At 52.6% G+C, this 70,684-nt stretch overlaps 3 protein-coding genes and 1 long non-coding RNA gene across 7 annotated transcripts in view; 2 read left to right on the top strand and 2 right to left on the bottom strand.

Moving 5' to 3' along the window:
* LOC119106479 (transmembrane protein 234) overlaps window positions 1-6,029 on the bottom strand; it is a 7,632-nt gene extending 1,603 nt beyond the window's left edge. Inside the window, exons 1-4 of the mRNA XM_037230130.1 lie at window positions 5,985-6,029; window positions 5,236-5,353; window positions 2,559-2,710; window positions 195-261 (exon numbers count right to left, since the gene is read on the bottom strand). Coding sequence (XP_037086025.1) covers window positions 195-261; window positions 2,559-2,710; window positions 5,236-5,281 — 265 coding nt within the window. The 5' untranslated portion in view covers window positions 5,282-5,353; window positions 5,985-6,029. The remainder of the gene's footprint in view (window positions 1-194; window positions 262-2,558; window positions 2,711-5,235; window positions 5,354-5,984) is intronic.
* Window positions 6,030-11,374: 5,345 nt separating this feature from the next.
* On the top strand, window positions 11,375-13,714 carry LOC119106302 (uncharacterized). The gene is made up of 3 exons (XR_005095117.1): window positions 11,375-11,434; window positions 13,078-13,182; window positions 13,581-13,714. It is a non-coding gene; the product is annotated as an uncharacterized LOC119106302 (long non-coding RNA).
* A 31-nt stretch (window positions 13,715-13,745) lies between these two features.
* LOC119106301 (DNA-directed RNA polymerase, mitochondrial) lies at window positions 13,746-38,918 on the top strand. The gene is made up of 21 exons (XM_037229917.1): window positions 13,746-13,860; window positions 14,727-14,856; window positions 14,996-15,130; window positions 15,978-16,142; window positions 17,573-17,746; window positions 20,032-20,181; window positions 20,941-21,206; window positions 22,394-22,553; window positions 23,294-23,415; window positions 24,537-24,758; window positions 25,102-25,222; window positions 25,833-25,962; window positions 27,117-27,208; window positions 27,623-27,784; window positions 29,659-29,772; window positions 30,563-30,808; window positions 31,820-31,979; window positions 33,584-33,690; window positions 34,481-34,662; window positions 35,697-35,868; window positions 37,871-38,918. The coding sequence occupies exons 2-21, from the start codon at window positions 14,794-14,796 to the stop codon at window positions 38,078-38,080; spliced, it is 3,153 nt and encodes a 1,050-aa protein (XP_037085812.1). The 5' UTR covers window positions 13,746-13,860; window positions 14,727-14,793; the 3' UTR covers window positions 38,081-38,918.
* Window positions 38,919-42,289: 3,371 nt separating this feature from the next.
* Window positions 42,290-59,284, bottom strand: LOC119105833 (uncharacterized). 4 transcript variants are annotated; one of them, XM_037229378.1, is made up of 4 exons: window positions 59,251-59,284; window positions 49,506-49,633; window positions 45,254-45,724; window positions 42,290-44,043 (listed from the first exon to the last, which is right to left on the bottom strand). In XM_037229378.1, the coding sequence occupies exons 2-3, from the start codon at window positions 49,612-49,614 to the stop codon at window positions 45,258-45,260; spliced, it is 576 nt and encodes a 191-aa protein (XP_037085273.1). In that variant the 5' UTR covers window positions 49,615-49,633; window positions 59,251-59,284; the 3' UTR covers window positions 42,290-44,043; window positions 45,254-45,257. The 4 variants fall into 4 exon arrangements, with proteins under 4 accessions (XP_037085273.1, XP_037085276.1, XP_037085274.1 ...); XM_037229381.1 differs by having other exon boundaries at window positions 42,290-44,040; XM_037229379.1 differs by lacking the exon at window positions 59,251-59,284 and adding an exon at window positions 59,214-59,245.
* Between the last annotated feature and the right edge of the window lie 11,400 nt (window positions 59,285-70,684).

Here is a 70,684-nt window from a genome sequence, read left to right as displayed (position 1 = left end):
CGTGGGCGCGGAGATGAGGAACTTCCTCCGGAGATAGAGGCACACTAACTACATGGCTGATGTTCTCCGTGGCGCCACATGCCACATATGAAGAGAAGAGTGCTAGCGCAAAAGAAGCCAGCCGCTTTCAACAGACACTAGCATCCGACACAACAGGCAAACTTGGTAGCAGATGCTCCGCGTGAGATACATACCAGCAGCGCCGAGGGCAACGAAGTATAGGACAGATCCCAGCTGGTTGGTAACAAACGCAGCAACGTACTGAAACATACAAGCACAAAATCGTGACCGACTGGACGCGTGGACACATTAACCCTCCCCAGCAAAGGGTTAATACAATCCCTCTCGAGGGCATTTCCCCGCCAGCAGACTCGAGCAAATCTCTCGGGGCGCCTCCTAGACAGTTGGACGCATCGCAAAGCGATTTGAACCCGGTAAGCCGTTTCGGACTTACCGCAACTTTCGTTGTTTTACCGTATCCCATCACCGACCCACCATCTCGCTCCAAAAGCACGAGGGAAGAAAGCGCATGTTGGCTGACAATATCAACTACTCACTTGGCCTGCCCTTTTTATCACCCCAATAAGCGCTCCCACTCCGCCTATGACAATCTTCGCTTATACCTGGTCCCCTGATAGCAAACAGAACACAGACCCATCTCCATCTGCTGTATTGTCACCCCGTTCTGCAGCTCACGGAAACCCACATGCATTTTTAAGGTGAAAATGTCGCCGAAATATACAAATCTCAGTCATTGCCCCTCAACCTGCGTTGTTTGCGTCGAAATCGGCTGATAAGCATGACAACTGTGTCCGATCGAAAATATCCCAATTGAAGGCTCTTGTCCATGTTTCCCCTTATTACAAATTCTTTAAATTATCTTTGGAAATCCAGGTATAGTCGAGGAATCCAACACTACACAAATACAGATACATAACCAATCCAGCAGTTCCAGAGATGTCAGTCAGGTGGAGTCCTTTCCCCTCCCCCTCCCCCTGTTCGGGATAGGGCCAACATGGTGACCACCCGAATGACTGATGTAGCATGTGACATGGGAGAGTGACGGGCAAGGTAACATGGGAGACTGGCGGGCAAGGTGACATGAGAGACCGACGGGCAAGGTGGCATGGCAGACTGACGGGAAATGTGACATGGAAGGCTGACGGAAAATGTGACATGGGAGACAGACGGAAAAGGTGACATGGGAGACTGGCAGGACAGGTGACATGGAAGACTGCCGAGAAAGGTGACGTGGGAGACTGACGGGAACTGTGACATGGCAGTCTGACAGGCAAGGTGGCATGAGAGAATGATGGGCAAGGTGACATGGGGGACTGACGGTAAAGGTGGCATGGGAGACTGGCAGGAAATGTGACATGGGAGACTGACGGGAACACATGAGGGCGGTACAGGGCGCCACTGTGCTGCAGCAGCCTGGCCCTCTGCTGCCAGAACCCCGAAACATAATTGGAGGGAGAGAAGAAGTGCCTAGGGCCTCCGTGGCAGCGGCTCGCATGGGAGGTAACACTCCGGGATGGTCAAGGCTACAGATGGTCGCATGAGTCGCCCATTGCCAGGACTGCAGCGGTAGACATGGTCCCGGGCTCGGATACACCGAGACTGTGGTAATCCCCTCTTCAGTTAGCCCCGCTAACGCCACTCATCATCCAACACTCACGCACTTCATTCACACTGCCGCCAGAGGTGATAACCGCATTTGTTACCGCAGCTGTCACCGCAATGTTACCGTTACCGTCGTTATGAAGATACAGTCATGATTTATGAAATGGATGAGCGCCAGGTGGCATGTTCGATACTTCGCGCACCAAGGTGTCGCGGCCAGGAGGGCGAATGCACATTGTGTGTGATGCCTTAACTCTGTCAGCCATAATATGAGGATGCATGTGATATGTCCCAATGTCTTGAAGGCATCCGAAGAGGGAGGGCAAAGGACATGCCACCGAAGTAGGACTGTTTTAGAGATAGTTCAGCACCTGGGACGGGTGCAGGATCCCGACTTTCAAGATGTGGCCGTTGAATGTCATCGAGTTACACCAGTGCACTGACACCGCACGAGCCACCCCGACAGTCGGAACAATGCTGCTAATCTGAGGCTCCTTCTCCCCCCTCCCTTCCCCAACCTATTCGGATCTAACCCGTTTTTGCCTCTATCTGTCCATATAAAGGAAGCCAGTGCCCACAGAACAGATAGGAACGGGCGAAGCGGGCACGTTGCTCAAGTCCAGAGTAACACCAGCATTTACACGACTCCCAGAAATTGCCCATGCTTAATGCAGCGGTGACGCCGGCTGTTGCTTCCGGCCAGAACAGCCGGGAGCGCCAGCGTTCAGCGCGGCAGATGACACTTCAAACGAGCACCGCTCGACGCCCGCCTGGCCGAAGAGCCGGGAGCGGCGGCGCACAGCATGGCAGACGACACTTCAAACGAACACCACTCGACGCCCGTCCGGCCGCCACTCAGCCGCCAGCCCCGCCCCCACTGCACTGACCCAGCCCGTTGCGGTTCAACAGGATGGCGGCGGTCGCCTCGGACATACTCGGCAGTTGGTGGCCAGGAACTTAATCTCGGCGGCGAGCTGTCGCAGGCGGCCCGACTCCCGGATGTCCTCGAGTCCCTCACTGTTGCGCTTGAGCAGCGGGTTGGTGAACCCCCAGAGTGCCGACACCACCACCAGCACCAGCGGGTGGCCTGCCGACGTCACCGAGCGTGCTGGATCGATGACGTCACGACGACAACATCCGGGCCCACTCCACGTGACCAGTTCTCTAGCTGGTGCTGACTGGAAGCTGCTGCTAGACGTGCAACACAACACAACGTAAACTGGAGCACAAATTTTTCAAAGCATTCAGACATCGCGCGATTTTCTGTTTAGTGTCAGCAGCATAACGCACACATCGTTGGCGGCAGCTTACCACAGCACGTCATTTCCAGCGCGTCTAAACATGCATATATTACGCAACGCTTGTGATCTAGTCACTTGCCAAGAAGATGCTCATCAATACCCCGCTGAACCCATCAACGCCTGGCTCGCACACAAACGAGCCGTACATGATTGGTGAAGGCATTGGACAATTACTCGGCGTACTTTTGCATTGAATGAAGTCGATTTATGAGGACTGGGCATTTGATGCGGGCGCCTAACAGCCCTGGCTTTTCAGTTTGGCTCCACAGCAAATAGTCCCAGCGATCGTAAATATTCAGCATCCCTAAGAGTGTTCCATATTTGTATGGGCATTTGAGCTGAAATCGTCATATTGAAGATCATTCGGTGCAGTTCACAGCCCTGCCCCTCGCAAGACCTAAACTTCTCCAGTTTCTGAGCTAAACGCCCACGAATACGTGCGGACCGTTTCGGGGAGACCCAGGATGACGTCATGGATGCCACCCAGGCACCCATGACGTCATGAGAACGGCCGTACTTGACTCTCAATCAATGTTGTACAAGGTGAGATGACGTAATGAAACAATGACGTACTGAGGAGTTCGGTGAGCTGAGAAAAAAAACGATAGATATATTTTATGCAAACAGTTAAAGCCGCTGGGACATTTTCAAACCGGGATCTAGTTTTATATATATATATATATATATATATATATATATATAAACAAAGCAAAATGTCAAATCTTCACACGTCTTATTTGTTTTGCATGGACAGATGAAGCAAGAAACGGGTTATTCCGACTCATGCGCTCAACTCATCCACGACCTAAGAACCAAGAGATCAAAATTACGTCAAGTATTAAGTGTATTTGCGAGGAACATTGTGCCGTTATCGGAACGAACAGCACAAGCACACAAAAAACGTGGTTTACGAACTTAAATGTAAATTGTGTGATACACATCGGAGGCACATACTTAATGTCGGTGAGTCCATGAACCCCTTTCTTTGGAGATATCATGAAAAACTGCGGGACGCTAAAAAACAAAATAGGCAACACCGCTTTCGGTGACCATTTTTTGCAAACAACATGCTCAGGCTGAAATGCAAGATGTATACTGCATATATGCAGTGCACGCAACCAACCAGACGGGAAAATAAGTGAATCTATTCTTACAAAAAGTCGGTGACCAACCCCTATTGTACGGGCCTCATCATTGCCAATTACGCGAGCATATGTGCCTCGATGTGTGATGTGTACCAGCTTAAAATTGTTTACACATATGTGGTGCCTGAAGCATGATGCACGATGCCTGTTCAATTTAATCATTTGCACGTATAATTGACGCGTGGCGTGTGATGACTGTTTTCTTGAACCTGCATGCTTGAATGAAGCATAATGTGTAATACCTGGTTACTTTAGTTTGTTTGCATGTATGCTATTCTTCACATATTCTAATTCATAGTTAGATATGTGCTGTACCATAGTAATGGCTGGCAATTGGTCTTTGTTTAGCCCACTGAATGATGGTGCTCTGTGAAAACCATGGCTCGTTGTTTCAAAAACCTGAAACACCCAGAAGCATCATCTGCAAATGATGTTGAATTCACTTCTGCTATTCATTTCCATGAGGGTATGCTGCCAAAATATCAACACATTTGTATTTCCATTATCCTGTTTTTTCTGATAAATGAGGCTACTATTATTGTCTTTCTAAGATATCAAGTGGAACCAACTTGTTTCCGGCTTGTATGCTGACAAGACACAATCCCTAAAAACATAACATCCTATTTTGGCTTCATAAAGGTGCACAAAACATGTTTTATTGGTTTTGTTGCAGCAAAGGAGCCTGGCAAGTTATACAACTACTGGAAAACAAAACACAAGGTCAGATGTCAGTCAAGCTGCCTGCTCACCACATGACACAGAGCATGTTCCCTGCTCCTGTCTGGCACAACAACTGCAGGAAAAATTACCCCATAAGCTGCATTGGTCTACTTCGGTTGGTGGGCTATGAAAGCACAGCACAATCTCCAAATAGCAAGCACTCCGAACACCAAACCAGCGGGGTGCAACATTCCAGATATAAAAATTGTACTACATTGCAATATCATGTCACAGGGACAGACTGATGTTTCCATAAGTCAGAATAGAGACAGAGGCTGAGTCTGACCATTCATATAGTAAGAACCAGAAATAATCCTGCACAACCAGAACCAGGCAAAGGACTGAACTAAGGTGAGTGATGGCTGAATAAAATGAATTCTGCAAGTCCTACTAGCATTCCATTGTTGTACTAAATAAAACACCCAAGTCAAACAAATAGTACATACCCAACAGTCCATCCACAGATGAGGTCCTGTCAGCTGTGTCCTCCATTGTGAACAAACTTATTGCTGATCAGGAATTGCTGAATATGTGTGTGATATCAAAAGTTGGAGGAGATGGTACCTGGAACAGACCAAACATGATGGTGCACATAAACTCTTAGAATAGTTAAAAGTCAAATTAACTATGTTTTCAGAGCTTGCATAGTAGAATTCACTACTTGATCTCACTAGTATCATCTTACTATCTCAACTGGTATCACATTTACCAGTGACTTGATTCCCATAAGGAAACCTAGATAGCAAAGTCTGCCAGAAATCCATTCTCTGTGCAGGATGCTTATGCAGTATGTGTTCAATCTCATGCTCTTGTGCACTGAATTCAGATCAGACCAAATTGAGCTAACTTTGAATATTTCTATTGTGTGAAATTGTTTTTTGAGCATTTTAGCATTCAGCCTGAAATTATTTTTACAAGTTTACAACTCCTTTCCCAATTAATATGTGCTGAAACCTAAAACTTCATCATTCCTATGTGCAGAAATTAGTGGCTAAAGTAGGTCAAACTCTGTGCATCAAAATTCCTAGCAGGCATGCACTTTAATTTCCACTCTGCAGCAATGACATTACTACATCAGGCATGGTAGCTATAACATGCATTTTCCAGTCTGGTCACCCTGAAGCAAAACAATTATTATCTGGCCCATGCTTAAGAAGCAAGTGAAGCATAGATATGATAAAATGCAGTCTGTCACCTTGATAGCAAAATGTGACGATCTGCTCAGGCAAGGAGTAACAGTCCACTTGAAACGTTCAGTATGGTCCACAACTCTAGTTGCCTTGTGATATGCAACCACATTACAAGGCATCACCAATAATCGAATATAAAAATACTCAGGAAAGAAGAAGGCATATGTGAACACCGAAATTTGTCATATATCGTGTGCCTCATCATGCCTCAGGTTACACCTAAGGCGCGATGAGGCAGATCGCAATCGCATGCCACCTCAACTCCAACACAAGGCTACACTCCGAGATTGTGACCCAGACTCGGCTAAAAACAAACACAAATTCATAGTGTAGCCGATGCGCCGAAATGCAAGCATATCAAATTACTGCCATATCAGTAAAAATGACTTGCACTTGGCTAGGCAAGGGAAGGTATCTGGAACGATTAGACGGGTATCCTTACTCTTTTCTTAAAAGTCATGTACTTGTACTGCTGTACAAAAAACTTGATTGCAGATGAAGCTGCTTTTCCCACTCCTACATACCCACATACATTCATGGTAATCAGTACATCACATGAGGTTTCCATCAGGCATCCTTGCGGTCATGGTACGTCCATAGCACGCCGCAAGCCCTCGCGTACGTTTTCACCTATAATCATCAGCTCTGTCGCTTGGCAAAGCAAGCTCGCAAGAATAGTTGCGTTACATTTTGCATTCATGAAATATACCATACGGTACGGTATTGCGCTCGTGCTGTGGCACGAGACATGGGGCGGTGGTGATTGGGCCGTCGCATGAGATTCCCCTGGGGCCAGCGGCGCAGGCGGGGAGGGGGGAGGGGGAGGTGCAGGAGGCACGTGCCCCCCGCTTAGGTTCCGATTTGAGGGCCCGAAGAGCCCGAAAAACCGGCCGGAGGTCTCACTCAGGGGCCCCGGCCCGCAGGGCCGGGCACTCCAATGCCAGCCAGAGGGCCTCGCGCGCTGATCAGGGGCCCACTGAGTCGATAACGGCCTATGTTTTGGTCAGGCACCGCCAGTAACGCACAGTCGGCTCCGTGGCGGTATGGGCCTGAGGGCCCATTTTCCCAAACAGGGACAAAGCCGGAGCCAGCGATTTACCTTGCTTGGGGCACCACAGCGCCTAACAGGGGCCCAGATTAGCCAAGAGAAGTGTTCGAGGAACCCCGAAGAGCCTAGAGGAACCCACGGATCCGACAATCAAGGGTCCGATTGGAGGGTCTGAGGGTATAAAGGGCTGGTCGTAGTCTTATTCAGGGGCCTTGATCCGCGAAGACCGGCCTTCAAATAACGGCCAGAGGCTCCTTTGCGCCGATCGGGGACCTCCTGAGTCGATATGGGTCTATATGTCGGTCAGGTACCACTCTACCACATAGTCGGCTCCGTTTCTGTATGGGCCTGAGGACTCACTTCCCAATCAACCATAAAGTCTCGACCAGTGATTTACACTGGTCGGGAGTCTTCAATCTGTCAGGAGCCCACAGTGCCTAACAGAGGGCCCTGTGCTCGCAAGGGCCCCGGGCTGACCAAGGGAAGTGTTCGATGAGGCCCGAAGAGGGACCCGGGCGGCCCACCAGAACCGACGATCAAAGACCCGGTTGGAGGACACAAGGAACCGAAGGACTGACTGTAGGTCACATGAAGAATCGCGGCCCGTAGGGTCGTGGCCTAATATATGAGTCAGAGGTCCTCTTGTACCGTTTGAGAAGCCTCTGAAACAATGTGGATGTCTAAGTCGGTCAGAGATCACGAACACCAGTCGACTCCATGTACGTCTGAGCCCTTTAAACCCATTACCCACGCGGAAACGAGCCCGGAGTCCGCGATTTGCAATGTTCAAGGTCCTTGACACAATGAGGGGTTCCTGTGTCGATAAGGGGCCGCAGCAGCGAACAGACGTCCTGTGGCGGCAAGTGGCTCCGAGTGGGAACGATGTTTAAGGGATCCCGAAGAAGGGCCAAAGCGCCTCTCGAGACCAAAGATCAAGGACCGATGGGATGGCTGAAGGGTCCGAAGAGCTGGCTGTAGGCCACGTGAAGGACCCCCGCCCACAGGGTCGTGATCCCAAATGTCAGCAAGATGATCCTTCGCACCGATAGGGACCCCTGAGACAACATTCCTCTATTTCGACCAGAGATCTCGAACAACGAACAGTCGGCTCTGTGTTGATCTGAGCTTGTGGGGTTCATTTCAGACGGCCGTCATTCCAGGGACAAGGCCGGGCCCACAATTTACATTGGTCGGGCTCCTGTATTGTTCAGGGGTCTGCAGTGCCCCGGGGCATTCTGTGCCAACAGGGGGGCCTCGAATCGGTCAGGGGAAGATTTTCCCGACATGGACGAGGACGGGAGCCCGAATGGCAGAGGGTCTCTTGCGTTGGTCGGGACCCTCTGACAACGTAAGAGCTTATGATGAGTGCTAACCTTGAGGTAAAAGAAAGGTCCTGTGCCAGCCAAGGCCCCCAGTACGAAACGGTGAGCCCTCCAGCCCTATTCCAGTATGGGCTCGTTAAGCCCAACTGGAGTCTATGTGCCAATTATTTGACCGCCCGCAGCGAACAGGGGTGTTGTCGCGCCAATGGTGGTTCATACATCGAGCTGGGGTCAACTGCACGGGTCAGGAGGCCCCCTGCGTTAGGGAGCAGACTAATGTGATATGATGGCCATGACCTTCTGGACGGACGCAGATTTCTTATGACAAAAAAAAACAACAAAACAACAACAACATTGGACGATTTTGGGCCTACAGACGACCAAGAACCATTGCTAGCAAAAGTAAAGAGTTCATAAGTAAACAAAGCTCATTCTTCGTTGATTGAGAAAGTGTTGCTTTGGGGAAATTTTGGGGCTCATTACGCGGTCTAGAGGCAGTACGCTGTTGGGCGGCTGGCTCTATATGTCCACATGCCGGATCAACCTGATCGCTAATGAGCTTTCCACGTTGTCCTTGATCTCTTTGCATTTTCTCGAAGGGCTCAATGGGCTGTTGGGACGCTATTTGCCTCCATGCCTGAGCACGGTTGATTGATCAGGTTTTCCTCCACGGATTTTTCCCATTCGCCAGAAAGGTTTTATACTCCTTTCTGAGGTCCCATATGCCAGGGTACACTCAGTTGCCCTTCATATAAGTCTCGGGCTCTTCCCACTTGCCTGGAGGGCCTTGTGCTGTTGCTTGGACTCAAGGTAAGGACAAGGTAAGGTAAGGACTCAAGGACAAGGTAAGGTAAGGCACGGAGACACTCAATGCTTAGGGGTCCTCTACTGTGATTGAGAGCTCTCTCCCTTTGGTTTCATTTGCGGAGAACTCTTTACTTCCATCGAGGCTCGTGTTGCTAACCTGCCCGTGCACTCTTGGTCACACAGGAGTATTAATTCATGGTCTTGGATAATTCCGCTTTGCTCGGGGGGTCTTGGGCTATGGTCGGGGCCTTGTCTATCAGCGTGCCGGGGCACTACCGATCGTTCAGGGGCCCACCACGTTGGTCTCGCGTTCTTTTTCCTTGCTCTGGGGGCCCTTTACTTGTTGATGAGAGCCACTTATGTGTACTGGTGGAGTAACAAGGAGAAGACTCGGATAGCCGCAGGCACGAGGACGGACGCGCCGGCGGGACGGACTGTGTGGAGTGTGTGACGAGTGTCAAACACAGAAGTGATTTTGGACGTACTGAGTGTTCTGGTGAGCCGGAGGCGAGACGCCGGGAAGGCAGAACTTACATATGCATGCGTAGCAGCACGCCCACCTGCTTATATATATATATATATATATATATATATATATATATATTCCATACGACTTGTCTTATAATGTTATGACCGAAATTGATATTTTTGGGAGGGAGACCCGAACTCCAAGGGGCGCCACAATGTCCCGTGCCCCCTCCCCCCCCTCGACGAAATCCTAGATCCGCCGCTGGGGAGCCCTTTGCCAGCCCCGGGCCCCACCCCCTGTCAAGGCTCCGGTTGTGCTCCTGCCTAAGGGTATTTTTACGCAATTGCAAAGTGCGTTGGGGCCGAACCGTGAAACAGTTCCATCAAATTTCGCCAATAAACGGATTTCTCCCCGGATTTAGCCCACTTTTCCCTCACAGCTGCGCACAGGGCTGGATTCCAAATTGGAGGATGGGTGGGACGCCGGGGACCTCTAACTAAATAATAAACTACACCCCAGGTATGCCCATTTTTGTAAAATATTGGGGCTGAAACAAAGGACCGACAACTGACTCCCCGTTTTATTCTCACCGGATTTAGCCCACTACATTCCGATTTGATGCAATGTATGTTTTTCATCTTCGTATAATTTATAAGTCCTTAATTTTGGGCAGTGTAAAAGTCATGCAGGGCTGGATCCAGGGGGCAGGCACTGGAAGCATGCGTCTCTTCTGATCGGCACGTGAAGGTGCCCCTTTAGGCACCACCTTAGGGCGCCGATGGCACTCTTCTCTGGCGGTCATGGGAGGCGGTACGCATTTAGTTGTAGGGGACGGGGCTAGCCATGAAGGACTTAGGCCATCCCCATATTCCAGAGCTTTTCACTTTAAGCTCACAAACCATTGCGTGTCTCATGGCGCTAGGTATGGGAAGTTAATGGCATCGTTTATCCGCTCAGCTGTTACGATTTGCGTCTTATGGTGAGAGCAGCCATGACTTTCTGTCATGAGAGTGGTGCGAGATGCCACTATGCAGAAAGACCCAAAAAAAGATAGCCTTTGTGTGACGATCATCTATAACCTACTTTTTTTTGTTGTTTTCCGGCCAAAAACACTGGGGGCCAAGCCAACAAGCCGACATTGGGGACCCTACTAAACATGGGGGGGGGGGGGGTTAGGGCCCTCAGAAAAGAGCACAAATCGACGCCCGTGCTACACCCTTGTAGCCGCCCACGCATGCTCGCAGCAGAGTACCAGTACCAGTGGCGTCATGTAGCTTGCCCAGAGTGTGAGCAAATTACTTGGTATCTTTATCCCACATACAGACGGCATAAGTGGCCATACGTCAGAAAACCGAGATGCGAAAGAAACAGCGCGCCATAGCCTTGAGCATGCCCTATACGCGTATATATCTCGCATATAGGGCGCACATGAGGCCTAATGTTTTCAAACAGAATAGGAGGCGACACAATTTGTGCTAATACATACTAAGCTTAACGTAATACCAGCTTGATGTCGATGCAATTCAAATTTGAGGTGTTTCCTTTGATCAATAATTGTCAAATTTTAAACTTACAAAGATAATTTCTCAAATTTAGAATGGTTTATTAATATAGTCAGAGGAAACAAAAATTATAGAATAGCATCCTCATTAGTCTAGAAAGAGGACTAAATTTGGTAATTGGTACAGTTCTGGTGCTCCGGAGACATAAAACAACATGTCGAAAAGCCCGTGGTACCAAGTACTGACGATTGTGGTCGGGCCGTTGAGGACATGTATTGCCGTTACGTAAATTGCACTGTGGGAAGAAGTAAGTTATCATTACTTTTTATTATGCTTTATAGCAGGTACATGCATACCTAGAAGAAGGAGGAGACTGTTCATTATAACCAAATTATTGCATAACTGGCAGTTAGGCTACGGGCACCGGAAATTCCCAACTGGGGTGTCTAGCCCTTTTTTTAGTTATTTCAAGTCCAAGTAAGAAAGGCTCATTCTGCAGAAATTATGTTGCACCAGATATGTGTGGTTTGGCAGCAATATTGGGGCAACGATTTCAGTGTGTGTACGTGGTGACCCATGCATTCAGTTCAGTTACATGGACATCACCAATTTGAGAGCAAATGGGCTCACATTGTTAAGGAGTGATGATGTTGTCAAGGTATTTTTATGTTACAGTATTGTTAAGATATTTTTTGCATAAAAATTTTCTGAAATTTGGTGTAATTTGGCCTGCGCTCAGTCTGTAGCACATGAATGTGTGCAGATTTGGGAACCAATGTCATGTAGCTCTACATAGGGGATGGATTTTTGCAGACAAGTAAAAAGTCAGTTCTCATTATAACAAAGTCAGGAGATGTTCAGCCCACTGTCTACATATGTTGTCATGTTAAACCCTTCCCAGGCTGTAAAGTGCTAGGATTTTAGATTGCATTTACAGTAGGCACATGTTGAATAGTCCTAAATTATGATAAGCTTCCCTTAGTGGTTCTATTTACAGCCCTGTCTGGTGTGAACTGTCTAAAGGGTGTGGTTTTAAAGTGTAGATTGCTGTACTTATGGATGAGTGTGGTAAATGGGAATAGCTTTCAAATAGCTTTGCACACCATGTTTACCCCACATGTGCAGAAAGTATATTCTTGTAGAATGCAAAGGCATTCCTTTCCACATGCCCAGTAACAGACAATCAGACTTATTTCAAGTTTTGTGACAGGCTGTCATAGATGTTGAATCAGACAATCAGACAATAATATTTTTGTCCAAACCCTTGGATGTGTGGATTTGTGCAAACAGAGCCCACACTAAACAGTGCTTGATGTGTGAACCCTGGCCCCTTTCATCTGATTGTGCAATGCTAAAAGCTGGAATTGGTGATAAAACTTTAATGTGCTGCAATGCTGGACACATTTGTCCTGCCCTGTGATGGCAGATGACCTTTAGTGGGGGTGCTGCCACCCCTTTTGGGACATATCTGTCAAGGGCAAATAGGAGCCCTTAAAGCAACTCCCTCATGGTTGGGTGGATTGGAAGCCAGGCCCTCTAATCAATGAGCCATCAGGATGGACAGGAATGGCACTAGGAGATGTTCATTGGGAAACTAGCAAATTGCAGTGGAAAGATAACAAAGTATATGTTGAGCACCACAACTTATAAAAGACCATGATATATGGCTTCTTCTACTTTATTTCTATTTTGAGCATGGTGCCCTTTAAAGCAGGCTTTCAAGTGTGTGTTCATGTCTGTGTCTGCGTGTTATGTGCACTTGTATTCCAAGGAAACATGTACTTATGCACACATGTAAAGCATACAATGTGGGTTTCATTTTTCTAAAAACAAATTGTTCATTGCTTATCTAAATAACATTTCAGGCAATATTGATGTGCAAGCTGTGTCCTCACCTCAGCTGTGTCCTCACCTCAGCTGTGTCCTCACCTTGACTCGGAAATCCCCCAGGATCGATATGGAGATATTTGTCTTCGGATACAACGAAGAACCCTCCAACAAAAGCTGCAAAGAAAAAGCGGAAACCAAAGAAACACTATGCTGAGGTTTTACAAGGTATGACCTCATGCAGCCATCATGGTGGCTCTAGCACTGGCACACGACTTAAAACAGTGGCATGATGCAGCTTAACATCGTGAGTTCATCACTACATGAGCAGAGAAGTGAACACATCGTGAGTTCATCACTACATGAGCAGAGAAGTGAACACATCGTGAGTTCATCACTACATGAGCAGAGAAGTGAACACATCGTGAGTTCATCACTACATGAGCAGAGAAGTGAACATTGGACACATTTAACATTTGGCAGGTACTTGCGTTTTGTCAACTTAAGCAGGCGTTTTACCGTCCGTTACATACAGATGCTGTTGACTAGTCCCTTTGACCAGTCCTGATTGGTAATTATAATAACGGCACAATCGACGACTATACGGGCTCTGTTTCCGCTCGCAGTGGGCGCCAATTCGGCCAGCCTCGTGCAGAGGCGCGTGGCCAAGCTGGACCCGGCGCTGTGGCCGGGCGTGCGCGCCGGCCCGGCCAGCGCCGAGCCGGCCCAGCCGCCGGTGCCGCCCGACGCTAGGCTGACCGAGGCCGACGAGGCGGCCGGCGAGGCGCTCTCGGACGCCCTGTGCGTCTCGCCGCTGGGCTGCTTCGAGCCGGCTGTGGGCGAGGAGGCCGAGGAGGCGGACGAGGACGCGGCGGCTCTGGAGCTCAGCCGCAAACTGCAGCGCAAGTGCGTATGCTCATCGGCCCGGCCCGGCCGCTGTGGGAACGGTTTTGGCCCCGTGTAGAACCCCGATTATAATGTGATATTTGGTGCTCCTCGATACATGGAATTCGGATGACGCGTTTTAGCATCATAAGAAGATAGATTTAACCCGTGTATGGCACAAGCCAGTCCGTAAATTACGTTTCATTAGTTAAGTTTGAGCTGGTTTAAACTTATGGGCCTATGTATCCATCTCTGCTCGGCGCAGTTGTAACGAAATTGGTGATAGGCCTCTTCAGGTTTTCAGTGTGATCCGTGCTATAATTTTTAGAAGTCGAGTCGCCGGCCACAATTTTCCTCCGCGTGCTTCATGTGGTATGAAAACATGTGCCGTAGGTCACCGCCAAATGAGAATGTGGTTTCGGAAACGTATTTTTACCAGTAGTGTGGGCGATCTCCGTGTATTTTGCGTGCAGCAATGTATCGGTAGCTTCGATAGCGTCCATGACAAGGACGACGTTGTCACGGATTTACTTCAGAAGCTTGATAAGTCAAAATAGATTGTCGCAAGCCGTGTGTTCTTAGCAAGGAGCAAGATACCGTGAGGGTAACTCTAGAGTTCATTAGAAAATCTCGAGAAATCTAGAAAATCTAGAAAAAAAATTGGCAAAAAGAAAGATGAGCTGTTATGCATCCGAGAAAAATGGCATTTTTTGTTACCATTGAACAACACGTACGCTCGTTCATTTATAAATATCAACCTTGAAGTTGGCACTTTCCTTTATCTCACCGCTTCCGCTGTATCCCGATCCTGTTTTCCAACTTATCACGCTGGATTTGTCTTGTTTCCATTGTATCGGCCTCCCAGTGGAACACTGTCCGTCCCGCAGGAAGGAACGCGCCGGTCAGCCGCGCCCGGGGGCTCGACAGAAGGTGGCTGCCGCCAAGCTGTTGGAGATGCAGAAGGCCGGCAAGCAGGCCAGCTTCCTCTCCAGCCTGCACTGCTACCTGGAAGTTTGTGTAAGGAAATGGCCGGCGTAGAACAGTAAAGCTGGATAACAGTGATGGAAATAACTAGTGTGGAAAAAACATTAATTTTGGAAAGCCCTATATCAACATGTGCCTTCTGCCTGTGACGCCTGTGTGGCCGGTTGGGCAGGTGAACAGCGGCCTGGTGAACAGGGCCTACAACACGCTGCTGTACTACCGCAACCTCAGCCGCAACTTCCACCGCACCACGGACGTGCGGGACGTGCGGCTCCACAACACGCTGCTGGCTGGCTTCGCCAAGAAGGTGGGCCACGCTCGGGGCGCGGTCTCCTGGGAAGTTTGTGCTGTGAAAAGGGGGCCGAAATCTGCTGTGGGCGGTATTTTCTGCAGGGGTGATGCTTTTTATTACCCCCCACACGTAGAATGGTCCGTGTCCCACTGGCATGGCCCGTTTTTTGTGAAATTTTTAGGCATGGAAGCTAATTTTCCGTACGTACGAGTCGCAGCCGCGACGTGTCGTGTATGATTTAGTACTTAACCAGTTTGCGTGATGCACCCCAGACGAACATACGTCGGCAGAGCTTCCGGTCAAAGGCTGGAACCGTCCTGCGTCGAACAGTGTTGAGATTACCTGGGGGCATATGGGTGGTGTATTCAAGCACGGATGTCGATCGTGTCACACTTTTGATCTGCTCTGGTTGTCGATATATCGTAGTAACCATGACCGTGTCACAAATTGGCGTGCCTGTGTGTCAGGTCAGGTCAGGGTGTTCTGAGCCTTTCTCTGTAACGACACGTCATGCTAGAGCACGCGAAAGTGCACCCAATCGTCCACGCTTCTGCTTTTCCATTCGCACCCCAATGGGCCCTGTACACAACGGAAGCAGTGTGGTGAGAGGTTGTCGAAGCATCGGCTAGCGGTGCTCTCGCGGCGACACACTGACCTCCGCGTGGCGCACGACGTCCTGCGCCAGGTCAGGGGAACATCGCGACACCGGTGTGACTCCGTGGCGTGATCGCTGGGTGATGGCCTCCCCGTTTGGGGCGCGCTGTGCTGGTGATGGCGGCCGCTGGTGCTGAACGCGGTGTCTGCGGCGGCGGCGGAGACGTTGCTGACTGGTACGGACTCCTTGCCATCCGCCGCCCTGCAGGGCCAGCTGGACCGCGTCTCGGACGTGCTGAAGGTGATGCGGGACGACCTGGTGGCGCCAGACGCCGAGAGCTACGCGCTGGTGTTCCAGTGCCTGGGCCGGCAGCCGAAGACGACGGAGAACGTCCGGTTTGCCCGCGGTCTGCTTCAGGAGATGGACGAGGCGGTACGCACTGTAGTCAGGCCTTGCCGTCGCGCTCTCGCCGAATGACGGCTCGTGGCACAGGAGTCGACCGTGATGAAATCGCAGCTGTATGTCACTGCATGCATTAGAGATGGAGCGGTAATAGGATGTTGGTGTTGTGGTAATGGAATATGTATATTGAAATAATTTGTCTTGAGCGTTCGGATTTCCCCGAAGTGGTTATTTTTTGTTTTAGTGAATTTGTATTTGTCAGCGTATATTACTAGGCCACACTTTCTGTGTGAGTTCTCAAAGACACGTGGTTCCATTAACTGGGGCGGTGGTATTATCCGCACAATACGGACTGCCGCCTCCGTTATTATGTCGGTCGGCCCACGCCACGCCAGGCCTGTGATCGGCCTGTGTGTGAGCTCAGAAGGTGCTGTAACGTTTCGCGATATTCAAGGGGGAGAAATGGGTCCGATATCTGAATGGTCAGCGTCCACATGCATATTTATTATCAGGACCTCGTAATCTGCTGAGTTGAAATAATTGAGGTCTGTGTGTAATTGGTGATTGTCGTGTTGTGGTTTGATGCCGTCTCACGGAAGCGTGAGTTTGAGTGTGCGTGTGGGTGGGTGTGGGTGCACACGTGCGCGCAGGCAACGGGACACGACCGGACAGGGACGGCGCTCCTGCTCGTCTGCGCCGCTGACCGCTGTTGAGTCTGCTTTTGAGTCTGCTGGTTGAGTCGATGTGTTGGTGCACCTCTGGTCGACCCCCCCCCCCCCCCCCCCCCAATCTGACGGCATGTGGGACCAGCGCACCCTCTGCCGGCTGACGCGCGCCCGTGTGTGGTACAGAGTGTCTGTCCGATGGACCCCCCGATCTGACGGCATGTGGGGCCAGCGCACCCTCCGCCAGCTGACGCGCGCCCGCGCGCGGCACAGAGTGTCTGTCCGATGGACCCCCCGATCTGACGGCATGTGGGGCCAGCGCTCCCTCTGCCAGCTGACGCGCGCCCGTGTGTGGTACAGAGTGTCTGTCCGATGGACCCCCCGATCTGACGGCATGTGGGGCCAGCGCACCCTCCGCCAGCTGACGCGCGCCCGTGCGCGGCACAGAGTGTCTGTCCGATGGACCCCCCGATCTGACGGCATGTGGGACCAGCGCACCCTCTGCCAGCTGACGCGCGCCCGTGTGTGGTACAGAGTGTCTGTCCGATGGACCCCCCGATCTGACGGCATGTGGGGCCAGCGCACCCTCCGCCAGCTGACGCGCGCCCGTGCGCGGCACAGAGTGTCTGTCCGATGGACCCCCCAATCTGACGGCATGTGGGACCAGCGCACCCTCTGCCGGCTGACGCGCGCCCGTGTGTGGTACAGAGTGTCTGTCCGATGGACCCCCCGATCTGACGGCATGTGGGGCCAGCGTACCCTCCGCCAGCTGACGCGCGCCCGTGCGCGGCACAGGGTGTCCGCCTGAGGGACGCCAACGGTCTGTCGCTGGGTGGAACCAACCGCGCGCTCGCCCTCAAAGCGCTGAGCTGGGCCGACCAGGGCCGGGCCCGCGCCTGGCCCACCACCCCCGTCCACTACGACTGCTCGCTGCTGACCCACCTCAACGCTGACCTGGACACGCATCAGGTATGGACGCGGGACACGTGCTGCGCGCCGAGCGCGGCTCTGGCCAGCGGTGGTGGAATGCTTTTGCGAGGTCGCGTCGGTCGGGTTTTGGACGCGGGACACGTGCTGCGCGCCGAGCGCGGCTCTGGCCAGCGGTGGTGGAATGCTTTTGCGAGGTCGCGTCGGTCGGGTTTTGGACGCGGGACACGTGCTGCGCGCCGAGCGTGGCTCTGGCCAGCGGTGGCGGAATGTTTTTGCGAGGTCGCGTCGGTCGGGTTTTGGACGCGGGACACGTGCTGCGCGCCGAGCGTGGATCTGGCCAGCGGTGGCGGAATGTTTTTGCGAGGTCGCGTCGGTCGGGTTTTGGACGCGGGACACGTGCTGCGCGCCGAGCCAGGCTCTGGCCATTGGTGGCGGAATGTTTTTGCGTGGTCGCGTCGGTCGGGTTTTGGACGCGGGACACGTGCTGCGCGCCGAGCGTGGCTCTGGCCAGCGGTGGTGGAATGTTTTTGCGTGGTCGCGTCGGTCGGGTTTCGGACGCGGGACACGTGCTGCGCGCCGAGCGCGGCTCTGGCCATTGGTGGCGGAATGTTTTTGCGAGGTCGCGTCGGTCGGGTTTTCCCTCCCCCATACGTTTTTCGTAGAGCATATATCCTAAACCCCGTAGGAGATATGCATTTCGGAGAAGAATATAGTGCTGTACGCTGCCTGGGACTGCACAGAATTGCGAAGGCAATTTACCGCACTAACAATTGTTTTTGCACGTGGTGGCCACGGCCCCGGTTGCCCAATGCCCAGTCACATGCCTGAATGACCACAGCTAGTAAAAACACGCAACGTGTGTGCCAGCACATGGTCCGCGGTGGGCCGGCGAGGGGGTTCAGCATACCGCACCGCTGACAGCGGCGAAGCCATAATGACTGACGCTTTAGGTATGGGGGCGAACGCATTTCGAAATGCTCGAAACTGATCCGACCGTGTTATCCTCTTTCTTGCTTCATCCTTCATCCTCGCGACGCCCACGCGGGCTGCATGCGCCAGCCACGAGGGGACCGAGAGGGCCCCTGGAGGGGAGGCCGACCGGGCGCTCGGTGCATACCCCGCAGAGGGTCCCTGCGCGTGCTAAGGCTCGGTGTTTGGCCCCCCTCAGGTGCATGTCCTGTCCTGCCTCACCGTTATACATTCTCGTTTATCCCATACCCCTGAAATGATCATTGTTGGTGGAAAGGGCTTGAATCCAACTAGCAAAATACACAGAACTATTGGGTGGATGTTGCCCTCCGTGAATCAGTCTTCACGCTAGTGTTCACGCATCCGTCTCACCTGAATTGGGTGTTTCCGTGTGGAATTCAAGATCGATTTCGAACGCGCGACGTTGGTCGCTTTCCCATCGATCGCTGTTGTCGCTGTGATTGCGAGAGCGTTGCGATAGCTCGTGATGTGTTGGCGTTGTTATGGGTCCGCGAGCGGGGAGATTGCGTAACGATTTGTAGACGGTACTTGGGCGAACGCTGCACCGGTGATTACATGCTGTTATTTGGCCGGGTGCCTAGGCCTGATATGAATCCTGCAAAACGCCCCAAACTCGCCGAATCACCAGCTGTTGCACGAGTGCTCGCCCGTAGCTGCACGCATTGGCTCGCACCCTTGCCAGTACGATTATCCCTCCTTTTCCCAGTCAAAGTACGCCGCTTTGGTTTCGCTGTAAACCCCCTGCCCGGATAGGGGCCCGCTTTCCTGCAGCCATTCGACGAGTGTTGCCCAGTTACGAATTTTGCGTTCCTGTGATGAACCAGTGGGCACGTTTACACGTACCACGTATTGCTCGTCACACTGCTCGGAGGGGCACAAAAACTTAACAATCGTTGGTTGTACCATTTTGAAACATCATTACCATGCCGTACCTTACTACAGTACGCCGCAATCGCTTTACCGCCCCGCACCATACCACACCTTACCATATCTTGCGTAACACGCGTGGCATCATCGGACCCTCGCCGCAGCTGCTGCAGGGCGGCACACCGAGAGCGACGTGGTCATTCAGCACTGATGTGTACAAAGCAGAGATGTGATAGCCCGAAAATGTCATGCCATCCCTTTTTTTAAAAGCCATTTGTGGACCGAAGCGGCTACCGTATATTTCTGTCGTTATTTCTGTCATGGACTGATCTGAGGAGAATTGACATGATCAGACTTGCCAGTGAGTGCGACTGGTGCTGTGTGGGGAACCAGACCTGCCCTGCCCTGCCCTGCCCTGCCCTGCTCTGACCTGACCTGACCTGACCTGACCTGACCTGACCGGGCAGGTGGAGTCGCCGGCTCTGGGTGTGAAGCTGGAGCGGCCGTACAGCGAGCTGGCTCGAGAGCAGATCAGCAACGAGCTGGCCGGCACGGTCACCGTGGCGAGCGTGTACCGCCCGAGCGATGAGCCGCTGCCCCGCTCCAGGGAGCACAGTGTGAGTCAGCGCCGTCACCGGTCGTCCGCAGTAACCCCTCTCAAGGGATCACAGTGTGAGTCAGCGCCACCACCGGTCGCTGGCATCAACCCCTCTAGGGAACACAGTGTGAGTCAGCGCCACCACCGGTCGCTCGCAGTAACCCCTCTCTAGGGAACACAGTGTGAGTCAAAACCGCCACCGGTCGCCCGCAGTAACCCCTCTTTAGGGAACACAGTGTGAGTCAGCGCCGCCGCCGGTCGCCCGCAGTAACCCCTCTCTAGGGAACACAGTGTGAGTCAGCGCCGCCACCGGTCGCCCGCAGTAACCCCTCTCCAGGGAGCACAGTGTGAATCAGCGCCGCTACCGGTCGCCCGCAGCAACGAAACATGCAAGCTCCTCAGCAGAGAAGAAGCGGCTCAAGAAGAGGAATGTATACTTGCATGAAGAGCTTTAAATGTGAAAGCGTTGATCTCTTTAACATGTTAAAATAGACGGTGAAGTCCATTGCGTCCTTCATGTACGTGAACGGTTGGGTACTGGTATATTTATGTGTTGGATGACTTGCATGAGGTGGCAGCATGACAAAGTTCTGTCGTCTGTTACCAAATGTTTGATGTCGTCCCCAAAGAACGTCCGCAGGTCCGGACATTGGTGTGTCACTGTCACTCGCTTGCTGACATCAGTCGCTGCCGTCTCTTCAGAGCGTTGGCGTGTCTTTGGAGGGGCCAGCCGGTGCACACCGTCGCCCGCAGGCTGACAGTCGGTGTGTTCCCTCAGAACGCGTACATGTCCCGTCTGGAGGCCGACTGGGAGAAGAGCCTGACGGCCGGCTTCCACCGCAACCTGGGACCCGTACGCCAGCAGTACCACAGCAACCAGATGAGCCGCTGCATCAGCCTCTACCCCTACCTCACCGGCATGGAGGTGCGCGAGTACGTGCGCCTGATGATGACGGAGATCCAGGGTCACCTGTCCAACTCGGCCCAGCAGCTGCTGGGCAGGAGCTCGCTGCATCGTCGGCTCGGCGAACTCGCCATGAAGCGGTCAGTACGCGGCCGGCTGCAGGGCGGCCGCGCCAGCTCTCGTGACAGGACCTGTGTGTGGTGGCGGAGCTCTCGTGACAGGACCTGTGTGCGGTGGTAGAGCTCTCGTGACAGGACCTGTGTGTGGTGGTGGAGCTCTCGTGACAGGACCTGTGTGTGGTGGTGGAGCTCTCGTGACAGGACCTGTGTGCGGTGGTAGAGCTCTCGTGACAGGACCTGTGTGTGGTGGCGGAGCTCTCGTGACAGGACCTGTGTGCGTTGGTGAAGCTCTCGTGACAGGACCTGTGTGCGGTGGTGGAGCTCTCGTGACAGGACCTGTGTGTGGTGCTAGACAGATCCACCAGGGAGGGGGGGGGGGGCTTGACCTCCTTCCGGGGAAGCACGGAAGGTGACCTCCGGTAGTTAAGTTTCTATGGTGAGATGAACGTCTGTGGGTGAGGAAGCGTCCAGGTGATGACCGCTAGCCTCGGCGTGCCCTGAGCATTCACGTGACGGGGCGGGTCACCCGCCGCGAGGTGCGCATGCGCATTACGCGCGCGGTGCGAACCGCATTACAGGTATTCAGTGCAAGATAGATTCGTGTTGGATGTTTTGCCCCGGCAAAAAGCCCGAGAAAATACTCCAACGAATTTGATGGCCCCACTTGGGCGAGAATGCGTTGTAAACGCCTTCGGTGGCATGAGCTCCGCTCTGCGTGAGGCGGGGCACTGGTTCTCCAACGTTTGCGAAATTTGTCGCTGCACCTATGGTGCTGTTTGCAAAGAAGCACTATACAAAGACAAACAAGCATGCAATTCGGAGAAAAGGGGTTTGTAACATTCTGTCGTATGTTAAATAGGTCGCGGCGCAAACATTAAGCAGCGCCAAAAAAGTATCTACCCTCTTCAGACATGCTGTTGAACTCCAGGCATGAGGATGCTTAGTTTCCATGCATTATTATGCGTTTGCTCGATCTGCGAAGTATTTGTTTGACTTTGCAGCTTGATCCACTCTGGGTGCTGTTGATTGTGTGTGTTTGCGGGGTGCTCGGAGACGGCGGTGTGCTCCATTGTGTGAGTTGCCGTATGACATTGCAGTATTTTGAATTGTTTGTTGCAACTGTATAATGCATTCTAATCAGTCGCTCGAAATGGTTATTAATATGTGCGCCGGGACATACGACGCCATTGGATGGGATCGGCTGGCAGGTACCAGAGCCACGTGAAGCAGAGCTCGGGTCTGGTGGACCGTCTGATGGAGGTGTACGGTGTGTACCTGGACTGGTACGGTCGGGCCGATGCCCCGGGCTACACGCCTCGACAGCGCTGGAGCCGCGTGGTGGCCGAGCACCGCTCAACCACAGACCTGGTGAGAGGACAGAGGCAGGAACCTGGTGAGAGGGCAGTGGCAGGGACTTGGCGAGAGGGCAGTGGCAGGGACCTGGCGAGAGGGGAGGAACAGGGACCTGGTGGGAGGGCAGGGGCAGGGACCTGGTGAGAGGGCAGTGGCAGGGACTTGGCGAGAGGGCAGTGGCAGGGACCTGGCGAGAGGGGAGGAACAGGGACCTGGTGGGAGGGCAGGGGCAGGGACCTGGCGAGAGGGCAGTGGCAGGGACCTGGCGATAGGCCAGAGACCTGGCGAAAGAGCAGGGGTAGAGGGGGCTGGTGAGAGGGCAGGGACAAGAACCTGGCGAGAGGGCAGTGGCAGGGACCTGGTGAGAGGGCAGGGACAGGGACCTGGTGAGAGGGCAGGGACAGGGACCTGGCGAGAGGGCAGAGACCTGGCGAAAGAGCAGGGGTAGAGGGGGGCTGGTGAGAGGGCAGGGACAAGAACCTGGCGAGAGGGCAGTGGCAGGGACCTGGTGAGAGGGCAGTGGCAGGGACCTGGTGAGAGGGCAGGGACAGGGACCTGGTGAGAGGGCAGGGACAGGGACCTGGCGGGAGGACAGGAACGAAGACCTGATGAGGGGGCAGGGGTAGAGGGGCTGGCGAGAGGGCAGGGACAGGGACCTGGCGAGAGGACAGGGGTAGAGGGGGCTGTTGATAGGTCTGTGCTGGCGTGTGTTTGTCGGCCGGCTGATGCGATCTTTGGCTCTCGCGTTTCGTCAGGAGTACCGCGACAGAGGCTGGTCGCCCGTTATCATCAGCAGCATCGGACAGTTCCTCTACAAGCTGATCCTGCACGACGTGAAGATTGACCCCAGCATCACCAAGCTTGCCCGTCTTACCGAGTACGTGGGAACATAACTGACATAATCAGACATGGCCTGGCCTGACCTGACCTGGCCAGGTTCGGTACAATGTGCGTGCGTGCGTGCGTGCGTGTGTTGTGTGTGTGTGTGTTGTGTGTGTGTGTGTTGTGTGTGTGTGTGTGCGTGCGTGCGTGCGTGCGTGCGTGCGTGCGTGCGTGCGTGCGTGCGTGCGTGCGTGCGTGCGTGCGTGCGTGCGTGTGTGTGTGTGCGCGTCGAAAATGGGGCGCGTTCTTCGTCCAACCAAAGTGTAATTGCATTGGCATCCTGAGATTGGCTTTGCTCCTCATAAAACCTCAACATTTTTATATTTAATGTGGCGATCGGTGCTTACATACTTCACGTAAGTTCCCAACGGTACCATTTTCCAATCAAGCAGCCCATAAAACCTTCATTGATGTGAACTCATGTTATTCAGAGTTTCTATTCTGCCACGTCATTGCTTATTTGTGTTATTAGACCCAATGTCGCCATTTTGATGAGGATGCCGGACCCTGGACTCGTCAGCTGTCTGGTGATCTATAGTGCTGAGCGTCAGCCACACTATTGATGCCGGACTTAACCGTGATGCCGCCATTGCCTCGTGTCATGCCTAGCCAGTGCGAAGAGCCAGTGTGCCGCGCTGTGTGGCTCGTCCAGCCAGTGTGCCGCGCTGTGTCGCCCGTTCGGCAGTGTGCCGCGCTGTGTCATCTGTTGGGCAGTGTGCCGGGCTATGTTGCCTGTTCGGCCGGTGTGCCGCGTTGTGTCACCTGTGTCGCCGCGATTACACTTCTGGGACTACGTCACTCGTCTCCTGTGAGATTGGTGGTGCATGAATATTGATCCGTTATGTTCGCTGATTTCGGTCCCTCTGTGGCATTGACTGCTGTTTCTTGTCATCGCCGCTTCTTCCACGCATCATCACAGATAACGTTGTGCTAACCCTTCCTGCCAGCTGCGAATATGGCGATTGGGCTCTTTCTCTGGCCAGGTGGCCTCTAACGGTATGGCTCCACCAGACCGCTTACCAGACAGCCCTCGAGAGCATGTCCCGCCCGGTAGACAGCGTCGGACAGCGTTTCGCCGCGGGGAAAACTCTCTGACATGGCGCCTCCGCCCGGCAGGCACCCGATCCCGGCGTTCTACACGGTGTTCCGCCAGGACGGCGCCCGTCACCGGGAGGTGGTGAAGCCGCACCCGGCGCTGGCGCGCTTGTACCGGGCCACGCGCCGCCACCAGATCACGTTCGACACGAACCTGGTGCCGATGGTGTCGCCGCCGCTGCCCTGGGTGTCGGCGCGCTCCGGCGGCTACCTCATGTCCTCGTCGCCGCTGATGCGCATCAGGTGAGGCGGTGAGCCCGCCGCACGGGGAGCTGCTCTGCTGCGGAGAGCGGTGCTGGGCTCGTGCGGTGTGCGCTCGGGCCGCTCCTGTCCCGCCAGCAGCCGTCACCATCGTGTTGGCGGACGTGGTGGCAACACAATGCATACCATTTTTGGAGGCAGTAAACATTTTTTAGAACATTTACGCTGATTGAGCTAGGCAAAGCCACAGAGAGTGTGGGTTAGATTTGACCATTGTTTGTGTCGTGGCCCAGGCGGCACTGTGACGTTGACGCGGGGCTGGACGGCACTGCGGCCAGCTCGCGCTGCCGATACCGCACTGACAGCCGTCTGCTGCGGCCGCCAGGGCGTCTGGCCAGGCGAGCTCGCAGCTGAAGCGGCTGGAGGAGACGCCCACCCAGCAGCTGTATCCGGTGCTGGACTCGCTGAACCAGCTGGGAGCCGTCCCCTGGATCATCAACCAGCAGGCGAGGCTGCTGACCTGGAGAGGCTACCCAGCTGTGTCTCAGAGCTGGCTTTGAGAGGCTACCCCATTGTGTCTCAGAGCTGTACTTGGAGAGGTTATCCCACCGTGTCTCAGAGCTGGCTTTGGAAAGGCTACCGCATTGTGTCTCAGAGCTGGACTTGGAGAGGTTATCCCATTGCGTCTCAGGGCTAGACATGGAGAGGCCACTCCGCTGTGTCTCAGAGCTGGTCCGTGCGCCGCCGGTGTCCCTCTGACCTAGAGCGGACCCAGAATGCCGCGTTGGGGGTCGTCTCCGGGTTGGGAGGGAGAAAAACCGAAAAATCGTCCTTAGTGCCAAAGGTGGCAAAAAACCAAGATTTGGCTTTTTGCGCCCTTTGACCTCCAGGAGCGTTCGAAATGAACTTCCCGTCGCAAAATTTGTTAAGATTTTCAGCAAGGTGAGCCCAGCAATGTGTCATTTTTACCCAAGTTAGGCCATCTTGCAGGGGGGGGGGGGGGGGATGGCCCAGTTGGCCCCGTTGTATCCGCTCATGCCTGCATCTGTGCGCTCGCCGCCCGGCGTATGCTGCCGAGCGGGCGCTTAGTGTTTGCCGGGTGCTGACTGCCGCCAGGTACTGGACGTCGTGCTGCACTTATTCAACAACAACGGCTGTGCCGAGCTGGACATCCCGGCGCCGGTGACGCAGCTGCCGCCGCTGCCTACGCTGGACAGCACCATGACGCCCGCCGAGAAGCACCAGGGTAGGAGTGTGTGCGGCCCGGGGCCGGCGCCGGGCCGTCGAGCCCCGGCCGACGCTGGCGGGCCGTCACGCGGCTGGCGGCGAACCCTGCGCGCCTCCGGACGCTGCTGGCCACTCGGGCCGCGCGGCCAGCACAGTCGGGTGTACGCGCTTCTCGTCTGAACACTTCTGGCGTGGGGGATCAGTGGTCTAGGCATTGCCATTATTACACACAGCTTTCGGTCGTATGACACCAACGCAGTCGGCGCGCTCCGAAACCCAAATTATCGCCGTCATCGTCATCATCATCATCATCAGGATTGTTTCCATCACGGACATTCTCTGTCATTGAATGCCACGCTGGCGCCTTGCACCACGTGGCGCGCCCAGCTGATGTACCGGCCGAGCTGCGGATTAGCCCGTACCTCACTGTGGGGCTTCCTGTCGATGGCCCGACAACGGGCTGTTCATTTCATTTCACGTCTCGCCAAATCTGATTTTTCCAATTTATGCGGCCGCCAGCTCCGAGGAACACCAAGAACACCAAGAAGAAAACTAACACGAAACGAACAGCATGCACCGTCGTGGATCTTCCTGGAAATCCAATGAACGGATTCTTCAGGGCTGATGAATGCCACTATACGTGCCGTCAGTCACGCACCGAAATGTTGGATCCTCATTTGGTCAATTGATTTAGCTTTCGGACGTGACCCCGGAGTTGGCGTCATGGAGTTGACGTCAGCAAAGTCAGAAATCATCGGATCACCGGACATGTTCCCTCCATTTCCCACCTCTCGCATGGTTTCACGACGCCTTCCTGCCATGCGTTGTTGTACCGCTGGAATGCGGTTACGAAGAGGGCTAGCCGCTCTTAGGGCGTGTGCTAAAGCGAAAACAGTGCAGAATTGTAGCCCCGCAAAATGGCAATGGCTAGCGAAAAGGAAGTTTGACAAACCAACAGGATCTGATCCTATAATCTTCCACGTCTGTTAATAAATGGGTACTTGTCCGTGCCCTAACGCGCTTGAAGCTTTCTTGACCACGTCAAGTCATCTAGTTTGTCTTGAAAGTGGCCAACAGGTGTGTGCATGCGTGGCTGGAAGAAGCGTCTGTTCCCTATGACGTACGCCGAGCTTTTGACCTGTGACCTCCATTTGACCTGCTGCGCCCCGACAGTGAAGCAGCAGCGGGCTCAGATGAGTCGCCGAAAAGCAGAGCAGTTCAGCCTCTGGTGCGACGCGCTCTACAAACTCAGTCTGGCCAATCACGTGAGTGACGACACACCTGGCTCGTGATCACGCCCACCGCGACAGCGTCCACCCCCGGACAGGGTCACGCGTAGCTACTCGTGTGTGTTTGTCGGGACGCTGCCGAAGTACTCCCGCTTAGGCTCCGCCCACGTTAGCCCTACCAAACAACTGCCGTGCGTGCGTAGGTGTATTGCGGCACTGGGCGCATTCGTCTCGAACGCAGTATGAGCATATACCGCGACAGCCCCATGTTACAACGCGATCAAAGCGTGCTGAAATGGTGCTTGAAGCAATACCCATGCGCTTGTGTTGCGTGCATGACTACTGCACTAAACGGACTGTCCGTCGCTCAAACGTGCTCCGACGGTGTGCTGTCCTGCCACGTGACTGCCAGCCGGTCAGCGTTTGCTGACCTGCCCGCGCCTGCGGCAGTTTCGCGAGCGCGTGCTGTGGCTGCCACACACGGTGGACTTCCGCGGGCGCGCCTACCCCTGCCCGCCCCACCTCAGCCACCTGGGCTCCGACCTGTCGCGCTCGCTGCTCAAGTTCGCCCGGGGCAAGCCGCTCGGTCAGAAGGGACTCGACTGGCTCAAGGTCAGCACGTGGTGGGGCTGGGGGCTGGGTGTCTGCTGCTGGTCGGAAGGGGCTCGACTGGCTCAAGGTCAGCACGTGATGGGGCTGGGGGCTGGGTGTCTGCTGCTGGTCGGAAGGGGCTCGACTGGCTCAAGGTCAGCACGTGATGGGGCTGGGGGCTGGGTGTCTGCTGCTGGTCGGAAAGGGCTCGACTGGCTCAAGGTCAGCACGTGATGGGGCTGGGGGCTGGGTGTCTGCTGCTGCTGGTCGGAAGGGGCTCGACTGGCTCAAGGTCAGTACGTGGTGGGGGTGGGTGTATGCTGCTGCTGGTCGGAAGGGGCTCGACTGGCTCAAGGTCAGCACGTGGTGGGGCTGGGGGCTGGGTGTCTGCTGCTGCTGGTCAGAGGGGACTCGACTGGCTCAAGGTCAGCACGTGGCGGGGCTGGGGGCTGGGTGTCTGCTGCCGCTGATCAGAAGGGACTCGATTGGCTCAAGGTCAGCACGCGGTGGGGGGTGGGTGTATGCTGCTGCTGGTCGGAAGGGACTCGACTGGTTCAAGATCAGCAGGTGGCGGGGGTGGGTGTCTGCTGCTGATCAGAAGGGACTCGACTGGCTCAAGGTCAGCACGTGGTGGGGGTGGGTGTATGCTGCTGCTGGTCAGAGGGGACTCGACTGGCTCAAGGTCAGCACGTGGTGGGGCTGGGGGCTGGGTGTCTGCTGCTGCTGATCAGAAGGGACTCGATTGACTTAAGGTCAGCACGTGGCGGGGGTGGGTGTCTGCTGCTGCTGGTCAGAAGGGACTCGACTGGCTCAAGGTTAGTACGTGGTGGGGGGGGGGGGGGCTGGGTGTCTGCTGCTGCTGCTGGTCGGAAGGGGCTTGACTGGCTCAAGGTCAGTACGTGGTGGGGCTGGGGGCCGGGTGTTTGCTGCTGCTGATCAGAAGGGACTCGATTGACTCAAGGTCAGCACGTGGCGGGGGTGGGTGTATGCTGCTGCTGGTCAGAGGGGACTCGACTGGCTCAAGGTCAGCACGTGGTGGGGCTGGGGGCTGGGTGTCTGCTGCTGGTCAGAAGGGACTCGACTGGCTCAAGGTCAGCAGGTGGGGGGGGGGGGGGGGGGGTCTGCTGCTGCTGGTCAGAAGAGACTCGACCGGCTCAAGGTCAACACGTGGTGGGGCTGGGTGTCTGCTGCCCCGGTCAGATGTACGGTGTGACTGTTGTAGTGAAGTCCTGTGGGGCATGCCGTCCTGGAAGCATACATGTGTCTGAAGTCACCGAAAATCCTAGAATCCTTAAAACATTGCATTCTATGGTCTTCTGAAGTTATTTTTGGGATTCGGTCATATGTCTGCCTGGCAGCATGCCATTCTTAATCAGGAATTCCTCAAGCATGATAAAACAGAGATGATAGCATAAGCTGTTATAATGAAGCTAAAAATTATTGGAAGTTGTTAGGCGGTATTCTCAATGACGGGAAATAGTGCAAAGGTGGGTAGAAATGGATCTGAGGACGAAACAATATCGCGGTCTCGAAGCAACATCGCGATGTTAATAAGCACCTCCGCCAACAGTGCGTCGCCTATCAAGTGATTTTGTTGTCAGTCGATTTGCTCTGGATCCTGTTAATTTGCTCCGCTCCATTTGCATTCGGTAATAATCTGATACGCATATAACAACACCAAATGTTTCCAAACTACGTGATTGTTTGACTGAAAGGTACTTCGAATGCGGTTCTTGTCCAAAACATACGTCAAGCCCGATCCCCAGTTCTGCATCGTCAGAGAAGCCACATCCACCTCGTCGCCGGGGCTTACAGCGCCAGTAAACCTCGCGGTCCGGTCTCGTAGCCGCCGTGTCTCTTGGCGGGCACCGTGTCGACGTTCGCGTGTTTCTCAGGTGCACCTGATAAACCTGACGGGCGTGAAGAAGCGAGAGCCGACGTCGGAGCGGCTGCGCTACTGCGACGAGGTTCTGGACGACGTTCTGGACTCGGCCGACCGGCCGCTGACGGTGAGGGGCGCTCTGGAGGGCGCCGGTCGCTGACGGTGAGGGGCGCTCTGGAGGGCGCCGGTCGCCGGCCGGTGGCACGGAAACGTGCTGCCAGCTCGGACATCGGGTGTTGTTCGAACTGCACATCGCTGTGGTGTGGTGCCCTCCGTGCGAAGAGCTTGCGGCTGGTGACCCGAGTCAGCCCGTCTGACCGCCCCACCCGCCCTGCCAAGGGTCGGCAGCGTGAGAGCCCACGTCTCCGACTTTGTCGACGAGGCCTTGCAATAACAACTTTCCGACGAGAGCTTTGTCTTGTCCGTGTGTTGGTCCTCGACCCGTGTGTCCTCTGCCCTGTCCGTGTGTTGGTCCTCGTTCCGTGAAGCGTCTATCCTCAATCCTGTCCGTGTGTTGGTCCTCGTTCCGTGAAGCGTCTATCCTCAATCCTGTCCGTGTGTTGGTCCTCGTTCCGTGAAGCGTCTATCCTCAATCCTGTCCGTGTGTTGGTCCTCGTTCCGTGAAGCGTCTATCCTCAATCCTGTCCGTGTGTTGGTCCTCGTTCCGTGAAGCGTCTATCCTCAATCTTGTCCGTGTGTTGGTCCTCGTTCCGTGAAGCGTCTATCCTCAATCCTGTCTGTGTGTTGGTCCTCGGTCCGTGACGTCTGTCCTCTTCCCTGTCTGTGTGTTGGTCCTCGGTCCGTGACGCCTGTCCTCTGCCCTGTCCGTGTGTCGGTCCTCGGTCCGTGACGCCTGTCCTCTGCCCTGCCCGTGTGTCGGTCCTCGGTCCGTGACGCATCTGTCCCCGGCACGCCAGGGCCGAGGCTGGTGGCGGCGCTCGGAGGAGCCGTGGCAGACGCTGGCCTCCTGTCAGGAGCTGGCCGCCGCGCTGCGCTCGGCCGAGCCGACCGCCTTCGTCAGCCACCTGCCCGTCCACCAGGACGGCTCCTGTAACGGGCTGCAGCACTACGCGGCACTGGGCCGCGACACGGCCGGCGCTGCCAGCGTCAACCTGGCGCCGGCCGACCGGCCGCAGGACGTCTACAGCGGCGTGGCCGTGCTGGTGAGGCGCCCGCACGCCGCGCAGGCAGAATGTACCGACCGCACAGCCGAACCCGAGGGCGGCACGGCGTAGTGGAGATCCCACACAGTTCAGGGCTGGGGCAGTGTTCACTGCGACGACGCAGTGGTCCTGCCTCGCGCAGGATCCCATGACGACCAGCGAGGTGTGCTGGTCGCCCGGAGGACCGTGAGTGAGCAATGTTTCGCCGCGAGATGCCAGGCGTAAACCATGCCAAAGGCTCGCTTCCATGGAAAGCAACAACTCGGCGAGAGCGGCTGAAATAGTTCACTTTTGCTGTGGCGTGTGCTGTCACCTATAATCAGCAGAACTCTACGGTAGGGTGACATGGAGTGCGCTTTACATCCAGCCATCCTTGCTGGGCCAAGCATTACTGAATCAGGCGACAGCTCCCCACAGAGGGGGACGAGATTGTGAGTTCGGGCTTCTTTTGCTGGCAGTTATTGACCCACAGTATATCAACCAGCAGGTACCGGTTAAATGACGTTATCAAGAGAACATTGGTTAGGTGGTCAATATTTTAGTTTCACACTGTGCCCCCAATCACGAGCGAAAGGTAAAGCCGTGTTAAACTCACATCCTGTTCCCTTTTGATCATGCTCACCTCGTGAAATTAAATATTGACAATATAACCAATGTTTGCTTGATTACGTTTGACCAGTGCTTCCCGGAATTGATAAATGTCAGCATAAGAACTCTGAACCCATAATGCTAAAAAAACAGGGGCTCAAAACCTTTCTTGCTGATATGAAGTGGGACGGTGTCGGTGTGTCCCCAGCGACGCCGGCCGGTCTGTGTCGCGGCCGCCTCTGCCTCCTGCGGGGGCGTCGTCGGTGTGTCCCCAGCGGCGCCGGCCGGTCCGTGTCGCGGCCGCCTCCGCCTCCGGCTGGGGCGGTGTCGGTGTGTCCCCAGCGGCGCCGGCCGGCCCGCGCCGCGGCCGCCTCCGCCTCAGGCCTGGGCAGTGCCGGCGGTGACGGCGCGCGGGGTCGCCAGGTGGAGCAGCAGCGCCAGAAGGACGCCAGCGAGGGCCTGCCGATCGCCGCCGCGCTCGACGGCTTCGTGCGCCGCAAGGTCGTCAAGCAGACGGTCATGACCACCGTGTACGGCGTCACACGCTACGGCGCTCGCCTGCAGATCGCCAAACAGCTCAACAGTGAGTCGCCGTCGCCGGCGCCGGCGGAGCGGCTCAGGCAGAGCTGTACTGCGCTGCTGCACCGCTGCTGGCAGTCATGACCAAGATGGACAATAAATGGCCCTGCAGTCATAGCGCCCGAAGGCCCAATAACTAACTAGCGACGGGCTGGGCTGGGCTGGGCTGGACCGAAGATGGGATCAGATAAAATAGGCTGTAAACCCGTATGGAACAGGAATGCACCACTGCAAATGTACAGGGACAGGCCGGGCACACTTTCCTGAGCGTGCATGTGAGTCACATAATCATATCTCCGACAAGACGCTTGGCCACGTACTTCAAACGCGGATGCATCGCTTGCCCAAGGAGTCATTGCTGTACACCTGCCTTCGCTAACGTGTCCCAAACTTCGTTCTATTCAATCATACTATGCTCTATTGGAGCGCTTTGAGTGGGGTTGAAACATGTGTGCATGTATTCGGTGTTACTCTGGCGTTGGTGGCGCTGCCATAGGCGCGATGGTTTGTCTGTGCGTCAGCTATCTAAGTGCATGGGTGGACTCGGCGCTGTCCGGCCGCCTCTGACTGACGCTCCCTCGGCCGTCTCTGACTGACGCCCCTCCGACCGTCTCTGACTGACGCTCCTCCGGCCGCCTCTGACTGACGCTCCTCCGGCCGCCTCTGACTGACGTTCCCTCGGCCGCCCCTAACTGACGCTCCCCGGCCGCCTCTGACTGACGTTCCCCCGGCCGCCCCTAACTGACGCTCCCCGGCCGCCTCTGACTGACGCTCTCCCGGCCGCCCCCAACTGACGCTCCTCCGGCCGCCTCTGACTGACGCTCCCCTGGCCGCCCCTAACTGACGCTCCCCGGCCGCCTCTGACTGACGCTCCTCCGGCCGTCTCTGAGCCTCTGACTGACGCTCCTCCGGCCGCCTCTGACTGACGCTCCTCCGGCCGCCTCTGACTGACGCTCCTCCGGCCGCCTCTGAGCCTCCGACTGACGCTCCTCCGGCCACCTCTGAGCCTCTGACCGACGCTCGCCCTGCCGCCTCCGACTGACGCTCCTCCGGCCGCCTCTGAGCCTCTGACTGATGCTCCTCCGGCCGCCTCTGACTGACGCTCGTCCGGCCGCCTCTGACTGACGTTCCCCCGGCCGCCTCTGACTGACGCTCCCCCGGCCGTCTCTGGCTGACGCTCCTCCGGCCGCCTCTGAGCCTCTGACTGACGCTCCTCCGGCCGCCTCTGACTGACGTTCCCCCGGCCGCCTCTGACTGACGCTCCTCCGGCCGCCTCTGACTGACGCTCCCCCGGCCGCCTCTGACTGACGCTCTTCCGGCCGTCTCTGACTGACGTTCCCCCGGCCGCCTCTGACTGACGCTCCCCGGCCGTCTCTGACTGACGCTCCTCCGGCCGTCTCTGAGCCTCTGACTGCCGCTCCTCCGGCCGCCTCTGACTGACGCTCCCCCGGCCGTCTCTGACTGACGCTCCCCCGGCCGTCTCTGACTGACGCTCCTCCGGCCGCCTCTGACTGACGCTCTCCCGGCCGCCTCTGACTGACGCTCCTCCGGCCGCCTCTGACAGACGCTCCCCCGGCCGTCTCTGACTGACGCTCCCCCCGGCCGCAGATATCCCGGACTTCCCGAAAGAGCACGTGTGGCAGGGCTCCCTCTACCTGGTGACGCGCACGTTCCTAAGCCTGCAGCAGATGTTCACTGCCGCCAAGGAGATCCAGGTAAGAGTGCCAACGAGTTCAAGGAGAGTACAGAGATCCCCGAGAGAAATGGGAGCCGTCGGGAGAGGTCGGGTAGGGCCCTGTTCAGGGAGCTAACTCACACGGGCTTGGTCACTCGGAACGTTCCGTTGGTTCGAAGTATGAGTACTGCGACCTATGACACGAAGGCAGCCTCAGCCTAAATTTGAATCGACAACCACTGCTAGCCCGCCCGCCCGCCACTGACCGTGGGCCCCGCGACCCGTTGACGTCCCTAATTGGCTGTGACGTGAGGCGGGGGTGGCTCTAACGGCGTCACCCACTCGCCCGGGGCGGGGGCGTTTGGTGCTCAAAATGTTATGCGTGATCGCTTGATGCTTCATGGAAGAAGCATCATGCGTCGTGCGTTGTGATGTGTATGACTTTGTGGATGTTCCGTATGCTTTGCTTCAGCCTCGAGCTCCCTCGCAGCGTGGCGACCAAGCGGGGTGCCGTTCGGCGGATGTTGTCGGGTGGGATGAGCCCCCCCCAGGCTGTGTGTGGGATGGGACGAGCCCCCCCCCCCCCAGACTGTGTGTCGGATGGGACGAGCCCCCCAGGCTGTGTGTGGGATGGGACGAGCCCCCCCCCCCCCCCCCCCCCAGACTGTGTGTCGGATTTGACGAGCCCCCCAGGCCGTGGCACCGATGAGTGGACGTCCAGGACCTGTTGAGCGGCGCACCCGAGTCGCCTCGGGTGGGTCGGCTGTGACGGCGTGCCGCCGGCTATGTGGCACACACGACACGCGCCTGAGCGGCCCCCGTCGCGGCAGGACTGGTTCACCGAGTGCGCGCGCGTCGTGTCGTCGGTGCGCGGCGAGTCGGTGGAGTGGGTGACGCCGCTCGGCCTGCCCGTCGTCCAGCCCTACTTCCGGCAAAACAACAAGCCGGCCAGCCGGCCGCTCGGCGACACGGGTCGCATGAGCTCGCCCCACTTCTACCACGAGGCCTACGAGTGAGTAACCCCCCCCCCCCCCCCCGGGGCATACCAGGTCGGGGCATACCAGGAAGTGGCTGAATTCAGGTCGCGTCAGACCATTGCCGTGGGTTACTTTTAGCTGCTGAATGCGGGACCAAAACGTGTCTCCATGCGGCTTACGCCTGTTAAGCGTTCCAGCCCGGTTCTCCCCGGTTGTTGTCTTTCCTGCCTAACCGTGTTACTCCGTAGCATGGGGGTCATACTTTTACGTGATCTTAGAGCACTGACTTTCAAGTCCACGCTTCTTACGTCGACTTATGACACCTATTTGCACCTTGTAGTACCGTAGCTTGCCGCCCGCGGCTTCCATGTGGGTGTGGTTCCTTTTTGCCTAATATTGTCAGCCACCTGACAGTGAGACCTCTTGCCGTAACAGGCCACCACAGCCGAATGACCGGGTCGAATTTGAGGCGAAAACGCTCTTGAGATTGGCAAGCTTGCTTTCGAGCAAGTGCAGGTGCCATAAGTCGCGTATAAAAACTTTTGGACGGATTTGACCTAGTATGACCTGTGATGGCCTGGATCCAAAACCCAGGCATAATAAAACCCGACATCACTGACGTCAAAGTCGATATTGATAAAATGATTAAGTCTGTCAATTGTCAACAGGTGAAATGCTTTGTCGACCTAGCGAGAAACCCAACTATAACCTTCATAATGACCTTGATGAATGAATGAATGAATGACCCAACTGTGACCTTCATAAATGGGTCGTGGGTCGCGACCTATCCGGGCAAATGCTGGGAACTGTCAGTGCGGTCAAAAACGTCGGCGTTAGCCACTAGAAAAAGATAGATTGAATGGCTGCCAAGTTATTCCAGGAAAAGTTCAGGAGCCTGCCAGGTCCCCTCTTGTCGGGCGACGGTCAGGATGCCTCCATGGACGACGTCGGGGATGGCCGGAGGTGGCCGGAGGACATCGCACCAACGCACTCAGCGCGGTCGACAGTCTATCGACCGTCGCAGTGTCACCGGTGTCGACAGTCAACCATACTGTATCTGTGCCGACAGCCGGCCAAACGCCATGAAGCAGCGGAACGCTTTCCCTCCCAACTTCATCCACTCGCTGGACTCGTCACACATGATGCTGACCTCGCTGCACTGCCAGCATGCTGACATCACCTTCGTGTCCGTCCACGACTGCTACTGGACCCACGCCGCCTCCGTCGACGCCATGAACAAGGTGCCAGTCGAGAATGGCTGCGTTGGCTTAAATCAGCGCTCGGCTGTTGGTCGCAGAAATGGATTAAAATGCGAGCTTTCGGAATCATTCTCGTCTCATTAGTTGAACTGATAAATGTGAGCCATATAGCTGCTTGCGGATTTGTAGGCGACGTACAACGACATTATCTGTTACTTGGTTACACTGCTATTGAGATTCATCTGCAGTAAGCAGGTATTGTATTGCTGTTTTCAGTTCCGCGGTAACCGGTACTTTTTCTTTGCATGTTGGGCTTGCAGCGGAGCCAAAGATGGAGGTCGAGAAAACTTAAATCAGAAGAGTAAGAGGCCCTTTCAACTTCAGTTTTTAGATCAATGAGACGCTTCCGGAAGTGGGCTGACAACCGCTGTTTTACAACTCACGCTGTGTGGTACTGCTCCATCCTGTGGGAACCGTTCTTCCGTCTCGTGTCATTCAGTATTCTTCCCAGTGGGGTCCAAAACTTTTTAAGGGCGCATAAAATGTCTCGCGTGGTATTGTTCTCTATTGTTAGTCACACTTCAGGAACGTCCGATAATGCCTGACTTTCCCCGGGCAATACATGCAGTCACTGGATTAGAATGCAACGGTTTCTCGACGACGTATGAGGCCGTTTGCTTCCCCAGACAATGATGTTCTTGCTGTTGACGCATCCGCTGAGGTGAAAGTGGACTTGCCTGAGAACCAGACGTGGTTTAAGAACTCTGGGGTCCTCTGATATCTTCCGTAAAGAACAGTTTCATATGGTGGCACGCTTCTTGTTAATCTCTACAAGTGGTTTGTATAATTATATGTGGTGCGAGTGTAACTTCACATCCGTAAAAAAGCAGTGGTGATAATATTGCGGATACGAGTTCGCGGTTTTCTTCTTAACGTGTTGAATTTTCCACGTATTTACGTCACGTGGAGTTAATTATTCGATAGTTCTGGGATGCTCTTACTTTTGGGACACTGGATGGCGCGCGTGTGCGATGTGTGAGTGTCATCCTCCAGCTGCGCTCCATTCGGTCTGTAGACCCGTCCGTTCCTATCAGCAGCGGAAAAGATGACGCTGCGCAAAGTCTCTACTATATCCATCCTGTTCCGTCCGGTGCTGTCCCGTCCCGTGCTGTTCCGTCCCGCTCCGTTCCGTAATGTGCCGTTCCGTTACGTGCCGTGCCGTGCCGTGCCGTGCCGTGCCGTGCCGTGCCGTGCCGTGCCGTGCCGTGCCGTGCCGTGCCGTGCCGTGCCGTGCCCTGCCGCGCCGTTCCATGCCATGTCATGCCGTGCCGTACCGTGCCGTGCCGTGCCGTGCCGTGCCGTGCCGTGCCGTGCCCTGCCGCGCCGTTCCATGCCATGTCATGCCGTGCCGTGGCGACCTTTCCTGTCCCATGTCGTCCCGTCCCGTCGTGACCTCATCTAACCTAACTTGACCTAACCTAAGGAACTTCTGCACCATGGCCCAGAAACTGTCCCTCTGTCCGTCCTTCTTTGTTCTCTTCCTTACTTTCTTTCCTCCTTTCTTAATTCCTTTCTTGCTGGCACTCTTGAACAATAACGTCAAAGATAAAAGAACCAACCTAAAACACGCCCTCCTTTTGCCGTGCCTGCCTGAGTGATTGGCGTCTGCCACTGTTTGGCGTGGGTGACAGATGTAACCCTGTGACTTGTCCGGACAGCTGGCGCGACCTCGTGACTCGTCCGGACAGCTGGCGTGACCTGTGACTCGCCGTTCCTGCCATATGACCCTGTAACTCGTCCGGCCAGCTGGTGTGACCCTGTGACTCGATCCGCTAGCTGGCGTGACCTGTGATTTATCCGGCCAGCTGGTGTGACCTTGCGACTCGTCCGGCCAGCTGGCGTGACCTTGTGACTCGTCCAGCCAGCTATCGTGACCTGTGCCTGTCCGGCCAGCTGGCGTGACCCGTGACTCTTCCGGCCAGCTGGCGTGACCTGTGACTCTTCCGGCCAGCTGGCGTGACCTGTGCCTCGCTCGGGCCCGCAGGTGTGCCGGGAGCAGTTTGTGGCGCTGCACAGCCGGCCGCTTCTGCAGGAGCTGGCCGAGGGCCTGCTGGGCCGGTTCGGCTACCCGTCGGATGGCCGGCTGCCGGAGCCGGCCTCGCACAGCCGCCTCAACAGCGTACTGGCGGCCGTGCCCGAGCAGGGCGACTTCGACCTGCGCCGAGTGCTCGAGTCGGTCTACTTCTTCAGCTGAGCCGCGTCGGCCGCGTCGCCGGCCGCCGTGCACCTCGGCTGAGCCTTGACGCTTGTCGCGCTGCCCGCGACTGGGCTGTGCCTGTAGTCATGGTTGTGTGTGAGCTGAGAGTCATGGTGGGAGCTGTCCGAGCGTGTTGGGCGTGGTCCGTTGATCCGGCATGTTGCTGCATAATCCACTGTGTTCACTGGTGACGAGACGCCGCGTTGTGTCGTGGAACAACTTAGCTGTGTCGGCAGCTGCGTGAGCATTTACAGATTGGTGGAGCTGAGACGCGGTGCTAGTTCGAAATCGGACGTCTTATTTGAGGCAATCGGGGAACCTGTCATGGTAGGTCCTCGCAGGCATGATGGCTGAGCGATCAGCTCCCTCCGCTCAAACCTGGCAGGTCAGGCCTGGTAGGTGTCCGGCGTACTTGATATTGACCGCGTGTCCGGCGGTCTGAAGGGAAGCGACACATCTGTTCGCGCGCCGTCTCTGGATTGCCGGTGGCTGTGAGGGTCATAGCACCCAGGGGTCTGGGTGCAGCAGAGGTTCCAGCCCGCGTCACATGAAAGTCGAGGGCTCCAACGACTTGGCCGTTATGTCCCCTGGATGCCCAGCTGTGTCTGTGTCTGTTGCGAACGTGTCTGTTGCGATTGTAAACTGGAGTGCATTGGTTGCGTTTTACGTTTTGTAATTTGCCATGTGCGAGGCAGAACAAACATGCCAGTCCAGTAACAGCGTAGCGATCATGGATATGATGAGGTGCGGCGTGGTCTGCAGTCAAGATATGCGTTTCAGCTCGAGCACTTCGAGCTCTTTTTCTGGGCATCATCCCTGCCGAGGCGTGAGATGCTTTGGGGAGGGCGGGGGGGGGGGGGGGGGGGCATACGGATCGCAATGATTGGCCGTTGGAAGTATCGGACACGCCCCATGCACACGTGTGTGGTTGTTTCTAGTCATACAGGTACCTCCCGACCGGGGAGTCGCCATAGTGTCTTACACTTCGTAGACATTTCACTGTGAACGAACAGGCATGCATAATGTGGCAATACAAAGCTGTGAGACGTGGCTCGTGGTATGACCAAGCGACGTGCAGCCTGCCTTCAATTCCCGCCGCCAATTTCACCTAACTGGCTTGCCAACAGACAGGAGGCCGAGCATCTAGGTTCTGTAGCTTCCTTGGGCCGTTGGACAACCCAGCGGGAACGCTGTGCGCAACATTCTGCGAACAGCCACAGCGCCACACAGAGAATGGTCTGGGATTCCCACTGGCTTCACTCCGCGCGTCGATTACCCCCTCGAGACGCTGAGTCGTGCGATGCTCATGGTCCAGCGTCTGAATAATGAACACTGCGGCCCATGCTCGGGTTGCCCGTCATAGCCGGCGAAATAAACACGAAGTTGACTGCGCTCGTATTTACGAACGGTTTCTGCTCACTGCTGCGCGGAGAAATGGTGCCGTTGGCGCCAGAAGCCTTGCCACCAATGGCGTCACATTGACTCTGATCGCACCAATAGGAGAAGGACCGCAGGTAACATTTGTCAGCTGTTGACACTCACAGGTCACTCGGGCGCACTGTTTGTGCTACGTTGTTCCACTCAGGACATAGCACAGGCATCGTTTTGCTGTCGTTCCTGATCGCTTCGCCGCACGGAGAGCGGTTGCTGTTGGCATGGCCATAGCACCGTCTCCAACCACATAACATTGATGAGCAGCTCAATAATCCATAGTATGTCCTGATAGATTTCGGTTAGGCCGTGGCATCCCTCTGGGGATTTGGACTTTAATTCAGGGGGCCGTGGTGGTCGAAGATGCGTGACAAGCCCATACAGCCGAATCTCACACGTCAGTTATGGTTGCGCCGGAAGACACAGGACCCCAACCACGAAAGTAAAGGCCACGAAAGTACGCATTCACATCGACCCGGCGCAGCCGTCTGCTGTGGACTGTGTCCAGTGGCTAGTATTTGACACGGTTTTGGACATGCTAAGCGACCGCGTCAAAGGTGAGCCAAATAGCGTCAATTACTAGCCGTTGTGCACACCGGCCAAACGTCATACATCAAATCTCATTCTGATAAACTGGTGCGGGTTGTAGTGACTGGGATCGGGCGGCAGTGAAGTAACGATTTAAAATAAAACCGTCCAAGAGAGATGCAGCCCGGTAGGTAATCTACGGGACACGTTACCATGGCGACTGCGTGCTCTCGTCTGAGACGCGGATAGTGGGCAGGAACTCGGAACTCACTCAAACCTACGCTCAGTTCTGCCGTTGGCTGATCGATCGACTCCGACATGCTCTACTACCTCCAGGCCTCTGGCACGCCTCTTCCCCGGATTATCGTGGGTTGTATGTCCTGGATCCAATGGTATCAAGGGGACAAAGTATCTGATGAATCTCTTCCATCGTCATCTGATGAATCTCTTCCACCAGGTCTTTGACGCCAAATGTCGCAAATTTTTCGACTGGGCACGTACGGAACTTTATAGAGCCGTATTCGCAACGACGAAGCAACAAGCGTGCTCCGCACAAGCAACAGACCTGTTGCTGTTGCTACACTGGCAACACAGCTGTTGCTAGTTTAAAACAGCTGTCGGTCACGGTGGAGAGGGCCACGAGCGGTGACACCGCTCGGCGCACGCTCGGACCCGCCAGTCTGCACCACCTGTCGCTGATGACGCCGGTCGGCCGCGCCTCGCTCCGATCGATCCGCCGCACACGGTGCGCAGTTCTCCGTGCCGGGGCCGACGCATATCCCACGTAAACAACAGTGGGAGCTGGGAGGAAACGAAACTGTTGCCGGTGTCATTGCGTTGTTACAGGGTCGCACAGTGCGGCTGTGTGACTGTCCGGCTACACCAACAGGTGACAGTCGCAGAACTGGCAATATTCGCGACCTTTTCAAGGTCAAAGGCGAGGGAAAATCGTTACCTGGCAGCCCTGGGAAAGCGAGCCATTGGAAATGGCAGCTTTCGGAAATCAGCTATTGCAGACAAGGAAGCAGAAAACAGTCCCGGCATCAACCAGAAAATGGCAAGCGCGGTGGCGGAATATATATATATATATATATATATATATATATATAGTTTATATATTTATATCCCTGCGTGAGATCGGCAAAGAAACCCGTTGTTGTTCAGGGGTGTGTTGAGAGGCCCAATTTGCCAGAGAGCTGGTGGTGCTGCAGTTTAGAAGCATCTAATTCTCTAGGCGTAAACCGTCTTCACGACCGCATGGTTCACTGATCATCAGGCGAATCACCAACTCTAGGTCACCGCTCATTTTCAAAGTCTTACTTTGACAAGCCTTCTCCCAACCATCATTAAAGAGCATTCACATTGCGCATGCTTAGAAATACAAATTCATTAATTCTGAGCCAGTTATCAGATCTCTGCGAGTAGCAGTCCCAGTGGTCACAAGTACCGCAGGAGTGCAAAGACCGTCTGCAGAGTATACACGCGTTTTTTACCCGCACACTAATGACGGTAGTTCCGCCAACCACCGAGGTGCGGTGGACGTAGTGTCAGAACTGGCCGGTCGAAACGCGAACGTACAACACGCCAGGTGAGGGAGGTGGTTCGAACAATCAAGCAGTTCGCGTTACTGATATCCCGTCTCAATCATCCCGCAGGCCTGCTACTCCCGGTCTGGCATCAAGGGAGTGCAGTGCATTGCGGGAGTGCAGAGGTCGTCTGCAGTGCATACATATGCACGTTTTCCGCAGCCCACACACGTATAAACAGGGCCTTCCTGCCTGCGTCACTATGCGACCGGGTCCGAGACCGTTCCGGCCGGGCCAGGGTCGCAGCTGTCAGGGGCTCTGGCAGCCGCCAAGGTTGGCGAGGCACGGCCCGATCACGTGCGCCCCACACCGGTCAGCGACCCGGCCGGCCATCACCGGCAGCGCAGAACGGGGGCAGCCGCACCCTGGCAGCCTGTGCCGCTCGTACGTGATGGACTGCCGGTCAGGGGGCCCCTCAGCTGATGTGGGCGGCACACGTGTGCTGTCGGCGCTGGGCGGGGACGCGCCTCGGCGCGCCGGGGGAGGTGGAGGGGAGGGGAACATGTGTGGCGAGCACGAGTCCGCTCCCTCGACGACAGCGCCGGTGGGACTTTGGCCGGCCACCAGGCCGCCCCCCCCCCCCCTCCCCTCTTCCACGTAACGACAGCCCGGAGGGCCAGACCGCTGCAGCCACTGGCCAGTTTGCCAGAACACAACCATAGCACAGCGGCTCTTTATTCGTGCGTCATGAGCACATGGACTTGCAACGACTTGGCGTCAACCAGACGTGAGCCACTCCTTAATGACCCACAAAAAACCGACATGTTTCCAGCCCATATGCTGATCTGGTGTGGTTAAACTTGGTTGCACCGGTGTTTCTTGAAGAAGCGGGCCACTGGACCGGCAACCGGCCTGTGTCCACGGACCAGGCGAAAGATGCTCGTCACCGGCCGCGGGCGTGATGTGCAGCTACGAACACCTGGCATCGGACGTGTCCCCATCTGACGGCCAACACCTGCTGATGAGATGACACAATGCCCTGGGCGGGTCCGCGCTCGCATGAACTTTCCCACTGCTACTGAATGCCACAGTTCATGACATTTTCCACCGGTGACGGCAGCGGAGCGAGACGGTGCGGCGGCGTCCGCAGCGAAGTTTGCGATCGGTTCACGAGATGATCGATAGTACACAAGCGCCCCCCAGCACGCTTTGTCCACACCGCCCGCCCGCGGCACGCCGCCAGCCAGTGCGAGCCAGCGAAAAAGCCGGCACGGCCGTCGACCACCACTGACCGCTGCAATGCGTCATTTGGACAGCGCTGCAGCTCACGGTAGGCGTCTTGAAACAGTTTTCGAATATGCCAATTATGACAGAGACGCACGCGATAAAAACACACATGAAAAACTACCTACGTGTCACTCGATGTAATGCTTACACATCTTAATCTACAGCAAACTGGCGAGCGTCCAGTGATGGCCAGGGGACCGCGCTCGCACTCCAGCTTTCAACGCCGGATATTAGCGCACGCAACGTGTAACAATCGGGAAAACCACACGAAGCAGCATATTACCGTTGCCCGATCGACACAAGTCGGACACACGCCTATGGTCTTCAGACGAAGTATTAGCAATTAGTCCCAGGGGCCAACTCGCAATCAAACGTCTAAGCTTACACTTCCCTCACGCTCTAAAATCTGCCCTACAGCTGTGTACATCTGATAAAGGCCATGGCGCCACCAAGACGGGATGCGCTTTACCGGGTTGGGCGCACCCATTACCCTGCAATAACCGAGCTGGCCGTGCAAAAAGCCGCAGCGTCCTCTGAACCAATAGCTCTTGCCAGCAGTTCGCGATCTGGGCTGTAATAATTATGCAAGTTAAGGCTTCCAGATGGCGGGGACGATGCTTTCAAAAGCGGCGGATTTCACAGCCGTGCTTTCAAATATGACAGTATTTGACGTCCCGACACGTGGCGTCCCCGGCGGGCCAGTAGAACGAAACGATGTAAGAATGGCGCCGCTTCTTCCGCCCTGATTTCTTGGGCAAAACTGTTACATTCTGAATCAGTTATGGACTCGTTCCATAAAATAATTTGGACAACTTGTTAAATACCCAATCTGCTCATCTTCCGGAACTTCCTGGGTATGAAGGGGTGGTTGACCCCAGGATGGAGCAGCGCAGCGTGATGGGTCACAGCGTCAACTTCTGATGCTCTGCGTAGCTCTTGGCCCGTTCTCGTCCCCACCTGACTACCGGCCCGGCAGAAACACCCACGACACTGCCTTCTCGCACGCGACAGACCGTTCACTGTCATCCGAACATGAACAGCGGCCCGTGACAGGTACACGGAGCTCGGATCAGCCCAGCCTCAGACGCGTGGCGGATTCCGGTAATTCGACCCGAACTCGCAGGGAGATGGGCAGAGGTGGACAGCCCGTGAAACGGCAGGCTTCCGATTTCCTGGCCCGTCACACTGCTGAAACAACAGGCAGGCAGCGCGTCAGAGGTCCGGACTCATGCACGACCACCCAGACGACATGTCTAAACAAATTAGCGAAGGAGCCGACATGTCGCTGTGGTGACACGTCGTGACGGGTATTGACACGCTCCATTTCAGGCATGTGGGGGGAGGGGGTAGATTATGTCTCCTACCCCAAGATATCAGCAGCTACTGGGCCAATTTTGATTAAAAAAATAACGGTGTTTGGTTTCTCCGAACGAGATGCACATTAAAACAATATGTCGAAGTCAATAGGAGGGCGACCGAAAGCAGACATGGGCCATGATCTGGGTATTATATTGATAGGATATGGCTCCGGAATCTTTCTGATCATGGACCTATTTCAATATCTTGCCGAAAGGTCTCCTTGGATCCTGGATGTGCTTTGAAATATTGTCATAGAATCAGATTGCGTTCCGGCCCTTTTGCAATTGTGGTCGAAGAATCTTGTAATATCTTAGATCTTTTTTTAAAATTTCGTCGAGAAGGTTATGGGATCTTCACTGCTTTTGTTTGTTTTTGTTGTTGTTTTTTTGGTGAAGAATCTTGTTTCGGTCCTTCAGGATTTATATGTGCAGTTGTGAAAAGCTCTTTACGTGATTATCACAATTATAGGGAGATTTGGCAGGGCTTTTTAATCTCATGTCAACGTTACCTTACAGAGCGGCAAAAAAATCGTACAAGAGCTATAAAAAGTTAGTACGCCGCGCGTAAAACTGAAAACAAAATAGCACAATTCTGGCGTCGCCCAAGCCAGCAGAGAAGCTGGGTTTATTGCTCGAGCACATCGCAGGGTGTCATGTTTCATCAATATAGTTGTCTGTATTTAAAATATCGAGATCGTGTATTGATCACGTATGTCGTGTCATCCTAGTGTAAGCACAGAACCGGCATGTGTACCTGCTGCAGGGCGGCGCTACCTGTCTGGGGAGAGCGGCGGCCGGCTCGTGTACCTGCTGCAGGGTGGCGTTACCTGTCTGGGGGCGCGGCAGCTGGCTCGTGTGTACCTGCTGCAGGGTGGCGTTACCTGTCTGGGGGTGCGGCAGCTGGCTCGTGTACCTGCTGCAGGGTGGCGTTACCTGTCTAGGGGGTGCGGCGGCTGGCTCGTGTACCTGCTGCAGGGTGGCGTTACCTGTCTGGGGGCGCGGCAGCTGGCTCGTGTGTACCTGCTGCAGGGTGGCGTTACCTGTCTAGTGGCGCGGCAGCCGACGCGGGTGGGCCTCCTGCAGGTCGCGCGCCAGGTACTTGTCCTCCTGACCGCACTGCCCGCCGGGCATGTTGAGGTGCGTGGGCGGGCCGCCCGGCATCAGCAGCTCCTCGACGGCGCGACCGGCCAGCTCTACGGCGAACGGCTCCGGCACGTTGGTTTGCATGACCGAGTGCAGGCTGACGGCGCCACGGCAGTCGTACGACTGCAGGTGGGTGTCTGGCGCCGGCGCCAGCGGGTCGACCAGGTGGCCGACGCTCAGGCTGCCGCCGCTCAGCAGCGCCAGCCGGCCCGAGATGTCCCGGGAGCGGCGCCGGCTGAACTGGCAGCGCGCCGACGAGTTCAGCTCGTCGATGTTGGGCGGCACCAGCGGCGGGTGCCGGCTGGATGAGTGCACGTGCAGCTCGGAGGCCGGGCTCAGGTGCAGCTCCGACAGCTGGGAGCGCACCACTGCAACACGCACCACACACAACTAACTATCGAACTATCAGTATATTTTTACATGGAAAAGGCTACTGTACACCAGTCAGTTCCTGTTTGACAAATATACTACTATCACACTATCGGTACACATGGAAAAGGCTACTGCACACGAGCCAGTTTCTCTGTTTAATAAATATTCTCCTCAATACGTCATTGTTTGGTTACGCCATCGTGCCTTCCGCAACATTGATTGAGTCAACTGACGGTCGTTTTATCTGAAAATCGCGTTCACAAACGCCAGATAGGAACGGCTGGACAACTACATTTGTATTGGCCTTTATCACCAAATGACTAATGGAGTAGCAGGATTTGAATGATGTTATTATGGAGTCATGGATGCCTGGGCGACCTTGAAAGTCTCCCAGAAATGGTCTGCACATCTTCGCAGGCGTGTAGCTCAACAGCTGGACAAGTCTATATAATAAAAAGGGCAGGGCTGTCATTTGCACCGAATGATCTTCAAGATGGCTATTTCGGTTCAAAACACAACACAAATGTGGAATACTTCCTTTAAAGGAGGCGTGTCAGCTTTGAGGTTTCTTTCAAAAACATTCAAACAAAAACAAAAGGTTTCTTTCAAAAACAAAAATCTGGTGAAACCTCAGGACCAGTTATGCCTCATAACAGCACTGGGCGGCGCACTTCAGCGCGAACCAAATATAATACACAGACGAACGTTGCTTATTTTCAAGTCCAAACTACGCACTCGGCGCTTTGTCACAGCAGTAGACTTCCTTCTTTGTAGCTACAGTGCTAGACCTCTTTCTTTCTAGTCCTCAGAGCGCATTCCTAGTCCGGTACAGACGGCAGAATCTCCTGCAGGCCGCCATCAGGGCCGAGCACTTGACAGATTACTCGAATGTACGTAATGGGCTTACTGCAGGTACTGTATGTATGTAACTGTGTGTATATGGTGTAACTGTATATATCTCACCTATGTATGCGATGAGCTTACCGTATGCATGTGTAATGGGCTTACTCGAAGTACGGAATGGGCTTTCCTTTGCCGATGAAAACGGGGAACAGCTGTTATGGATTAAAGGTACCACTTTTGAGCTCTTTAACTCACGCCCTGCGGGCATGTGGGCTTAAAATTTACAGCTCTACTGGTGTGAATGGCGTCCGTAAAAATGAATATTTGTGATTAGCGCAGCGGACGGCGTTTTTTTTTTTTTTACCAAGAGGCGCACTGGTGATAGTTGTGCCCGTACGTTACTTTAAAACATGTGATGGGTCTGTTTTCCCAAATCCATACTGAGCGTCGAAAAGAAACACCGTACTTCACACTGCAGGAGCGGAATCAGAGCCACCGCACGACATTTCGTTCAATTCGCGTGACAATGGCCTCATATTTGTTCATATTTTCCATACGTTGAGTGTCCCATGCTTTCGTAGCGTTTATTGCAGAAACATTTTGAATAATTGGTGGATTACAAACATTATATTACACATACGCTGGAAAAACGTATCAAATGAGAAGTATTACATAGTGGTAAGCCAGGAGTCCAACGGCATATCTCTCATTGTATTGGTTCATTCAAATCGAAATTCGGAGCTATTCAGAAGCATGTCTAGACAACTTACATCATCAATCAAATTTAATGCGCCGGACCTAACAGTGAGCAAAAAGTGCAAAAAGGAGGCGTAATCGCTTTACACCAATTATAACAGCTTAATTCGGAGATGTACGCGCTACGTTAAAAAACGGTTGTCATATGGCGAACAGCATCAAAGAAACAGCTGAACGTCTCGATTTAACTCATCATAAATTTGCGATTTAGTTGGCCTCTTACGGGTGCATACCGCGCTCCTTGACAATTTGTAGCTTACTCCGACAACTGAAATCTCTTATGAGTGCTTCACTGGCATATATAAAAGCATGATGCCTTATTTGTGGACAAGGTTTTTCTGAAAAATTTAACTTCGGTTTCTTGTTTGTTCCTCTGGTTGACCAAGCCCGGTTCACTTACAACCCAAACCAATCTAATTTAGGCTTAAATTTTGGGAAATAAATACATCAGAATTGGATAGATGCGTAAAAATAGTATAAAAACAAGCCTAATCCACGTAACGATTTTTTCCCTACATGGCAACTATAACACAAAATACATTTTGGAAACTGAAGAGCATTCCATTCTACCTGGCTGAAAATCTTTTCCTTTTGCCACTGGCTGCCAGACTTGTGCTCGGCACCAGGCCGATGTTGCGTTGATCCGCTTTGCACTCAACCGTTTACGACCTGACAAATAAGAGCTGCCTGAGGTCATGGGAGACCACTCGAGGTGCATATCTCACGTGCACGCGGGCTATGCTTTTGTCTCTACTTTTTCTGGAGAACTATCATCCCCAACGGCCTGAGCTTCCTACCTCTCCAACCGGTCCATCAATGCAATGGAAAAATACATAACGGGGGCAGCACATAATCATTATGCCATCCACCGCAAGCCTGTTGAACGCAAGGTCTTCTGTTTTTCCATCGGCCTGTTTTTACCAGGATGTCGTGCGAGGAAACAAGGGCAAATAAAAAGTAAGGAGAGGTGGACAACGGGCAGCGTGTCTGAACGGCTCGTCTGCGCCAGTTGCAGCTCTGCCAAAGCTGGCCGGCATTTCCGTAGCGATCCCGACAACAAAGAACCTACGCCGTCGGTGCATACCTCATAGATTCTGCGTCTTGGGGTGTTCGCAGTGACGCGGACGACAAAGATGCTACGTGACGTGGCGTGCAAAAATGTCGAGACAAAGACGACACAATTGGTCCGCTTGTGAACAAGTCAACTTGCGCGCTCAAGGCCGACCAAGGGTGAAGAGAAGGCTTCATTTATTAAGAAAAGGAAAACGTACTATACGTTACAAGCACTATAATTTCCAGTCATCATCGTTAGGAACACGCGTAGTACGTGTTGCGTGCGACCGTAAATGCTAGTGCCCGCACACGCTGGTCATTTTTACGTAAGTTACCAATATGAAAACAGAAAATGTGTCGCGCTGCGCAGACGCCCGGCAAAGCTTCTACGAGACGTCATGTGGAATGGAACATTCTCGATGCGTTACAAATACACTCGAAATTGCAGGCTACCAAGCTACTCAGCTTCTAAAACTACTACGGGAGGATACAAATCAGCTTTTCAGGAATACAAATCAGCTAGTAAGGGAGGATACAAAGGTATAATGTGCGGTACCGTTGCAAAATTTTACGTGAATACACTTTCCAAATAAAACAACCCCTCAAAAATAATTTCCACACTTAATTGCCTCATCACGTATCGTTGATAACACAACTTGCATTCTTCATTACCTAGAAAGTTTATCCTCCGGGTCCGTTGAAGGTCTTTGTAATATGCTCCAAAGGCGTTATATTCCCTTGAACCAAATAATATGCCGTGACTGTTATCGAACTGTTTGTTGTAATCGTTGACGTCAGTTACGAAAATGGTACGGTTGGTGTGGTAGCTGTCACACTGACTTCTCTTAAAGGCCTCATTCTAATTTCCTTCATTGAAAATTGCTCGCTCCACGAGCCTTGTTAGCCCAGCTTTCCACAATATTCCCCACCTGTGATTGCCATTTTTTATTTATTTTTTAAATTTATTTATTTATTAATATAAAATTATTTATTATTTTAATTAAATTATATATATAATTAGATATTTATTTAATATAATAATGTAATATAATTATGTATTTAATTTAATTATAATATATTTGATCAAAATTACAATATATATTTAATCATTATTTAATTACTCACCTTGGTGGACTTCATGTCCCCTTCCAGGGACAATGCCCATCCCTGACGAAACTGTTTCACAGCAGTGCTTCAGAGGCAGGCGATTTGACAAAGGTCGTGTCAGAGCCATTTTGGTGATTTATCAGCTTCTGAAAACAGAACACGGGACTCAAGACGACATGATCCACCATTATCTCACAGAAGTTAATGCAGATACAAATCATAATGGTGGAAGCGAGCATCGAAAAGGGCTTTACTAGAAGAAAAGGACAATCTACGGCTTCCGGTGGAGTCATATCAGAGAAGCTAACAATCACATTGAGCACCTGCATCGGACGCTAAGCGACCATCGCAGAGCGCCGTGGCACAAACCAACATAAACTTGGACCACCGTTAGCAAATACCGCGGCTAACAGCCTTCAAACACTTCAAAATGACTGAAGTGAGGCCACTGGGAACTGGCCCGACCAAAATTATGCAAAAATAACTTAAATGGGGGTGCGCGACCCTAGCGGCATATTAAAAAAAAACATTTTGGTAAAACCTAAGGGCAAGTTATGTATAATACTAGCACCGTGGTATGCCATTATGGCACCAACAACATTAGAACATGAACTGTAATTATTTCAGCAGTCAACGTTTCGTCACGGAACCAGACTTCTCTCCTTTGTAGTCCCAGATTTCATTCCTAGCATGGGCGATCTTAGTGCATGCAACATATTCAAGTGCGAATGCACGCAGGAGTTTCCTGTCGATCTCGACTGGCATGGAAATTGTCACTGGCATGGAAATACAATTGGCATGGAAATTGACCTCATTAATGCTCTTTAGGCCCACAGGCCCGCAAAGCGCAGGCAAAAGAGCTAAAAAATGACACCTGAAAATGGATTATAGTCTGTAACACCGGACTGTAGGCACCGCTTTCAGGCTCTTTTTAACCCCGCTTGTGAACCTGCGGGCTTACAAGAGACACGCTAAGTATGAATGACGTCATTAGTGCCAGAGCGTCACTAGACCATACGATATGTCGCTGGTATACATTGGCTTTGTAAACACAGCCTTGCAACGAACTCGGCACACAAGCAAACGATGTCTCCCGAAGCCAAAGTGTGCCTCCAAAATAGCTACTGCATTAAACACCATATGCGAGAAATCAAAGACATATCACGACGTTTTGTTGAATTGGCGTGATAAGTGCCTCAAATTTATAGAGTATTTTTCCAAACTGGGTGACAAACTCTCACAGCGTTCCATGAAAGAGCATTTTGGCCATCCGGAGCATTGCAAACATAATTCACATGATGAAAGTGGAGAGCAGCTTAAAAGTATTACTTTCATTGTGGTGAGCACGGAAGCCAATGGCATTCCTTTAGTCAGAGCGACTGCTTCCAAACGAAATTCTGAGCAGTTTAGATTTCAAGAAAACTGGCATTTCGCACCATATGGGACGCATTTGACTTAACTTTAGGTGAGAAATGCAGAACAGATGACATACTTCCCTTTAAGACAAACCTGTTCAAAGCATACAGGCACCATAACAAAAAAAAAAATGTTATGATACCCGGGACAATCGCTCCACCGCATACCAAGTGTGTTTGTAGGATTGGACACCGCTCGAGAAGATCTAGTGCACAGTGGTGTAGCCAAAGGGATCAGGCTCATGCCCCTCCTGCCCCACCCCCGCCAGGTTCTAGCGCAGTTTTTCACTACGACACTACCGAATATCATTTCGGAATCTGATGATCGGGGACATTATTTGGGCTTTAAATCCCATAGACACTACCATGGAGCAGCGACACATGGAGCCCAACGGCCGTAATTTCGTAGCCACACTATCGGAGACTCCAATGAATATACTCGGCACGCAGCTAACACAAATGTTTAAGGCGCCATGACAAACCAACATCGATAGCTCATTGATACGGTAAGTACCGTACCAATCAGGGTTCGTAGGACCTGTTAGTCTGGTCGCAGTGCGTCTATTGAATTGTGGTTCGTTGTGCCACTTACCAGGATTTCACTTAAAACACTATTCAACCCCTTATAACGCGATGGCCGCTTTTCAAATGAACCAGTCTCATGCGGCCGAGCAAAAGATGTTGGATTGTCGCGCCTACGCACACAACTACCATACGACTGTTTCAGTCCGAGTGTTGATGACCGATGCCGAGTTGATCAGGCCCAGCCATGGATCGCTGGCCCTGCTCTTTTGACGCCTGAGCTGCTGCTATGACCTGTGACCCCAGCTGCTATGACCTGTGACACAGCTGCTGCGACCGGCCAACCAGCCGCAGGAGCCGGCGGCCCCGCCGTTGGGACCCGCTGGGACGGAGCCCTTGCTGACCGCCACGCCACGGCTCGGACTCGCAGCTCCGATACCGTCGCTGCCCTGACCCCCTGCCCCGTCGCCACCCAGACCTGCCGGCGCCGCCCCCACACGGCCCGGGCCGCGGCTCTCGAGCCGCCCGGACTCGTGAGCGTGACTTCCACTCGGCCTGCACCGCGGCTTTAAAGTCGGCCGGACCGTTGCTGCGATGCCGCCCAGACTCGCAACGCCGACCGGTCCGATGTCGACCCAAGGCTCCGACCTGCTCGGACCGCGGCTCCGATGCCGTCCAGACCTGCGGCACCGATGCCATCGGACCGCAGCTCCCATGTCATGGGGACCGCGGCACCGGTGCCGCACCAACCGCCGCCCCTGGGGATCGCAGCTCCCATGTCATGGGGACCGCGGCACCGGTGCCGCACCAACCGCCGCCCCTGGGGATCGCGGTTTCGATGCCGCCCGGACCACGGCTCCGATGCCACGGGGACCACTACTCGGATGCCGCCTGGACCGCAGCTCCCATGTCATGGGGACCGCGGTTCCGATGCCGCTCGGACCACGGCCCCGATGCCACGGGGACCGCTACTCGGATGCCGCCTGGGCCGCAGCTCCGTTGTCATGGGAACCGCGGTTTCGATGCCGCTCGGACCACGGCCCCGATGCCACGGGGACCGCCCGCTACTCGGACGCCGCCTGGACCGCAGCTCCCATGTCATGGGGACCGCGGTTCCGATGCCGCTCGGACCACGGCCCCGATGCCACGGGGACCGCTACTCGGACGCCGCCTGGACCGCAGCTCCCATGTCATGGGAACCGCAGCTCCGATACCGCACGGTGTCGCGACACCGATGCCGTTCGGGCCGCAGCACTGATGTCACCCAAACAGCAGCCGTGATGCCAACCAGACGGGAGCTCCGATGCCGCCTGGGCCGCGGCTCCGTCGCCACTTAGACCAATCGCGCTGGAGGCTCTACGCTACCGTGCCGCGCGCCAGTGACTTCGATCTGATGTGAAGTGGTTTTCTTCGTAAACAGGTTCCCGTTGGAGGGCCAAATACTTCACCTGAAGTTTGCAGAACGTTGCCCGTCGCTGTCATGTTAGGTTTTGTATTGTGCCTTATCATCGTGGTAAAAGTTTTACAAATTTACCTATTTGGCTGCAGCACACAAGCCACTAAGTGATTAAGTTTGTGTCAAGCTGTTTTTGGACTGGTTGATTAGGGCTGGCTGATAGGACTGAATGAGCCCAAAATACTATTTTCAAAACTGGGGCATAACACTGTTTCAATCACAGTCTCATCATCATTGTTCACAGTGCAACAATATTAATGGAAATTAAGCCTTTTAACCAAATCTCTGGTCTAGGACCCTGGTAAGGGGTGCCAAAGTATCCAAATATCCTGTTTCCATGAATGCAATGCTAAGAAATGATTGTTGAGGTAAGAGCTAATTTTTAGAGGTGATGCTACATGAGTGAATTTGAGGACTTAACTGTTCAGAATGTGCAGTAAGTGTATTCTATGAGGAATGCAAATATTCCATTCACTCCATTAAATGCATCACCATTTTGTTTTCACTTAAATGTTGGTAGGTTAATGCAGTTGTAATCTACAAGCGGCAATGGACTGTATCTGACAGATAGTGGGCAATCATTATGTTGCAATTGGATACTCTGCACGGTAATTTTTTACTTTGGTACCTGTATGGCCGACGGAGGGAAGAGCTACGCTAGCTGCAGGGTTTCGAGTATTGTCGTCCGGGGGAAAAGCTGTGAGGCATCGGCTGACATTGTGACGTCACTGAAAATGGTTTTGCATCGATCGGGATGGGGGTCCTTTCGGGCCGACTGAAGGCCATAAGGCTTTTGAATGTGACATGTCACTGGTATTCGGCTGGGTATGTGACGTCACGGGTCGTGAGTTTGCAAGGCTCTTTTGGGTCCACCGAATGCCGTAATGCATCAGCTGGCCATGTGTCGTCACTGTTATTCGATTAAACATCAGGCCTCGACCGACCTCGGCGACCGGCCTCGTTCCATCTTTACTTTTCGTACCTGACTGCTGCAAGCATTTGCGTGCCGCATAAAGGTTTGACCGAATCACCTCAATGTGTGACGTCCCTAATCATCACTTCATACGGGTGCACTTAGGCCCCACGACCACGGTGTGTCATGGTCTACGAAGTATCACCGGATAGCGTGACGCCACTGGTATTCGAATAAATACTGAGCGCAACAGGCCGTGCTTTATTTTTACCTTTGTATCTGACTACTGCAAGCATTGGCGTGCTGGATGAAAGCTGCCGAACCACCTGAGTGTGTGACGTCACTGGTCACGAGTTTCACCGGTGCCTTTCGGCCAACTGAAGACCACAAGGTGTCAGCTAACGACGTCACTGCTATACGACCGATTGTAAGACGTCAATGGTCGTGGGTTTCCACGTGTCCTCTAGGACCGACGAAATGCCGTAAGGCATCAGCTGGCGATATGACGTCACTGGTATTTGGCTGAACATCAGCCAACAGGTCATGCTCCATTTATACCTTTCGTACATGTCTGCTGCAAGTATTGGCGGATTTTTGCGGCCAACTGAAGGCCATAAAGCATCAGCTAGCGATGTGACGTCACTGGCATTCGACCGTGCGTGTCGCTGGTCATGAGATTTTACGGCCTCTTTTGGGCCGACGAAAGGTCATACGGCACTGACTGACGATGTGACGTCACTGGTATTCGAATGAACTTCGGGCGCGACAGGCCATGTTCCACCTTTATCTTTGGTACCTGTCCATTGCAAGCATTGCCGTGGAAGGCTCTGCCAAATTACCTGAGTGTGTACGTCACTGACCATTAATTTGTATACTCTTCTGAACCTACTATAGGCCACAAAGCATCAGCTGACGATATGATGACACTAGGTCTCGACTAGACATCATGCGCAACAGGCCATGCTCTATCTAAGCCATGTTTCGTCTGTACCTTTCGCACCTATCTACTGCAAGTATTCGCGCGACACATAGGGGCTCTGCCGAATTACCTGAGCGTGTGGTGTAACTAGTCATGAGTTTACGCGGGTTTACTCTGGCTGACCGAAGGACATCAAGCATCAGCTGACGATATGACGTCACTGGTATTCGACTATACTCCAGGCGCGACAGGCCATGTTCCATCTCTACCTTTCGTACCTGTCTCTTGGAAGTATTGGCGTGCTGAATGAAGGCTCTGTCGAGTCTCCTGAGTAAGTAACGTCACTGGTCAAGAGCTTTTTACGGGACCTTTTGTACCCCCAAACGGTATAATGTATCAGCTGACGATATGACGTCACTGATGTCCGACTTAACATCAGGCGCGACAGGCCATGTTCTATCTTTACCTTTCGTACCCGTCTTTTACAAGTACTGACGTGCTGAATGAAGGCTCTGTCGAGTCTCCTGGGTGTGTAACGTTACTGGTCATGAGTTTTTTCTGGCTCCTTGGAACCCTCTATAGGGAAAAATGCATCAGTTGACGACGTGATGCCAATGGTGTTTGACTTAACATGAGGCGTAACAGGTCATGTTCCATCTTTGCCTTTCGTACCTGTAAAGTATTGGTGCCTTAAATGATGGCTCTGCCGAGTCACTTGAGTGTGCGACGTCACTGGTCATGAATTTTTACGACTATTTTGGCTGAGCGAAAGCCATAAGGCATCAGCTAACGAAATGACTTCACTGGTAGTCCACTGAGTGTGTGACGTCACTGGTCATGAGCTTTTACGGGCCTTTTTTGGCCGAGTTCAGGCCATTAGGCATCAGATAACGTTATGGCGTCACTTGTATTCGAATTAACATCAATTGCAATAAGCCATGTTTCATCTTTACCTTTCGCATCTGCCTACTGCAGGTATTCGTGCGCTACAAAAAGGCTCTGTCGATTCGCCTGAGCGTGTGGTGTAACTGGTCATGAGTTTGTGCAGGTTTACTCGGGCAGACTGAAGGACATCAAGCATCAGCTGACGATATGACGTCACTGGTAATCGACTAAACTCCAGACGAATCATCTGAGTGGGTGACGTCGCTGGTCATGAGTTTATACGGATTCACTTGGGCCGCCCAAGGCCACAAAGCAACACCTCCCGTGAAGCATCACAGGATGATATGTCGTCACTGTTATTCGACTTAACATCAGGTCCAACATGCCACGTACTTTCTTTACCTTTCGTACCTGTCTATTAAAGGTATTGACGTGCTGAATAAAGGCTCCGTCGAATCTCCTGAGTTTGTGACGTCACTGGTCACGAGTTTTTATGGGCTCTTTTGAACCCATTATAGGTTGTAATGCATCGGCTGACGGCATGACGTTACTGGTGCTCGACTAAACATCAGGCGCAACAGGTCATGTTCCATATTTGCCTTTCGTACCTGGCTGCTGCAAATATTCGCGTGCTATATGAAGGCTCCGCCGAATCACCGAGTACGTGACGTCACTGATCATCAGTTGGTAGGAGGTCACTTGGCCACCTATGGCTACGAAATTCCGCAGCAGAGGCGGGAGATGCACCATAGTTAAGCACACTAATTTTATTGTGCGCACCATTAAGTAGCAGCTTCAAACGCAACGGGCTGTTTCAACGACTAAAATTTTGAACAAACGTAAACACAAAACAAAGGTGATCCCAGCCCACAAACCGACGTATATGCAAAGCTATTCCGCCCGACATCACAGGATGCGCCCCTGAGCAGCTACGGTCCGGAATGCCCTGATGGCTAAATAATAAAGGGCGCCGCCTAGCGGTCATAAGTCTGGGCCACAGACCGAATATCAGTGACGTCATATGGTCAGATGATGCTTGATGTCCTTCCGTCAGTCCGAGTAAGCCCGCGTAAACTCATGACCAGTTACACCACATGCTCAGGTGATTCGGCAGAGCCTTTATGTAGCGCGCGAATACTTGCAGTATAGAGGTGCGAAAGGCAAAGATGGAACATGGCCTGTTGCGCCTGAGATTAAGTCAAACACCAGTGACGTCATATCGTCAACTGATGTCTTGTACCCTATAGGTACAAAAAAGCGGCCCATAAAGGACTCATGACCAGTGACATTACACACTCAGGAGATTTCACAGAGCTTTCCTTACGCATGTCAATGCTTACAATAGACAGGTACGAAAGATAAAGACGAACATGGTCTGTCGCGCCTGGTCTTAAGTTGAATACCAGTGACGTCACATCGCCAGATGATGCTTGATGTCCATCAGTCAGCCCGAGTAAACCCGCGTAAACTCATAACCAGTCACGCCACACGCTCAGGTGATTGGGCAGAGCCTTTATGTGGCGCGCGAATACTTGCAGTAGATAGGTGCTGAAGGTAAAGATGAAACTTGACATATTGTACCTGATGCTTAATTGAATACCAATGACGCCATATCGTTGCCTGATGCCTAATGGCCTTAAGTCGGCCGAAAAAGGCCCGGGAAAACTCATGACCAATGGCGTCACACACTTAGTGGATTACCAGTGACGACACATCATTAGATGATGCCTTATGGCTTTCACTCGGCCAACAATAGCCTGTAAAAACTCATGACGACGCACTCAGGTGATTCGACAGAGCCATCATTAGGCTCGCCGATACTTTAACAGGTGCGAAAGGCAAAGATGGAACATGACATGTTGTGCCTGATGTTAAGTCGAACACCAGTGACATCATATCGTCAGCTGAAGCATTATACCATATAGGGGGTTGAAAAGAGCCCGTAAGAGCTCTCGACCATTGACGTCATATAACACGCGAATGCTTGCAGTAGGCAGGTACGAAAGGTAAAGATGGAACATGGCCTGTTGCGCTTGATGTTGAGTCGAATACCAGTGACGTCATATCATCCCGCGATGCTTCACAGGATATGATGCTTTGTTGCATTGGGGTGCCCAAGTGAGCCTGTATGAACTCATGACCAGCGACGTCACGCACTCAGATGGTTCGGCACCACCTCGATATAGCGCGCGAATGCTTGCAGTGAACAGGTACGAAAGGCAAAGATAGAGCATGGCCTGTTGCGCATGACATCTAGACGAAAACCGGTGACGTCATATGGTCAGCTGATGTGGTGTGGCTTACGGTAGGTTCAAAGCAGTCTATATAAATTAATGGTTAGTGACGTTACACACTCAGGTAGTTCGGCAGAGCCTTCCTTCAGCATTCAAATGCTTGCAATGGACAGGTACCAAAGGTAAAGATGAAGCATGGCCTGTCCCGCCTGAATTTTATTCGGATACCAGTGACGTCACATCTTCAGTTAATGTCGTATGACCTTTCGTCGGCCCAAAAGAGGCCGTAAAATCTGATCACAAGTGACATCACACACAGTCGAATGCCAGTGACGTCACATCATTAGGTCATGCTTTACGGCTCTCAGTTGGCCCCCAAAGATCCATAAAAATGCATGACCAGTGACGTCACACACTCACGTGATTTGGTAGCTTTTATTCATCACGCCAGTGCTTGCGGTAGACAGGTACGAAGGTAAAAATGAAGCATGACCTGTTGCGACCAACATTTAGTCGAATATCAGTGACGTCACGATACCTGGTGATATTTCACGGAACATGATACACCGCGGCCGTGGGGCCTAAGTGCACTCGTATCAAGTGATGATTAGTGACGTCACGCATTCAGGTGATTCGGTCAAGCTTTTATTCGACACGCAAATGCTTGCAGCAGACAGGTACGAAAGGTAAAGATGGAATAAGGCCTGTTGCGCCTGATGTTTCATTGAATGCCAGCGACGACATATCGTCAGGTGATGCTTTACGGCATTCATTACACCCAAAAGATCCCTAAAGCCTCACAACCAGTGACGTCACACATCCAGTCGAATACCAGTGACATCATATCGCTAGCAAATGCCTTGTAGCATTCAGTTGGCCCAAAAGAACCCCGATCGATGGAAACCCATTTTCAGTGACGTCACTACGTCGGCTGATACCTGACAGCATTTCTCCATCACGGCAGTACAGGAACCCTGCAGCCAGCGTAGCTCTCCCCACCGTCGGCAATACAGGTACCCAAGTAAAAAAAAGCCCTCTGCACCACATGTACACTTTGCTATTTTATTTGTTTTGTTTACTATGTAAATGAACATCGATATACTGGGTACTATACCAAGTCTCTTTGGAGGATCTGTAGTCAATTCGCATTACATTGGCACTGTGAATCAGGCCGAAACTTGATCCAAAAAGACACAGCTCAGTTGCAAATCCTGTCAGCCCTCCTAATCACAACCAATTTCAACACATTGTTTCGATCTTACACCATTCTTCATGCCACAGTCTAACACGGCAGCTGGGATGCTTCAGACATATATAAACAGCTGTCCTCTAAAAGACGGCACATGTCAGTGGGTACCGCCTAGAATATCTTGGCTGCGTACCTGCCTTCTCCCGCCTCAGACTACATGGGTACGTTACCTCGTCAGCACGCTCCCGCCCCACCAAAGATCCAACGCACAATGACCCAGGGTGCCCTTTTTACGGAGAAGTTACGAAGTGATTTGCTTACAACCGACGCCAGCCGCTGACGTATGACGTCACTGGGAGCCACCCTTTCAGCGGTCCACCATTGGCATGAATGGGTGACCTGGCTCTCAGCTCTCAAACATCCTGTTATATGTATATACATATATAAATATGTATATCTATATATATGGCTATATATGTGCACATATATCTTGTATTTGTGCTCCCAATAAACGCACTGTCGGGCTGCATGACATACTTTAATTTAATGCTTGGGAAGCAATAATGCATTGGAAGGGCGAGTGTGTCGTGTCATTTTGAGTCGTAGACAGGCAGTGGCTGGTTCTCACATTGCTTAATACGGCGTGGTGCGACGACGATGGGGCTGACTGGGATGACTCTCAAAACACGGTAGATCAGGATATAACTCCGTAGTGCGATAGTGCGAAACAAATCTACAAGCCTCGAGGCAGGCCAGGACACCTACGAACCACGCAACAGGCAATACACGTCTTCCAGCGGCACAACAGACTGGAACACTTTCAGCAGTACAGCAGGCTTGCGTACTTCTCAGAGCTGCATGGCAGATATGGCTGCAGGGGACGTTCCCAACTTCCCCTGCATGCGACATTGTGCTGTCTACCACCGTCCGGCTGCCGCTGGGCGTACGCAAAACACTATCAATGGCTGTATTGCAAGGGATGTCATGCACAGGTCCTTATTTCTGCCACAAATTCGGACAAAAAACCTTAAGAGTTTCAGGATAGACTAAATGGGCTGATTTGGAATGTATTTTTGTTTTGTCTACTTTCGGCGATAACGCCATGATGAATGATGAGTGTGATGCCTTGTTAATATCGCATAAATACTATGCAAGTTTATTTGCGATGTTGAATATAAGTACTCTTACAAATATTCATTGTTGGTACCTGAGTGTGCTACTTTCAAATCTGGTGTATATGAACTGCGCATGCCCTTCAAAAACATAGACCTGGTCTGCTTCTGACCTCACTTTGAAAAGCTTTCTGCCTTTAATAGCTACACATCAAAACCATTAAAATTCCCACACATGTCGTGGTGCATGGGCGGACAGCATAAGAACGCCAAGTGAGGGTTTTTCCCACGCAACAATCTGTAACGTGTTGCATCTTTTTGTAAAATTTGCATCGATTCGTGGCGCAGTCCACTACACAGAAAGTTTGTGCGAATAGACCCGTGGGAATTGCATTGGAAGTGAAGTCACTGAGTTATTGGCATGATTCCTGAGAGCACATTACCGAATCCGGCCGGGCGTGGAGCGTGAATTTGTTAAATTACGGCAGCCATCTAAATAAAAAATATCATCCCGTGTTGAGGATGCGGCCGTGAGAATTCCATATTACTGTGGTATGACAATCGACTGGCACCCTAACATCCTGCTAAGCCGGAAGTATCTGTTTGTTTGACCACGTCACAGCGCATTACCGAATGCGGCCAGCCTTCTGGAGAGCAGATTTGCAAGACTACGTCAGCGCTACGTCAGTGTGTGTGTGTGTGTGTGTGTGTGTGTGTGTGTGTGTGTGTGTGTGTGTGTGTGTGTGTGTGTGTGTGTGTGTGTGTGTGTGTGCGTGTGTGCGTGCGTGTGTGTGTGTGTGTGTGTGTGTGTGTGTGTGTGTGTGTGTGTGTGTGTGTGTGTGTGTGTGTGTGCGTGTGTGTGCGTGTGTGTGTGTGTGTGTGTGCGTGTGTGTGTGTGTGTGTTGTGGTCATCGTCCGAGAGCACCTGTTTATTGGTATGAGCCCTTGACAGCGGATTACCAAATGTGAGTGGCCGGCCGGCATGGGGTTTTCTCTACAGCAGAAGCCTTTCCAAAATTTTTGCAATCATGCACGTGTGGTGCACCCGTGTGCACTTGATAGTACTGTGGGAGGGCTTTCAACTGGTTCAATTTTCAACTTTCATCTACTCGGCCGACGGCACCTACTTTATTGGAATAACCATCTGACTATGACTGACTCTTTGTTGGCAGCACAATGGGAGGGCTACCAACGCACACCGTAACATCTTGCTCTGCCCCGAAAGTACCTATTTTATTGTTATGACTTCCTGACAGGGCATTACCGATTGCGGCAAGCAGCCCAGGGATGGCTTTGTTCGGCAGAAGTGCACCTTTTACGGGGAGCATACCACCTATTTTGTATGGGTCACTCGTTGTTAGGTCAGACACCTCCGATTTGATCGATTATGCCAGTTTTCTCGAAATCCGTCTGAACAGATGACCATTTTGAGTTGAGTTGAGCTATGTTTGAGTTTGAGCATGATTTTTAGCCGCCCATGCGAGAAAAATATCACTGGATTCCCTGCTCAACACTATGCAGGTAAAACATTTGATTTGTTTTGGTTTTTCAGTGTGTGTTTTGAAATGTTTGCCCCTAACTAATTTCTAAGAACGCTCGTGTAGTGAATGCTAAACAAGTTTGGAACATTCTTTCAAGAGAAAGCGTTATGCAAACAGGAGGCTATCTTTTACGGACGGCTAATCTTTTAACTAATGCGGCGTCAATAGTTGTGATCTCACACAAAGCATGTGGTCGTATGCAGCCGATAATCCTGTGAGAGGGCCGTTGACTGACACCGTAACATGTTGCGTGGCCGACCGCACCTATGCTTCTGGTACGGCCGCTTGACAGCGCATGGCTGGGCGCCAGGGCACGGTGGAGGATGGTAGCGAAATACGGCTGCTATTTAAATGTAATGACAATTGTGCTGATAGGATGCACCCGTCTGCAATTTGACAGCACAGTGAGAGAACTATCAGCAGCAAACATCGTACAGTAGTACTCACCCGAGGACACATACCTTATGAGAATGACTTCCTGAAAGCGCATCGCTGAAGGTATGCGTTCTGACAGACCTTTGAGGTGAAAAGACAGCAGCCATTAAACAGTATTAATAGCCGCACGCGGAGGCTGTGACCATGTGCATTTGTTAGCACTCTGCGAGGGCTATCGACCAGCACACGACGGTACCGTATTGCTCGGTAAACGCCCCTTGCTTTTTTGGTGTAGGCACCTGACAGCGCATTACTTGACATGGCAGCCGGGGCCTGATGGGAAAAATGCAGGAAATATTTAAGTTTATTGGTAATCGTTTGCAGAATTTGCAATCGTGTAAGCTCGATGGCACTGTGGGAAGTCTTTTAACTCGCACAATAAAATCGTGTTCAACCGAAAGCGATTTGGTATGATTGCATTATTGAATCGTTCGGCGACTAGGATGTGCATTTGGTGCGCTGCTGAAGCCTGTTTGAATATTTATATCCGTGTGTGAACGGTGCGACCGTGCACATCTGTAGAAATGTAGGGTGGTTGTCAACTACAATGTGACATCGTGCACGGCCGAAGGTGCCTACTTCACGGGTGTGACCGTCTGGCAAGGCTTACCGAACGCGCGCGGCAGGCCGGGGCGTGGTTGCGGACCTCCGGCGGACGTGTCGTCTGTCGGCACTCACGCGGCATGCCCGCCGGCCGGATTCAGTACTGCGATGTCAGGGGTCATCACGCAAAATAGGTGCCTTCGGCTGAAGAGCATGTGCGATTGCCAGTTGGTAGTCGGCTTTTCTCAAAGGTAACAAATGTACGCCTTTGCAGCCTCTGCCCATATGTATTTGCTTAAGTCTACCGTAACTTAGCAAATCCACGCTCCGGGTGGCACACAGGATTAATACAAATATGCTGTCCTGAGGTTATACGAATGCTATAGGTGCCCTCAGCCGAGCACCATGCCATCGCGCCAGTTGAACGTCCTCCTATAGCGCTAACAGAGGCGTACGGTCACTCCGTATCCACACGATTGTAATGTCTTCAAGTGGCTGCCGTGGATTCGCCACCATACGCCACCTGTCTACCAAAACTCTGTAATCTGATGTACATGATCACACCAATAAGATAGGTGCCGTTAACCGAGAACCATGTTACGCTGCATTTTGTTGGCCGACTCATGATGGTAGCAGCTGCACACGTTTAGAATCTCTGCGCACGAGTACAAATAATGTTAAAAGGCTGCCGTTTTTTCTGCAAATACATGCTCCAACCGGCCGCCAGCATGTGGTAATGCGCTGCTGCAAGGATCGGACTGATAATTAGGTGTTTTCACACGACCATGGTGTTACGGTGCAGTTTGAGAGCCCTTGCACAGTAGAACGCGGCTGCACAGTTGGGAGATTTCATATATATTTAAAAGGCTACCGCAATTTAGCAAGGTCATGCTTTGGTTTGGCGTCTGCACTTAGTAATGTGCTCTGAGGACATACCAATAAGATCAGGAATGTTGATAAGCAACTTTCTTGGGGAGCCAGCGGATAGTCGTCCTACAGTGCCACCAAATGCAGGTGGGCACACCGTCCGCTTCTTAGGGAACCAGCCGATAGCCGTCCCACAGTGTCATCAAATGCAGGTGGGCACATCGTCCACTTCTTAGGAAACCAGCTGATAGCCGCCCCACAGTGTCATCAAATGCAGGTTGGCACATCGTCCGCTTCTTAGGAAACCAGCTGATAGCCGCCCCACAATGTCATCAAATGCAGGTGGGCACACCGTCCCCGCACGATTACTATAATTTTCTTAAAATCGACCGCAGCTTAGCCAATACACGCTTTGGACGGCCGCTCGCATTCCGTGGTGTGCTTTCTGGGAACCATAACAATGGAACGGTGCTCTGGGTGGAGGAGGATGCTACGGGGCCAAATGAAAGATCTTCTGAAATGCCTTTGAATACGCGATTATGACTATTTCGATGAAAAGAATGGTGCAGTTCATTTTGCACCAGCAGACTGGCTCATATCTTGGCACACACAGGAATAAAAAAAACACTACACCCACATCAGCAAAGAGCAAAACAGCAGGCAAAGCAGTCAGTACAAGCTGCCATTTGTCAAAAGCTGTCATAATTTCGCCGCCGAACACCGCCCGGAAGACTTCATTCAGTAATGCGGTGTCGATGTGTTTACCATAAATAAAGGTGCTATCAGCCGCGGAGCATATCACTGTATATGAAGCATCGTTACGTAGCAGTATGAAACTTACAAGTACGTCATGTGTATTGTTTAGGTCTTCATGTTGTATGAAATACTGCTGTAGTTTATTTCTATTTATATCGATATCAAACTCGGCAATTTTGAGCACATTAATAGTTCTTGTGTGCTTTGAGCAAGTATTTATTTTGGAGTGCTTCGTTAGCCTGCCACTGTCGTCCCCGTCGCTCGTGCGCGGAGGATTCGTCGGTTGTTGGACGTCGCCCGTGCCGGCCGTGGATGGTCGTGAAGTGTTCTGAAATAAACCATCGCCTCTCAGACGCTAAAATAATATACTAGAGACACGGTTGTGGTGTCAAAGCATGTGTCGTGAATGCCCTGTTGGCTAATGGAAATTTGGGAGCGATTTCATGTGATTTTGATAGATTTCCTCAGAAAATCGCTCCTACACCTTCCCCTATGAGGGCGACGGTAAGTTATATCTTTAACTTGTGCAAGGAAGGTGCATTTGACAGTGCTGCGGGGGGGGGGGACATCAACTGACGCCGTAAATGTCACGCGGTCGCATTTCTAATTTGATTGTCACGATGCGTTGAAACCGCATTACTCCATGTGGGTGGCCGGCAGGAGCATGGTGAGCAATTATGTCAGCTGTTTAAAAAGGGATTTGTGTTATGCGTTGTCGCACACGGTAGGTGTGACTGTGTGCATAAAAGGAAACTGTGGAAGGGCCCTCAACTGCCCTAATAACAAATTGCTCAGCCAGCGGCACCTTTGCACCTATTTTTATTGGCATGAGCTCCTAAAAGCGCATTCCTGAATGCTGACGGCCAGCCAGAGCAAAGCGGCGAAAACACGGCAGACATAAAAATATCTGTACTATCGTGTGCCAGACGTGTACTGCACGGACGGTGTCCCTAGCACGGTTCGGCATGTCGTCCCCATTCAGCAATGCGCTGTTAGATGACTATATCTATAGAATGGTACGAACACAATGCCGTCCTACAATTCGCACACGCATAACCTATGTCTGAATGTCTGTCGCATTGTCGCCACCAAGCTCCGCTCGCATTTACTTGTGCCCTGCAACGACGTCACCCTAAAAGAATAAATGCCCTCGGCCGAGCACGACGTTGCGGTGTCAGTTAACGGTCCCACCAAAGCGGGATCAAATGCATTTGGCTGCACACTCTAAGCACCGATAGCGATGTATTTCAAGGCGATTTGACGTCAGAGGGTGGGACAGACCGTGCCGAGTAATGCGTTACGTAAAGGTTCCACAGGCAATCAATTTTGGTTAACCCGGAATTTCACGATTTAACGGATGGAGCGCACGAGGGGGGGGGGGGGGCGACCGCTCCCCTTGCAGGCAGTTCGCCAAAAGCCCAATGCAGATATGTGGCGCCATCCGACCCCTGATTTAAAGCGATAGTTGCTGCTAACGACACAAGGTGGCGTCAAAATTCATGAGCTCTGCATTTCATACGAAAAGTGCTCAGGTTTCCTCCGGCACTCTGTTTTGTATCGATCCATGGATTCGCTTCATTCAATGTGGTTTTATCAGAAATACCAATAGATGTCCAATAGATATTCACGAAAGAGAGTGTTGTACATTTGTGTGGGGTTTTGAAAAGAAGTAGCCATAACGCATATTACGCGGTGCAGTTCACGGTCATGCACTTTTCAAAGGGAGTGTGCCACCCGTTTTGTACTTTCCATTGATTTTTAGATCAGACACGTGCGGTTTGATCAGAAAGACCGGATTTCTGAAAATTGTCTAAAAAGCTCAGGATTTAGATTTGAAGTAGCCGCTCATGCGGGAGAAATCTCATTGGACTCCCTGCTCAACACAATGGAAGCGAAATCAGCTCATTTGCATTGCTTTTCCAATGTAGGGTATGTCTTGTAATGTTTCCAGCACACCGGTTGACAATTTTCTTGTGTTGTAAAAAAGCTTGAAGCACTGCCTAAACAAAAAAGGCGAGCATTTTTATCACGAATTCAGCAAAACGTTACACTATGTTTTGATTTCTCTCCTTCGGTGTTTACCACAGTGACTCTTTTTGAGGCGCGCTTAGACTTTGGGAGTAAAAGTGGCACATTTTCCACAGTGACGCACTGGTTCAAACCTCAAACGATGCGCTCCTCGGTAACAGGCTCTCGCCGCCCGCCGGGCTTAACACAAACATTCTGCTATTCACACCGGCAGAGATACCACGGCGGTTTTCGTGACAACGGGGATTACGACGAGCACAGGGAAGAAGCGAAATGCTGTTTCAAAGCGCAGACAGAGTAATTTGGACTCGGAAATGATTAAATTGATTTCCTTATTTGGTCTCGAAGGTGCTGCAAAGACAATTCTCAGTGCTGTTAATAGACTAACTGGTCTGGAGTTTAACTTAAGTTTGTTTTGAAATATGCACCAAAGGTACTCCCAAAAATGCTCCCTTTAATACCTGAAACTCCCTGGTTCCTGAGCTTGAAAGACGCAAAGATGCGCAGACTACTTTCTGCAGACTATTCCAGGGTCACCTGGGCATGCATGACGCCATAGAAAAGTCACACGAACGCCGTCGTCTCTCATGCTGTTTCCTGTTCATTGTCGTAGAACAGCATGACCGCTCATGCGTTCGTGTTCGTACTGATGCGGTACAAAAGGTCCTCGGAAGGTGGCGCTCCTCGAATTGGCTAGTAGTCAGATTTCACTGCTGAATGTTTGTTTCGAGCGCGAAAGTTCTGTCTGGTTTTGCTGCGCTGCTGCGTCATGTGCTTAACATTTGCTAATGGAAAGCGTAACGGAGCACAAAACTAGTCTACTTTTTCTTGTCATTGCAATGGGATTAGGTTATATAAGAGCCAAAACTGCACCGGATCAGCTGGCGGTTGGCATACGAACAACACGCCGGCGTCCAGGCAGCAGCGATCGAAAGAAAAGGCGATTATGTCCATTTAAATTTTTCGACGTTTTGATGTTTTGTTGTTTAAGTTCAGGCCTGTGTGACGCCGTCAACCTTAAATCTTGGAATGAATTTGGCTGTAGCTCGAAACTGCATTTTTCGTCCATATCAGCAGCTCTTTAAACCAGTGGTACAACTGGTACATGCTTCACTGAAGTATTGATCCACATAAATGCGGCGGATTTTGCTGAATGCACGCACTAATGTATCACTACGATGCGCCATTTTGCCGAAGCGTTTCTTATTTTCCGGGTGGTCGAATGTTTCTTCCTATTAGGTACTGAACATGCACTCAACAGAGAACAGCTGCAGGACATCGGAAATGCTTCACGATTAAAGGTTTTGAAGCAAGCATCAGATATGATGAAATCAATTCACTTAACTCTTGGCGTACTTTTAAGTGGAAAAGACTGCTCAAAGGAACACAATTTCTCTGTTAAATAAATATGCTCCTCAATACGTCATTGCTTAATTGCGTCATCATAGCTAGCACAACATTGATTGAGAGCTGACTGACCGCCGTTATATCTGGAAATCGTGCTCACAAACGTCAAATGTGGACGACTTGAGAATTATAATTTTTTTGGCCTTGATCACCGGATGACCAATGAAGTGGCAGGATTTGACTGATGTTATTATGATATCATGGATACCTGGTTGACCTTAAAATAGTCCGTGCGAAATACTCTACACATCTTTGAGGGCGTGTAGCTCAGAAATTAAAGGAGCTTAGATCTTAAGAAGGGTACGGCTGTGCACCGCATTGAATGAGCTTTAAGAAGGCTTTTCCATTTCAAAACTCCAAACAAATCGGGACAACTCTTTTTAACAAACGGTGTTCTGGAGATGCCCTCAGTGACGAACAGGTATTGCACATAAGGAATCAGTTTCATTTCCTACTTTTAACAATGGGTTCGAGTCGCAACACGAGACTAAGCACTAATGGAGGAAAAAACTCACCTTTGCATCCAAAAAATTGCCGATCAATGCATCCAGTCAGTCACATGATCTCGGGTGCGAACCATGAATGCGCCCAAATGTAGGCATTTTAGCATGTGACCTATACCTACACCCGGTTGGACAGCATTTACCGGAACATGAAAAATGACTTCTTTAGTGACTGCAGTGGTTGCAAAACCCCGTGGGCTTTGCGTTTCCTTCTCAAATATGTATTGAGATCATTATGAAGCTTTAAACGTGAAGGTTTAAATGTGGCAGAGGTCTCCCGAACTACCAATCAACTTGGCTTGGCGATTCTGCCGGCACGTGTAAATTTAGTAGCCGTGCTTCTTTCTATTCCGCCATTTTCCGGGTTTCATTGCGCTTGTTTCCGACTGATGGCAGCACTAGCCTTACCTTTAAAAACCGGTTGCCAGATACGGTGAATTATGCCAATCTAGAGCTTTATGGAAAGCTGCAGACCCGTCCGCAAGAACGGATTTCGTGCCGGGGACGCAACGTGTTCCCCATTGCGTGCCCATGTCGATTTACCATGGCACACCCACATGGGGACCGAAGTGGGCACCCCAGATGACACCATATCGCTGTCCATCTCGAACCCTAATGAGTCCCGGTTGAACATGCCGACTGGGTCGTTACTCAAAAATTTTAATCGGTTATTTTGAATGATATATGAAGGCATCAGTGGCCGAGTACCTCACATTTTTAGAGAGGCGTGTGTCACTTCTTTTGCAGTCTTCGGTATTAATACGCGCTCGGGTGGGGGTTACTGACCTAGGTAAAAGTCAGGCCATGGATTCTGCGAAGTCAATGTCTCGGGAATCGTTCAATCTGATGCAACAACGGAGTGTTAGACGAGACCATGCATCTCTGAGATACTTTCTTAGGTAACGCAACAATTGAGTGAACGAATTCCATTGAGTCTATTTTGAAGGTCAGAACAAGGTAAAAACCAGCCTGTCTTTTTATTCCAGGGCTTGCTGTGTGGGGTAGCTTCTGGTGCTAATTTAGAATTTATTGGTAACAGAAACCGCATCATATATCTTTCATGCACTTTCCAAAGATCAGAAAAGGTCATTGACCCAAAATAACCAAAGCCTTTTTTCAGGAACATACTGCTTAGCGTGGTCGTTGCTGCTTATTCAAATGCAAAACTCAGAGTAGTCTAGTATGATTTTGGTCACCATGACCTTCGAAAAGTCAAACAGCCACTGACCTTAAATGGTCGTGCGACCTTTTTCTCAGCACAGATATCTAGGTTCTGGGGGTACTTTGAAGACACATGCTCACAGATAAGTCCAATAAACAACAAGAAGTGCATTTCAACATCCGTCGTCCATTTTACACTTATGACAAAACAGCGGCGGAGATACTGACACCAACGGGAGCATCAACACAAGAAACATAATGACTTTGGGGACACGAGAAGATTAACTCATTTTGACGCTCCAGCCTGTGCCTCGGTGCGCCGCATGCTTGGGTGCCTGGGATCTTACGTGAAGCCTGTAATGCGGTACCCTGTGGTTTTGCGGGCGCGGAGACGGGATCTTTTAATGGCAGACTTCGCCTTCTGTGCACTTGGTTTCTTGATATCTGTTGTGTTAGAGAAGAACAAGTAAATGGATTTGGCAAACATGATTCGGTTCAAGTACTAGATTTACATCCGTATGCAATAAACGGACATGCAGACCAGGTTTAAAAGGAAACGGTGCCATAATCTCCATGGGTGCGGCTTTTTACCATAATCAGCACCCTTCAGCGTTTCGGGTACGAAGTCTTATCGGAGCCCGTTGGAGACTCCGTCCGCTTGCGGCGCCACAGACTGGCAAATGATATCTCTTTAGCAAAGCCCTGGTTGCGCCCTTGACCCAAAGGAAATGTCGGAACGAGGTGAAAAACTACATTCATCTTTTAAAGCTGGCCCTGCTGTTACCATGAACACACGTTAATCTAAATGACGGGAAAAGGCTAATGAGAATAGCGTTTAGAACTTTCCGAAGTGAAGCCCTCTAGCCTGGCATGCCGCACAGTTTTGCACCGGTCACGGTTTTGTGCGATCTTGAACGAAATAAAAACTGGTGCACATAAAGGTGAACGCAGCAAAAGCCTATCACGACATTTCTTTTCTATCAACCCGTTCGGTGTCTAGGCCGTCTCTGGTGGTACTTCTACTGGTACTTCTAGGTGAATTCATACCAACAATAACCAATGGAAAGATTCCAGCAACTGCCGCCGTATGAAACGCTGCCGGTGTTGCAGTTGGTGTTGAAGCTGGTGGTGCCGCGATGTCTTTCAACGCCTCGACTTCCAAGGCCACTGGCAGGCTGTCTCTTGACGCGTAGCATGTCCTTTGGTACACAGCTGTCAGAGCGAGACATATTTGATAGCTGCTTGTTTGAAGACCCTTCGAATGTGTATCGATATCAACACGGACAGCACAAAAACGCTGATACGAAACTG

This window comes from Pollicipes pollicipes, unplaced genomic scaffold (assembly GCF_011947565.3).
Source record: "Pollicipes pollicipes isolate AB1234 unplaced genomic scaffold, Ppol_2.1 Scaffold_6138;HRSCAF=7277_pilon_pilon_pilon, whole genome shotgun sequence".
NCBI lineage: Eukaryota > Metazoa > Arthropoda > Thecostraca > Pollicipedomorpha > Pollicipedidae > Pollicipes > Pollicipes pollicipes.
The sequence above is the reverse complement of the archived record's forward strand: the minus strand, read 5'-3'. Positions and strand labels throughout refer to the sequence as shown.

Coding starts and splice junctions, on each gene's coding strand:
- LOC119105833 (XM_037229378.1), bottom strand. CDS start 49,614: ATGGCTCTGACACGACCTTTGTCAAATCGCCTGCCTCTGAAGCACTGC. Junction 45,725..49,505: donor GGGACATGAAGTCCACCAAG/GTGAGTAATTAA, acceptor TGCGTGTTGCAG/TGGTGCGCTCCCAGCTGTCG.
- LOC119106301 (XM_037229917.1), top strand. CDS start 14,794: ATGCAGAAGGCCGGCAAGCAGGCCAGCTTCCTCTCCAGCCTGCACTGC. Junction 21,207..22,393: donor GGCGAACTCGCCATGAAGCG/GTCAGTACGCGG, acceptor ATCGGCTGGCAG/GTACCAGAGCCACGTGAAGC. Junction 29,773..30,562: donor CGGCCGACCGGCCGCTGACG/GTGAGGGGCGCT, acceptor CCGGCACGCCAG/GGCCGAGGCTGGTGGCGGCG.